This window comes from Castor canadensis, chromosome 9 (assembly GCF_047511655.1).
Source record: "Castor canadensis chromosome 9, mCasCan1.hap1v2, whole genome shotgun sequence".
NCBI lineage: Eukaryota > Metazoa > Chordata > Mammalia > Rodentia > Castoridae > Castor > Castor canadensis.
Window position 1 is genome coordinate 135,819,766 of NC_133394.1, and position 71,244 is coordinate 135,891,009.

At 48.0% G+C, this 71,244-nt stretch overlaps 1 protein-coding gene across 3 annotated transcripts; it reads left to right on the forward strand.

Annotated features, from left to right (window-relative positions):
• Positions 1-9,699: 9,699 nt before the first annotated feature.
• Positions 9,700-41,509, forward strand: Lgi2 (leucine rich repeat LGI family member 2). 3 transcript variants are annotated; one of them, XM_074042517.1, is made up of 9 exons: positions 9,715-9,914; positions 11,747-11,818; positions 13,738-13,809; positions 15,759-15,830; positions 20,559-20,630; positions 22,440-22,609; positions 28,577-28,741; positions 35,688-36,215; positions 36,826-41,509. In XM_074042517.1, the coding sequence occupies exons 1-9, from the start codon at positions 9,715-9,717 to the stop codon at positions 36,849-36,851; spliced, it is 1,377 nt and encodes a 458-aa protein (XP_073898618.1). In that variant the 3' UTR covers positions 36,852-41,509. The 3 variants fall into 3 exon arrangements, with proteins under 3 accessions (XP_020041132.1, XP_073898618.1, XP_073898617.1); XM_074042516.1 differs by having other exon boundaries at positions 35,688-36,507; positions 36,826-41,508; XM_020185543.2 differs by having other exon boundaries at positions 9,700-9,914; positions 35,688-41,508.
• Positions 41,510-71,244: the final 29,735 nt, after the last annotated feature.

Genomic DNA, 71,244 nt, shown 5'->3' on the forward strand with positions numbered 1-71,244 from the left:
GCTGATCACCACACAGCGTCAACTTCAGCTTATGGCCATCAGAAGCCTTTTCTAGTGGCCTGTCCGTATCCCAGAAAGAGCCTAAGAGTCCTTTGTTGTTCCCCCTTCACCCCACCCGGGAAATCCTGCTGTAATTACATTTCCAAAATATAGTAAAATTGATCAGAGAGGATGCTCTTCTCGTGGTAAACTTTCTGATTTCCCAAATGAGTCTAAAATCAAGACATTATTGATGAATCCTATTATTCTTCTCAGAGGGTAAAACATAAAAGTAAGTAGTGCTGTCTTGGACAGTACACCTTGGACAACAGCGAGGGCTGTGGAGGGCAGCTGGGGGCAGCTTCTCCAGCTGGCCTTTTCTGGTCTCAGTCTTCAGGAATGATCTCTAAGTCCAAGGGTGACTACGTCTTTCCTTTTGTCCTTTCATACTCTCTCTTGGCTCCTGGGGATTCTAGCCTCGAGCCAGGTCTCACTGCACCAAAGGGAAATTTATAGAGAGCTTTCACTCTGCTGCTTCCCCTCCCACTCTTGGCTGGGGCCTCCTGGAACATTTAGTCAGGGTCATCTCGTAGTTCACATGTGTCCGAGTCATCATGACCCACTCTCTGAGGGTCTTTGAAGAAGGGTCACATTTAATATTGCCTTGGACAAATTCTTTTCTTTTCTTCTTTTGAAGGCAGGGTCTCATTACGCCCAGGCTGGCATGCTATATAGCTCAGATTGACTTCAAGCTCAGTTTCCTCCTGCCTCAGCAACTTCAGTGCTGGGATTACAGCAAATTCTTGGACAAATTCTAACATCAAATAGATGACCTCAAAGTGCACACATGAAACCCCAGCACTTGGGAGACTGAAACAGGAGGATCAAGAGTTCGAGGCCAGCCAGGTGTTGGTGGCTCACACCTGTCATCCTAGCTGCTCTGGCGGCTGGGATCAGAAGGATCGGGGTTCGAAGCCAGCCAGGGCAAATAGCTCGAGAGACCTTATCTTGAAAAACCCATCATAAAAAAAAGGGCTGGCATAGAGTCTCAAGGTGTAGGCCCTGAGCTAAAAAAAAAAAAGAATTCAGGCCAGCCTGAGCTACATAGCGAGACCCTGTCTCAAACACACCCCTCCCCCTAAGAAATAAAAGATCCCTGCACATATCTTAGGCTGGACATGGTGCTGCATACCTGTAATGCCAGCACTGGGGAGGGTGAGGCAGAGGAATCACAAGTTCAAACCCAGCCTGGGTTTGAACATAAAGTTCGAGATCAGCCTGAGCTACATAGTAAGACCCTGGTTCAAAACCAAACCAAACCCAAAGAGATGCTTTGAAAACACTTGGGGTAAAATGGAGGACAAATGGCAAGTTTCTGGCTTCTACAGCCTTGTGGAGAGCCTGGATACCTCTCCCACTCTCCCTGACACCACTTGCAGCACTGTTGAAGTAGACCTTTGTCTGTCTGCTACAGTCTTTGACACTGTGACATTAGCGGCTTTAGTCCTGAACAGGTCACTTGGCCTGTCCAAGCCTCTGAAAACTTCTGCGTCTCGGGATTACTATGATCTGCAGTTGAGATAAGGGGTGGGGGTGGCTTGTAAGTTACAAAGCTGCTTTGTGAATGTAGGATGCAGTCATCGTGCCCTTACAGCCTCCTCCTCTTCTCCTTCCAGGGAAGGTAACTATCTCAGTGATGCTCAATGCTTCGGAAGGAAACTCCAAAACTTCATACGTAATGGAGGGCAAACCTCTGTCTGACCTGAGCTGAGCTGACCTACTAAGGACAAACAGTTGTGATTTACAACTGTCCTCTCCTTGAAGTGACTGCACCTATGTGACAGGTTTCCGGCCAATGAACTCAACTCATTGCCCTTCCTTAAATGATGGACTGTTCACCCTCCTGCCAAATTATTGGTCTTCAGGAGCCACATAAATTCTAAACTCAAGGTCATTGTAAAGATTGAGATCAAGGAGTCCTGAGGTGTTTTAAGCGGTGGAAATGCCCAGTGTGTGAGGACAGTGGTGATTTGGGTGTGCGGTAGAGTCTCCACCTTCTCTTCCTCTGGCTGGACTCCTGAGACACTGCTGGGGAGGGGATGCGTGAATCCAAGAGTGCAGGGTGTCTGCCTGGATTTGCTGACTTGCATGGCAGGCTGAAGACAGCTGGCATTGTCTTGTACCTCAGTGGATTCCAGAGCCTGGCCCCTAGGAGCTACTCAGCAAGTATCTGTGGAACAATTAAGCAAAGCTGTCCAGTCCTCAGAGGGATGTGCAGGTTCCATTTTGTTTTGTTTTGTTTTGGCGGCAGTGGGGTTTGAACTTAGGGTCTCAAGCTTGGTGGGAAGGCGCTCAGCCACTTGAGCCACTCTGCCAGCCCCACAGATTCCATGTCTTGGGGACTGAAGAAGGGAAGTGTTGAAGAAGAATGAAGACGCTTGTGAGGTCCTGGCAGCTCTTGTGACACAGAGGAGTCTGGTTTCCTTGGGCACATTTTAAGCTTCTTGAGAATTACCTATATCTCTATCTTTTTATCCATTACATTTGTATCAATAGTAATTTATGGGTCTCACTTAACAGATAAAGAGTAACTGGATAACCACCTAGTTAACTAACTTGTATTACTTAAAAAGAATTTTCACATTCTTGAGTTGAGTTCAGCCTTCTAGCAACCCAAGGTTATGGGCATTGTCCTCTCCCATTTGCAGAACAGGAAGTCAAGGTTTTAGAGATAAATGGAGGGACTGCGATATAAACCAGGGACCCTGACCACATCCCATGTGCTCTGCTACACCAGGTCCTGCTCCTAGAGAATTTTGAAGAGCTAAAGGGGGGCGTGGGGGAGGGCTCTGAGGATGAGCTCCACTTCCCTTTCTTCCTAGCAGCTCTTGCTACAAGACACAGGTAGAGTGAAGAGGTGACACACGTAGCCAGGCCTGCAGAAGCGGTGGAAAACTTGGTCCAATTTTCTGATTCTGAGAATGTCTTTCTGCCATGTCCCCATGGTGTTTGGCCTAAGTCTGAGAGCTATGTGAAAACACAAGCTGGGAACAGGGGCTCAGCTAAAAGGCATCCTTGGAATTGATGCATTTCATATACTCCTTTCAGAACACAGTTTGATGTGGATCAGGTGGGTTGAGCAGAATAATAAGATCACAGAATACTTCAGATGCTGTGGAACAGAAAATTATAAGCCCCAAATATAGTTGATTTAGCTTTGATTAAAATTAAGAGGGGACCAAAGGCAATAGCAGGAATCCTGAGAGTGATAACATCCAGTGTGAGGGACGCATGGGTCTGAGCACCTCTCAGTTGTGAATGTTCCAGGTTCTTGGCAAATTGAACAAAGACTTGAACAAAATGCACAGAACTAGCAAGCAAATCTCAGATTTATTCAAAATGGAATACACTCCCATGTGTGGGAGCATGAGTGAAGCAGCTCAGGCCCCTATTCTCTGTCAGGGTTGTAATAGGCCAAAGCTAGGGCTGAGAAGGGGGTGCTGAAAGGGGTGTCCCTTTTAAGATTGATAACTTTGATTGACAGGAGGATGTTATATGACTTATTTTTGTCCACATATGTCACTACCCTTAATGCATTCTGTTACAATTACATGCAGGAGATGCAGGACATATGTAGAAGCTTTAAGTTGGTGGGTCACCTGAGGACAGGTTCCAAACCTTCAGTGCATGTGCTCACTCCGGGACTTTCCCCTCTGCACAAATACCCTCTTTTGTCATGCTGTAGCAACTATTGAGTTAACCACCAAAACGGGGTTCCTAGGACATCCCCAACCAGATCTCTCCTGCAGGGAGCATGTCCTAGTGGGGCCTTCATGACAGTCTATCTGATCAGTCTCCATTCCCTCTTGATCAAGCTGAACTTTCCTATCCTCCCTGCTGAAGAGGACACAGAGGGTCATAAAGTCTTGGATTCACCATGGTTTCTGCAGAAGGGGAGAGCTGAGAGGGTATGTGCAGACCACTATTATAAATTTAAGTTAGATCTCTACTTATTTTGCAATTCCTTTTCCAAAAGTAGAATTTCTCCTAAGTCTGCTCAACAATAACAGAGACTTTCCATGAATTTATTATGTTGCCTTGTAAAACTGGGGCTGTGAACATTTTGTCTGTGGAGCACTGTGTTTGATTTGAGTGGGCTTTGCTCACAGACCCACTGTGTTTGATCTCACAGATGTTCTTCTATTCCACTCAACCAAACTAAAAGATCTGGCATGTTCTCCTGGAATTAGGAACATAGCTAATGGCATCCTGTCTTATAAATATAAATAAAGTGACTCATAAAACAGATAAAATAAAGTGACTCTAACTGATTAACAACGTTAACAAAGCACAATCTTTCAGAATAAGTAGAAGAAAACAGATAAGGGTAACAATATATAGTAAACTCAGACTAGAGAAAATTAAAGATAGATACGAAATATGGAAAGCAATGTAAAACAGAGACAATCAACCAAGACATAACTTGATTCCTTGAGAAAATTGTTAGACTAGACAAACTCTGACATATTGTTCAAGAGAAGAAAGGACAAAAAGCGAGGGGGAGCAGGATTTCAAATATGAGTTTAAGAAAGGGGGAGGGAAAGGACACCACAAAATTGGGGCAAGAGGAAAAGACAAGTACAGAGGTAAAACTGGTGGCCCTGACCTTGAGCTTGGCCCATTTCTACACATCCCCTCTGCCTGTGGTGGTGGTTAAGTGGATTACTTAGGATTCATTCAATTGCAATAGACCAAAACCCAGATTTAGACTAGTTAAGCCAAGAGGGCATTTATTGTCTCACATAAGTGAAGAGTTGAACAGGTGCCTTGATCTGAGATCCAAACAATGCCATTGGGATCCTAATTTCAGATGGGGGCCTCTCCCAGCAACATGGCCAGTGGGAAAAAGAGACTGCTCCCCAATATTTCAAGGACAAGCCCTGTCAAGGGGTTTTGTAAGCCCCAATTGCTCCAGTTGGGTAGTACATTCATCTCTAAATAAGTCATTGAGGCTAGGAGGATGGAATGTTCTGGAAAGTGGCAGTCTACATAAGGTGGAAGAAGAAGGTGGTCATCAAGCGAGTCACGTGGGTTGCACACTGAGGAAGTGTTGTCGCTCTCCAATGCGAAATTGTGCCCTGTCAGGGCAAGAGGCAGCTGAATTGAAACAACAAAAATCCCATAGGATTCCATTACACTGGGGGCAGGGAGGAGGTGACAAAGGTGACCAGGATCCTGAGGGATTTTGGACTGACTTAGGAAACTGAATAAGCTATTCCCCAGCAGCCCTTCAGGCCTGCAATTGAATTCAAGAGGTGAATTAGGAGCAGCCTGTGGAATCCACTGAGTCTCTGAACAAAGGCAGTGACAGAGCAAGAAACGACATCTAAGTTTGATCAGCAGCCAACCACAGGAGTGGGGTGATGTGGTCAAAGAGCGATTGGCGAACTCTTTGGGAAATAAAAAAGGAGAACTCCAGGGAATCCAATTTGTAGCCATTCAAACCAAGTGCCTTTGAGGTTTGGAAGATTAACTCTCCCTCTGTGGTTACAGTAAGAATCAGAGCCAGAGCGGTAGATGCTGGGGAGGCTCTCCAAACTTCTGGTTCTGGGGAGAAGACCAGGTGGGGCTGGGGGCAGAGTTTAGTTTGATAGTTGAGGAGGGGGGATTGATATCATGATGAGGATTTGAAGATGACTTGTGCCTGAAAAGTAGATCTCCAAACTGCAGTATTCTTAGATTCAGTCTTCTGTAAGATTTGTATTGTTCCTTACTGATTACATCTGAGAGGTGTGTTCTCTCTAATGTTTGGATTTCTGAAATGTCACTCATTCATTTGACCAACCAACATTACTTTGGGGATTTATGGAGAAAGAATCAAGGTGTTACCCATCTCCTCCTTACCATCCAAAGTGGTCCTCCGGTAGCCAGCCCAACACGTGCATGTGGATGCCTCATCAAATATGACATCCCCAACCTAACTGCTGTTGCTCCTCTCCCACTAAAGCCTCTAGTCTTCTGGACCTTCTCATCTTAAGAAATGGCGCTGCCATCCACCCGCTGGCTCTAGCCAAACCCTGTGAGGCAGCCTAGACATTTCATTTGGCTCTCTCCAAATCCAACCAAAGAGTGAGTGCTGCCAACGCTGCCTTTAGGATGGATCCTGAAGCTCTGCCACTCTTCTGCATCTTCTCTACCACCCATCAAGTCCAGCTGGTGTCTATCGTCCCTTTCCGGCACTGGCTCAACCCTTCCTGTACTTGGCAGTCAGAAACAACTGGAAGCATGAGTGCTGTGAAGTCACTTCTCTGACTCACGTCCTTCATCCCTAGGGCATGAATCGGCTCCTCCCTTCTTCCAGACCTCATCTCCACCCTCCCTTCCCCTCTTCTCTGTGCATGGCCAAGCTGTCTTCATTCAGGTCCTCACAAGCACCCAGCTCTTCCTGGCCCCTGGCCTTTGCACGTACTTGCTTTCTGCATGCATGGCCCCTTTCATGGCCTCTGCCTCCCCCTTAGCCTCCACTTACCTGGCTCCTTCTCCCAGAGCTCTCAGTGAAATTCTCTGATTTCAAGCCTCTCTGTCCCCCACTTGTCCCTCCTCTTCTCTTCGTTCACCGGTGCTATCATCATTTGTGACTGCATAGTCATTTGCACATTTTTAAAATTTCACATCCATCTCTGATGAAGGTGGGGACCATGTCCATCTAGTCATTGCTTTATTGTGTGCTCAGCATCTTGTAGGCTCCCAATTGATGCTGACCGATGAACTGACAGGTGTTTGAATGGAGATGGCATGAATGTACACTCCTCTGAGCACGGGTCTTACTACGAGGTGGAGCCAGTGTGAGACCTTAGAGAAGTCCAGAGAGCCTGCCCTGTTCCATCTACGGCAGGATTGCGTGTTCATATCACCAGGCTCAGCTGAGCAAGTGTACATCTCAATGAGGACTTTCACACTTTCAAAAACTCTTCCTCGTTCCTGGAAACAGACTGTCTCTCCCTGTCTATCAGTTTTTTTTTTTTTTTAAACTGCTGAAGATCTTGGAACCAAACCAAAGTAATCTGCATTTCCATTTTTATATCTTAATTTATAAACTGCGCCTTATAATTTACAAGCACTCACTTAGTGTCTGTACCAGAGCTGAAACAAACACCAACTCTGCCAGCTCTGGTACTAGAGCCTTCCCTCTGTGCTCTGCTTCAGGATGGGCTGGAGCTGGCCCTCACGTGGGGATAAGGACGAATAATGACGATGACCCCATGTGATAGGGATAACCAAGAAGGCTTGCTTTCAAGAGGTAGAGCCAGGCTTCCATCTATGTCTCTAGATTTCCCTGTGTGGGGCTAGGCCAGGCACTAGTGACATTTGGGGCTTGGTCATTCTTTCTTGTGCACTCTGGGGTGTTCAGCACCATCCCCGCTTCTACTTATTAGATGCCAGTAGCTCCCACCCTGCTGTGACAATCACAAACATCTCTAAGATGGCCCTGATGGAGGGCTGATGTGCTGGACTTGTGTCCCCGGCCTTGGTGAAGACAGAGGCTCAGGAGTCAGGAGTTCTGTTCTACAGAAAGGAGAGAGGAGGGAGGCTTCCAGAGTCAAGGCTTGCTCATGATTACACAGCTGTGAGTAGCAGGGTGGGGTGCAAACCCAGACTGTCTGGTTCTGGGGCCAGAGTTTACCTATCTCTCCCAGCCCCTTGCCCATTCCCAAGGCAGGAAAGAAACACATTTTGTTGTCTTAGGTTGACAGGAAGGACTGAATTTGAGACGTCTCCCTGTGGAACTTGGTGATGAGTAGTCTCCCCTCCCCGCTTTGGGCAGATTCACCCGTGATGTGGGGTTCTGCTGTCCTCTGCATGCCCAGCCACCAGTTCGACAGGACAGTCCTCCTGACCAGGTTCTGTGTGGCCTTGGGCAAGTGAAAAACATCTCTGAGCTTATTCTTCCCATCCAGTCCTCAGGGCAGATGTAAAAATAAATGATGATAAGTGCAGAGCAGTTCACACGTGGATAAATGATGGATGAAGGTGACCTGCAGTGAATGTCCGACTCCCTCCGGGACATTACCTACAAGCAGCTTTCTTTTCTTTTCTTTTTTTTTTGGTGGTCCTGGTGTTTGAACTTGCTAGGCAGGTGTTCTACCACTGGAGCTACTTGGCCGGCCCTTTTTACGTTGGTAATTTTTGAGATAGGCAGGCCTGAACCACCATCCCCCTATTTGTGACATAAGGGAGCTCACTTCTGATTCCTGAGTGTGTTCTGGTCATCTGTGACCTCCATGAAACCCTGTGGAGTTACTCTCTTAAGGCTATCTGCCCAGCTAGACTTCAGGTTCCCTGGGGACAGGGCCTGTTCTTTTGTTGTCCATCACAGTGACCAGTGAAGCATTTTCCTCATGAATGGTATACAAATGATTACTGAAGAAGCAATAGGATGGATGAGTCCTACTGTCAGAGCAGCTGCATCGTGTGTGTCTTTTCTGGGCATATCTCAACATCAGAAATGGTTTTCTAGCTGGGCATAGGGGTCATGTTTGTCATCTCAGTGCCACTAAAATTTTTTTTAAAAGGTTTTCTTAGGTGAGCTGCTGTTTGTTCTTCTTATTCAGGCTCATCACAAAAAAAGGGGCTCTGGAGGGGGCTCTTGAATACCCACTCCAAGCTCCAGTCCTCCCAGAGCCAGGCTACTTTTCCAACACAGGCCATTTACAACTACACCCCAAGCCATTTGCTGATGCCATCCCGGGTTGGGTTTCTGCATCAGAAATCTGGGGGCATGGATAAGATCTGCCTGGGAAGCTTTTGTTGGGAGGTGGGATGTGCACACAGTGCCTACAGCACCCTGCTCTCAGTCTCCACTCACAATCTGAATCTCCCGTGGTTAGTGGGGCGGGTGGGGTGCTGGGAAGGAAAACTTTCACAGGCTTTTCAGCAGGGGCAGGGAGAGCCCAGCGTGGCAGGGGCGGCCTGCGGTGGCAGCTTCACTTTTCTACATTCCTTCGATGGAATGGAGAGTGGCTGGTTTCAGCCCACCCAGGTGATGGGGAGACGGTGCCAGACCCCAGTCACCCGCTGCACAAGCCCCGCAAAGCCAGCCCCGCTGAGTCTCATGGCACCAGTCTCCAGGTTCCTTCTTTACAGAATTAGTAAAGGCTGCTCAAAAGTCTGGCTCTTCAGAGCACGCATGGAGAGTCCCCTCCCCAGTGATCAACCAGGCTGTCCCTGCCCCTTCTTTTAGGGGAGTCACGTTTGGGCCTCGCCGAAAGGAACCCTGCAAATGCTTTGCAGGCCCGTGGAAGGGCTGCGGACTTCTAATCCTGGCGGCTCTGCCCGGCCCCTGAGGGGGTCTGGGTTCCGGCCGGCCGGTCCCCAAGGTCACCCAACTTTTCGCCCTCCCCCTCCCCGGCGGGGCGGGCCCTCGCATGCATTATTCATTGGCCAGGGCCGGCTGCGGGCGCGAATGCTGATGTCAGGCCGGCGCGAGTGCGGCGGGCGCAGCGGCGGCGGCCGCCCAGCAACCCGGGCGCGGGTGGGGGGGCGCCGAGTGGGGGTGGCGGCCAGCATGCTGCTCGGCTGCGGCTCGGCCTCCCACACCCGCGGCGCCCGCGTCCTCGCCAGCAGCGGCGGCGGCGGCGGCGGCCGAGCAGCGAGCGGCGCCCGCGTCTGCAGCGGCTCGGAGTCCGAGCGCGGGGCGCGGCGTGGCGGCGGGGGTCCGGGCCGGGGGGAGCCGGCATGGCGCTGCGGGGCGGCGGCGGGGCGCTGGGGTTGGGGCTGGGGCTGCTGCTGCTGAGCGCCGCGTGCCTGATCCCGCGGAGCGCGCAGGTGAGGCGGCTGGCGCGCTGCCCCGCCACTTGCAGCTGTACCAAGGAGTCCATCATCTGCGTGGGTTCCTCGTGGGTGCCCAGGATCGTGCCGGGCGACATCAGCTCCCTGTGAGTGGGACCCCTCCGGCCCCCGCCCCACCCCGCCCTGCGCTAGCCGCCGCCAGGGAGTTGCCTCTGGCGCTGGGGCAGCGCCACCTGACCCTGCTCTCTGCTCCCTTTCTTTGCGTTGGGGTGAGGGGGCGCGTTACGGGACGAGGGTGGAGTCTCGGCCTCCCCCCGGAGGATGGAGGGACCCCTAGCCCCAGACAGGTCCCCGTGACAGTGTTTCTCAGTGTGGCCCGCGGGTCACCTGCATCAGTCCCACCTGGGGGAGCTGGTGCCGGTGCAGACTCCGGGCCCACAGGGAGGCAGGGTCTCTGCACTGGAGCCCCACAGTCCGCATTGGGCGCCGGGGATCGTTAAAGTTTGAGAGGCTCGGTGTGTGTGGCGGGGTGCGGGTGGGTGAACACGGCATGTGTAGGAGTGGCTGAGCGTGACTGACTTCAGTGCAAACTGGGCAAGGGTGAGGCTTCATTCCCGGCCTCAGCTGTGGAGCGAGGTTGGCACGGTGGCCTCCTCCCGACCTCTCCACACTGCAGGCAGGGAAGAGCCCAGCCTGGGTGAAGGCATGCAGCCTCTGGAGGTGGATGGCTGCCCCACGTGGCCTGGAGGAGGGGGACGCAGAGACTTGACAAAGCCGTGGCCAGCTCAGTGCCAACTTCCAAGCAGGAAGTTAGCCTGACTTCTTCCCCTCAGTCCCAGGGGGCTCCATGTCCCCTTTCCCCATCTCATGTCACTTTGCTGCTTTTTTAGCCCTGGAGGAACTGACCAGAAGAGCTCCTCATTATTTGTCCACCTGCTAAGAGTCGCTTTCAACTTGGCCTCACACAGCTGCTCACGCCATGCAGGAGGTTCTCATAAGGGGCTGTTTGAGCCCTATCTTTATACTAGGTCATGTTTCCTGCTAGGAGGAACCCATTCCAGGCCTACATGCTGGGGTGCCCACTTGGTTGTACAGGAGGGAGTCCTGAGGGTGACGTTGCTTGTGCTTTCTTGTATGTGATATTCTCCTGCCTCCTATCCAAGGCAAGACAGGGTCCTTAGGACAGAGTGGAGAGAATGCGGGTGGGGTCCTGTTTGCATTTGTATAAGGACAGGAGAACAGTGAGCCTGTTTGATTCTTCCTATTGCCAAGGCAGGTGACATGGAGTATTCCAGAAATTAGAATTCCCCTTCTTGAACCTTAGATCAGCAGCTGCTTCTTGATCTTCATGTTAATGGAAATAAAGTACTGAGGTCCTGCTGTGGCCAGAAAGGGCAGGGTACCTGGGGGCAGAAACAGAGCTGGGCCTCTTGACCATTTTATCTGGCAGATGGCACTGCCTCCCACTGCACAGTCAAGTTCAGGTGTCTCTCTGAGTTTTTCCCCAAGGCTTTCACGGTGCATTTAATCAGAAGTGCTGAGTGTCTTTCAGAGAGGTGCTCCCAAGGGGAATGCCTAATTCTACCCAAGAGTTTCATCGGCCAACACTGACTTTGTGTGGGCACAAACAGAATCTTGGGCAGAGGTGAAGCAATTACCCATCTTCAGCAGGGGCCTCCTGTTGTTAAGCAAAGGAGGCCAGGGGATTGATTTAAACTGACTGAGCTAATGTCTGTGAAAGGAGCCCGGCAGACAGTACAGGTTTCTGTTAGCCAGGCTAGTTTTCATATTGATCAAGCACACTGCAGAATGGCTCGCCTCTTCTCATCCCTCCTCCTGGGAAGATGCTGGGCAGCTGTGAGAAGCCTCACGCCAGAGAAGAGTTTTAAGTTAGGTGGATGATGGAGCCACTGCCCATCCTGCCTGGTGCTTCCTAAAAGAAACCTGGGCCTTGATTTGTCTCTCTTTTCGCCCATAGGAGCCTAGTAAACGGGACATTTTCAGAAATCAAGGATCGAATGTTTTCCCATCTGCCCTCCCTGCAGCTGCTGTGAGTATGGGAAGCTCTCTCTGCAAAACGGGGGGTTCCCAGAGGGTGTTCTCTGCATTTTTGGTGTTAGTCATTCCTGCAATATCTTGCTCCCCAAGTCAATTGTTGGCTTGCCCTGAGGTGTCCTGGACGAGGCTCCTCGCTCCAGTTCCTTTCCTGACTTTGGTACATGCTTTCTTCCAGGACTTTGCTGTTGATCCCAGCTCCAATTGGGGGGGGCGATTGCACTGAACTTCACCGCAATAAATTGTTTCCTGAACATCTCACCTTAGAAGAAACTTACATCTAAAAATTTTAATGTTATTTTGGAGATAGGAGTGTTTCTGGTTTACTGAATACCTAAACAGGCAGCACATTGTCAGTCATTTGCATAATTTTATCAGCATATCATCCCTTTGAGGAGGGTATTTTTATTTTCTCACTTGACAGATGGGGATACTGAGGCTCAGGGAAGTCAAGTAACTTCCCTGTTAAGTAATCACAGAGCCAGGATTCTAGCTCATGGCCCACAGCCTACACTGACAACTAGTTCTCATTCCAGCTCCTCTTGGTGAGCCACCAGGTCACTATGGTGACCTGTAACCCAGGTCGATTAATGTTTGCTAACTAAAAGAACTGTCCAAAAAGCACTTTTCAAAAAGCAAATGAGTGACAGGCAGTCGAGTGCAAAGCGCATTCTCTTTGTTATATTGATTTCTTAAATTTGAGATGAGATTGTAATTACAACAGACAATGAGCTACAGAAAAATATAAAGAAAACAGATCATGCCTGACTCGTCCTCAGTGCACTTACTGGTGACAGTTTTGTTATTGACATGTCACCCACCTGCTTACATTATACTTGCTATATTCAGTTAAAATCTGAATTCTGCAAAAATTGAAGTGATATTAGAATGTAATTTCAATGCGATTGTAGGAATAGAATACAATTTTAGGTCTTGATTTTTGTTTTTGAGATAAGGTCTTCCTATGTAGCCCAGGTTGGCCTTGACCTTGAGATCATCCTGCCTCTCCCTTCCAGGTGCTAAGATTGATTACAGGCATGCACCACCACAATTGTGGGTGTCTTTTGTCAAGTAGACTTACGTGGTTTCTAGATAGACTATAGACTTTAACTGAATGGACTTAAGTGGTGATTCAGAAAACTATTGTGATAGTCTTCTGAAGCTTTCATAATCTTTTGGGCTTTTTTTTTTTTTTTTTTGGTGAGACTGGGATTTGAACTCAGGGATTCTCGAGTGCTCTCCTACTTGAGCCACACCTCCAGGCCATTTTGCTCTGGTTATTTTGGATATTGGGGGTCTCGATAACTATTTGCCAGGGCTGGCCTTGAACTTTGATCCTCCTGATCTCACCCTCCCAAGTAGCTAGCATTTACAGGCATGAACCATCAGAGCCCGATTTACAAACACTTTTTGAAAGTTATTATTTGTCACGGGGCTGTATCATGTGATAGAAAGGATTTTTTTTATTTGTCCCAGCTGTGTGACTTTGGTCAAGTCACTTAACTTCTGTGGACTTGAATTTCTATAAAAATGGAGTCGGATTAGATCCTTCTAGTTCGCTAATTCTGTGACTGCTTGTGCATCATTCTGCAATTGCTGGCTATTTAGTTGTGCCTAGTGTCAAAATGTTTCCAAATCACAGCTATCAGTTCCTATTTACTGAGACTCCCCAACCCCCGCAGGGAAGAAAGAGGTGGATTATTGGAGATTAGCAGAATATTTGGCCAAAAGGACCCCCTGCCCCACGGCCTCCATCAGTAGTCCATGAGAGTCTGGTTAGGGACCTAGCGGTTGTCCTTAGGCTGAGAAGAGGCCAGGTCTGCCCACAGACCTGTACGGAGCAAAAGAAACAGAAGCAGCTTTACCCCGTGACTCCGGCTTTACATCTCTGCATTAAATCTGTCTTATTTGCAGATTGCTGAATTCTAACTCATTCACCGTGATCCGGGATGATGCATTCGCTGGCCTTTTTCATCTTGAATACCTGTAAGTACTGCAGTTGGTCTGTCTGCTAAGCATCTGTTATCCCAGGGTACTTGCAGGACTGTGTCCTGTGCTGGAACAGCTTCTCTGGAGGGGCTGGGGTGGAGAAAACCCCATTCTCTTGTCCGCCCTGGTCTTTGACGGTTTACTTGCTTTTATGAACACTGGGGCAGTAGGAGGCTGGAGACAAGTGGGAAACAAAGCACAGATGCTCATTCATTCTCGACTGACATTTAATTCATCATGTAGTAAGCATGACTGGAAATTGCACTGGATATTTTTACCTCCCTAACTAGGCACGGATTTGCTGATCAGCCAGAAATAGTTCTGAGGGTCACTTATTTTTAAACAAAGTTTCCCTATTTGGGGATAAAAGTGCTTGTTTTTCATTCTCTTTTGCATTGTCTCCCGATGAGAGGTCTCATGCAGAAATCTGTGATGAGGGTTTAGATTTTCTTTTCTCCTTAAAAAGGTGGGAGGGGGTGGGGATGGAGCTCAGCGATATAGTGCTTGCCTAGCATGTGCAAGACCCTGAGTTCCATCCCCAGCAACACACACACACACACGCACACACACACAGTTATTTTCCCCTCTTCAGATGTGCAGTTTTTCCCCTAGCAAATGAGCTTTTTCCTGGTTCTGAATTTCAGACTGTTCTGACTTTCATGTCTTTTTCTTCACTTAAGTTCGTGCATTCTTGCTCTGGTAAGTTTGTAATAAGGTTAATCCTGCTATCAGATGGGATTTCTTCACTTAGCATTCAGAGGACTTTTCTCTGCCTTCTTATCTGAGGTTGACAGGTAGATGATTGAATTGTAGACACATCCTGGAAGAAAGTGCTTGCTGACTTGGAGTCTTAGGGAATGATGTCTCTGCAGGAATTCTTTCTCTGGGGTAGACATAAATCTGCATGATCTCATAATCCAGTACTTTGACATGTGCTTGATATGGAAAGAGTGTCACAGCTGCAGGCTAAAGCCACCAGCATCTGCCAAAGCCCGTGAATAGCCACAGAGGTAGTAAAGTTGGGAGTTTTCTCTTGCAGGCTGGTTGTTCATCTTATTGTCCAGAATTAAGGGAGGAAGTTAGTTTATCAGTTTATGCTAAAGTCTAGTACTAGGAAGTGCTCAGTGCAAGAAGGGGTTCATTAATAGTGTTGCAAAAATGCCACCAAAGATTCTACCTTGGACAGTCTCATCAAAGACCTCTCACATATGACTTAGATTCCTGTGCCGCAGGGGACGGTCACGGTGCAGTCACAGGCGATGTTGCCCACAAAGAGTTTACAGCATGGCCAGTGTGTTGTCACAAGATCTTTGTGCAAACCCTACACCATTGTAGCCCAGAGGGAGAAGGTCAGACCCCACTCAACTTTGTCAGCCTTCTGGTGACTTCCTAGTGGCATAGAGGCCTTGGGAGTCTCCCTGCCTTGTGATCGTTTGCTCAGAGATCGGGCTATGGGGGCCAGCACAAGCCCAAGGTTACCAGGAGCCAAGCTTCATGGAAGTATCCCTCAGCAAAACCCATAATACGGAGATGTGAAACAATGGGCTCCCTCTCGGGACTGTGGTATTAACTAAAGTATGAAGCCAGGCCCTGGGAAATGTAAGAGGATCCGAGCAGGGAAATGTCTGGAAGCATTCCAGTCTTGCAGACGGGAGAATGTCCGTTCTTCTTCCCCTCATCCCCAAGATGTTTTTTACCAATGTCACCAACTCTGAATTTGCAGACAACCAGGCTGCTTCTGGGGGGAGGGGAGTGACACGTTCATGTGCACGAGTTTTTGTACACATGCCAAAAGCTGTGGAATTTGGTGTAGCTAACAGTCTTCGGAGACTCCAGAACTCACGAATGCATTCAGATTTTACTCCCCAAGCATACCAGTGTCGTTTTTAGAGATAGTAAAGCAGGGGAAATTCAGTTGAATTGAATTATGCTGCTTTTCTCCTCAGGTTCATCGAAGGCAACAAGATAGAAACCATTTCAAGAAATGCCTTTCGTGGCCTCCGTGACCTGACTCACCTGTAAGTCATAAACACTGTCGTGAGTCCTTCAGTGTGTGGAGTAGAGTCGCCTCCTGGAGCCTCTCTCTCCTCTAATATTTCCCTCCGCACTGTGACATTCTTGGAAGGAAACCCAGTGGCCCAAGAGGCTTCTGTACATTAATGGCAGTGTTGCAGTCGTCACCCTGGGTGTTGTGAGCACTCCATCAGCCTGCCTTTCTGTGGGGACCTGTGAAGGAGCCCAGGGGGCCTTGCGCTGCTGGAGGGAGTGGGAAGGAAATGTGGTACCAGATGCAGGGCCCGGTGACTAGGGACCCTTTTTCTCTATCTTTTATGATCATCTGTGAGTCCCTATTTTACAGATTTGGCAACTGAGACCTAAATGAGCCAGTGAAGAATGTCACCTGGAGGATCAAAATTAGAACAAAGTAGAATAGAGACATCTTTGTGGTTCTTCTCATTTGAATGCAAATCGCTTTTTCTCTTATGTTGGATTAATCTTCAGCTTCAGCTAAGCTCTCTGGTTCCTTAATAGCTTTCTGGAGACAAAAAGAATTAAACAAATTGATTTGAATTGGCATGTTGGAAAGAAGCAAACACACATATTTAGCAAATTTATAAAACTGGAAAAAAAAATTGTGCCTGTGTTTATAAAAATGCAAAACTAGTCATTGCTTGGGGGAGTAAGTTTATTAGCCAGGAACCATGTTCCATTCGCACAATAGTTCATTTGTGACTCACTGAGGTAGCCTGGCTCATCTCCTAGTCATCCTGTCTGCAGAAAGAGACCTGGGACATTGAAGGAATTTGGACGTGGGTGCTGGGCAGGGATGGTGGCACCTGACTACACAGTGTGGACACAGTTACCTAGCAAGATACCCATTTGCATCAAGCTCTGAACCTGGCAAAAGTGTCTGCCAGTGGGTATAGTGAGCCAGGGTTGTGGATGGCACCCAGTAGAGGCTCTGCCTGAGTGGAAGCCTGGAACCTGGAGATGAGGAGTGACAGGGGAGGTCCAGACATCCACACCAGCACAGTCCATGAAGGAGAGTGTCCGAGTCCTGCTGACTTTCTTGCTCAGGTTTCTTTTCTTCCTGCAACCTCTTTCACAGTCAACCTCAATGCCAATCCTTATGTTCCAAGAGAGGCTGCAATTATGGGTTTAGAGTCCCATGGACTTGGGTTCAAGCTTTACGCCATCATTGAATAATGTTACTTAGCTTTTCTGAGCCCCAGTTTTCTCATCCCTAAGATGGGGATGGATTATACTGACTTCATAGAGTTGCTATACAGAGCAGGTTAATCACGGTGGCCTGAAAATCATCTGGCCATTTCCCACTGCACCTGCTCAAGGTGTGATCAGTGGCAGCACCATCCCCACTAGTAACAGCAGCATTTCCTTCCCATGGTCGTTAAGGAGCTTCCATTTTCTCTGTAGTCTGCTGGCCTAAGTAAGAGTAAATTCTTTGGCAGTTGGGTGGCCAGACGGGGGTCTATGAAATGAACCTCCAGCTGTGGTGTCTGCAGAGGAACAGATGAGGCCAGATAAGTCTGGTCCCCAGAAGTCAGAATGAGGGGCTTTGTTTTTGAGCAGAGGCTCTGGGCACATTTTGAGCCCAAAGCAAAGCACACTGTGCCCCTGAGTAAGTTCAGACGAGAACTTTCACCGGTCCCATGGGCGGCACTGCCTCTGTCAGTAGGAGGGTGTAAACATGTATTGGGCATGTGTATTGTATACCATTGTGCACGTGTGCCTATGGGTACATGGACAATATACGTGTGTGTGCATAAGTGTGTTTGTGTGTGCATGCTTGTGCATTTGTTATTTCATGTGTCATCACGAGCACATGTGTGTGAGATGCACCCCTCTTAGTGACACGTGGAGAGCGTAAATACAGAGGGAACCAGGGAATCCTCTATTTGGGATCAGAGGACATCACATGGCTTATGTCAGGAGTGTCATCACTCTGCTTTTAAGCCTGTGCAGCCCTCCCCGCAGCAGTTCAGCCTCATTGCTCTGAATGTCCCCAGAACCCCAGGTCCATAGTAACCTCCAACTCTGCACACCCAACTTATCTCATTGCTGGGCTTTTCCTCACATCCCCTTCCTGGCTTGGGATGCTGCTTCTCCCGCCCTTGGTCCGCTAGAATCTACCATTTCCTTCAGAGTCCAGAGCAGGGTCCATGTCCCCATAAATCATTCCCGATGTCCCCTGTGCCCCCTTCCATCAGCACTTGACCGGCTATACCCGCCACATGGCTTGATCTTGTTTCAGGGGTGTTAGTTTTATATCCCAGTGGTGTGGAGTGCTCCATCAGGGCAGGGTCCTAGAGGCCTCCCAGTGTCCACCTTGGGCTGAGACAGCAGGATCTGCTCTGGTTCCCTGGTAGCCAATGAGCTCCTTCCTAAGCTGAGTTTTCCATGTGTGCTCTATTTCCAGGAAAGTCAGCAACTTTCAAAGTTGGCTCCTCTAGGCTGACGATGAGTTTAATAATCAAAGCATTTATTACAGCATTTAAAGAATGAACCCATCCCCCTCTCCCTCTTTGATTAAACTTCTAATAAAGAGAAAACCTCAGCACTCAAGTTCAGTACTATCCCAACCTGGAATTTGCTTGTTTAAATCTCGTGTCTGACTTGTATCTTTGTGAACCTTTCCAACACCTACAGACTCATATTCATCGTAAAGAAATGTAGATCGGTGGCAGAGCATTGAAGGAACCCTGCCAACCTGTAACTGAAATCTAGGGCATTTGTTTTCTAGCGGTCGTATAAAGCCCAAGGGACAGGGAGCTGTTAAGTAGTTTTAGAAATGAAGTTAAGTGCCATGAATTTATGGCCAGAATGAGGTAGAAGATGTTAAGCACCTAGTGCAAGGGGCAGATAACCCATCTAATTGATGCTGCTTTCCAAAACCTAAATTGTAAGCTTGAGATGACTGCTAACCACTCTGCTTTTAGGCTCCAGCCATCCCAAGTATTCTTACCATTTCAGTAATCATTCAGTTAGCTCAAATTTTTAGCTAAATAATTAACCTTTAATTAGCTAAACCTTTTTGTACTTGCAAAGTATTAAAAAAAAGCCACCATCAATCAGGAAAAAAAAAATGGAAACTAATAGCCCTTTCTAAAATTTCCAAAATGTACTCCTGGAGTATGTTTAGTCTGATTAGATATTTGGCCTCTTTCCCCAACACATTAAAAAAGGAATGAATAAATCATTTAGGAAAAAATGTAGAATAGTACATGAAAGCGTATTTTAATCCATTGTCATTTTCATTCTGAAACTATCAGTCTCCCCACGTTCAGGAGGTATTGTGAAGTGGGAATATTTGGATTAAAAGTGAGCTCAGGTTTTATCATACCCAGCTGACTGACTATGAGGAAGAATACCCATTTCTCTAATGGTCTTTCTGGGATTGTGCATGAAGAAACTAGGAATGACTAAATTCATATTTATTTTAAAGAGGTTGGTGCTGAATCACTTCTGTGTTTATCACTTACACATTTTTTCCATTTGTGCTCATCCGAATAGAAAGAGCAAGTAGACATCAGTTTATTGGCTGACTCATATTGGTGCGTGGTACCTGGGGGAATCACAGACTTGAGGTACATTTTTTCAATACCCAGCATCTTCCTACTACATCCCTGTTCCATGGACATCCATCCTCAGCAGGAGATGACATGGCACTGCAGAATCCTGAATCATCAGGAAGATGCTGGTCGGCTTCCTGGAGGTGGAGAGTGGGTTAGCATCTTGTAAAGACTGTCAGCAGGAAGAGCAAACACTCAGAACTGTTTCCCATCCACCCTTGTTGATGAAAAAATGAGATTGATCCTAACTGTCATTCCCTAAACATGCTGGCTCATTGAGATCTTATTGTATTGTCTTAGGGGTTGGGACCGAGTGTCTTTCTCTAGATAGTATTCATGGAGTCAGAGTCACAAGTGAGAGAAATCACTTAGCTGGACCATCAGGGAACACCCTGGGACAAGACTGTACATCTGCTGCCATGACTTTCACTTTGGTGCTGAATTCATTTGTTCCACAAAGATTTACTGAGAACTTGCTGTGTACCAGCACTGACTGGGGATACAGCCATGGACAGACAGTAATCTCTGTTCTCATACTATTTATGAATAGGGAGGACACACAGCTTATACACAAACAGATAATTAAAATTCAGGAAAGAGGTTGGGATGCAGAGGTCAGGAAGGTGGTGATGGGTGAGCACAGATGGACCTAATGTTGGTGATGGAGTGAGCCATGGGCTATCGTGGGCTCCAGGGAGGGGAGCAGGTGCAAGGCATTGAGACCCTTCTGAAGGATAGTGAGGAGGTGGGTGTGGCTGGATCTGTGCAGTGGGCTATGCAGCCTCTCAGTCACGCACAAGTGGCAGAATCTAGAGTGTGAAGGGTCTTGCCCACCATCAAAGGGACTTTGGCTTTGATTCCAGGAAGCCTAGAAAGCCATCTGCAGTTTAATAAGTGGACACACAAAGAACTTAATAGCCATTTTAAAAACAAAAGAAGCTACGTGATAATCCAGTATTTGTGTTTTCTTTGTCTAACTAAACTTATGTCTGGCAGTATGGGTAATCAAAGCCAGGAACTGAACTCTGCTGTAATAAGGAGATTCAGAGCTCTGATTAAACTGGTTAAACTCAGCCATTAGCAGAGTTCAAGGGGACTTCACAGTGACCAGGCATGAAGATAATAATACATTAAAGTGTGACTCTTTCTTTCTAGTTCTTTGGCCAATAATCACATTAAAGCCCTGCCAAGGGACGTCTTCAGTGACCTGGACTCTCTGATTGAGCTGTAAGTAATGACATGAAGTTTGCATGTCCTTGTCATGGGGCCCCAGTTAATCATATATTTCAATCCCCTTTGATTCTTTGCTATATTTCTTTTATGTCATAGCTAAAAATCAATAGCAGAACAGTGCACATGGGGAAGCAGCACACAGGCTGTGTTGTGGTGGACTGTGCCGTTTGATGACATTTAGTGCCAGGAGGCCAACGATAAATTAGGCTGTCTGTATTGGAGGTTGCCATACTCTGAAATGGTGCACTTATGTCTGTTATCATCTACTGGCATGTCTAGCTGGATATAGATTGACAAGCCCTTAAAAATTTCAACTGTGTTTGGGAATACTGCCTTCTTATGAAGTTCTGTTTTTGTTTTTGAGAACCTGTGTTGGCTGGTGTTCATCAACTATTGTCCCTTCCCATTTCCACCATGGCATGGGGACAATTTCAAGAGGGTTGGGAGAAATGTCATCTTTGAGAGCTTTCTCTGTGTTATGCAGTTTCTTGACATGTCTGCAATGGGAAAACAACCCATCTCAAAAGACTTAATGGAGAAAACAGTTAGAGTGTTTTGGCAGACTTAGAGACTTAGAATTAGGTGGAAAAACATCCAGGAGAGAAGCAGTTCCAGTCTGCAGCCACATGCCGTTTAAATTCCCAATTGATTTTGTGTTTTTAACCCTGGGATTCTGTGTCACTTGGGAGGCTGAGAAAACTGACAGTGGGACTTGAGTAGAACTTCTCTCTCTCCCTTCCTCTTCCTCCTCATCCATCTTTGCTTCTGTTGTCCTCACTCAGGCTCAGGTGGCCAGTCCATGAGAGGAGACAGTAGGAGACATGAAAAAACCTCCACCATGACTGAGACAGATTTAGAGAGAAAAGTTCCAAAGCTAAACGCTTTCCATACCTTGTGATGGTCAACTCCTGGCTGGTTCGCCAATTTATGCTGGGGGTGGAGGCAGATGAGGAGGCTCCCACAGCTTCCCAGTTTTCATGCAAAACTACAGGTCCTTGAAATCCATAGATGTAAAACATTTCAAAGTGTCTCACAACAAGGAGTCTCACAAGGTAGAAGGTTTACCAAGGATTTATTTTAGTGTAACAGGATAAAGTACAGAGAAATTTAAGGAGAAGGGAGAAAAGACTTCCTGCTAGTAGTGCAAGGGTGGAAACGGGCTCAAAAATGGCTATCCTTTCCTGGGATATTTAAGCTGTAATGTGGGGAAACATAACATCATCAAGTGAAAGTCTAGCAGCGCTAATCACTAGATAAAGGTTCTGAGTACCCAAGATGGGTGCTGTTTATTATTGTGAAGTATGGAGGTGTTACCTAGACCCATTCAAAACAATAGGTGAACTTTAGGACTTCCTTCTGCCAGACAAGCCTTTTCCTCTATCCATTGAAGGATCCTTGCAGCTTGTTAATATCTCAAAGCAGAAAGCAGAAGCAGGTAACCATTTTGTCTCTCTGTTCCTGTAACTTAGCATTTAAAAGGAGACGGGAGGGTGCTAGCTGCTCTGGCTTTTCAGTTTTTCCAGTGTCTGAGTCCGGTCCTTTAAATATTTATTAAAATAATATAATTTCCCCATCTCCTCATCTGTCCTCCTGCTTCAGCACCATGGAACATTAAATAAAGACAATGACAAGTACAAGAAATAGGATGTACAAAAACCAAACATGTATGTTTTAAATTACACTTTTTAGGGGATTTCAAATATATCAGGATGTTAATAGTTACAGTGTTTCAGATCACTGCCAAAACATGTCATATGTGTCTGTTTCTCTGTGTACGGTTTTGTGTTTTGTTTTGATTTTTAGAGATTTAAGGGGTAACAAATTTGAATGTGACTGCAAAGCCAAGTGGTTGTACCTATGGCTGAAGATGACGAATTCCACTGTTTCTGATGTGCTGTGTATTGGTCCACCAGAATACCAGGAAAAGAAACTCAATGATGTGACCAGCTTTGACTACGGATGCACAACTACAGGTAGCAGAACTTACCTCCTCAAGGCTGGCCATTTGTTCGTTTATTTTCTAGTACTGGGGATGGAACTTAGTCCTTTTGCTTTTTTTTTTTTTAGTTTGTTTTCAGATAGGGTCTCCTGCTAACTTCCCCTGCTCAGCTGGCCTCACACTCAGATCCTCCTACCTCAGCCTCCCAAGTAGCTGGAACCACAGGTGTGCATCACCATACTTGGCCCAAACATGGATATTTAGCAAAATTGCTTTGTTTTCTTATACTGTCAACAAGGGGTGGGGGAAAGTGAATGTTGAGGTTTTCTACCAAAAGTACTTAAAGAACATTTAACATTCTAACAGAAACGATGTGATTAGGAAAATATCTCCATAATTTAGAAGGATTTTTGTTCACTGCACTGACTTTTAATTCTGATTGCTTACAAAATTCAAATTCCCTGAGGTTTTTTGTTTTCCTCACTAAGGATCAAAATACAGACTTTCGTGAATTGGGCCATGAGACCATTTTCAAATCTGCCAGTTTCCTGGAAAGCCAGAGCAGAGAGGTTAAAACAGTTCTCTCATCTCTCTTCTCTTGATTCGATAAGATGATGTTTATTGGAAATTTAATACCAGAGTTTTAAATCTACAGATTATTTTCATAGCTCCATGGAAGAAGAGCTAGCTAGATAAGTTATAACCAATGGCAAAGTAGAAAATGAATGTCGGCAGCTAGTTGTCAAAGAAAAAAACTCATGTGGAGGGGAGATGGGAAGGAGGTTGGACTTTGTTTTCCTAGCAACTGTCTCAGGGTTTCAAGTCATATATAGAATAAAATTGAAATACCAGCACCTGGCAGTCCCAGCAGGTGGGGAGCAGGTGAGTATCTCCATATGAAAGGTTCAGGCCAGTTTCTACAGCTTCTAAAACCAGATTTTTAAAGGAGAGAGGATCAAGCTATAGTGTGAAGTTTGCCTTTTAGATGTTCATGAAAATAAACAGCTAGGCCGAGAGCTGATATCTATAAAGCCTCAAGGCATGTCAGGAGAAGTGAGAGGAACAAGAACTCGGGATATAATTATAGAAACTGAAATATTCCAAAATTCCAAGAGCAAAGTATTACATTTAGGCCAGAACCGGCTACCACCCTCAATACAAACAAAACCCACAAAATGAAAATTATCTCCAGATGTCCTTGTCTGTAGATAAGGGACCCTACAAATACTAGGTTTTTTTTTTTTGTAGGAAACCTGAGGTGTCCTTGTGTTTTATCATTGAATAGGTGTTTATTCAGCTGTGTAATTGGCAACTGCCCTCCAGCCAGCTGAGGCCACTGTGGGGTTATTTATTGTACCTAAGGGCTGGTGCAATGAATCAGAGGTCACAGTCAATGACATTTGCACCAAAAGGTAGCATTTGAGACTATTGGGTATTAGGTGCTAAACCAGAGCTCTCTGCCTTTTCTCCAGTTTTTCTGGAGCATTCTCTAAACCGTAAGGTGAGGTTGGCATCTTCCACTGTTCTTTTCATACCAGAACATGCCACAGTGTTTGAAAATCCTGCTAGTGTGTGAAAGGACAGACCTTGGCTACAGAGGGCCTTGGGCACAAGGAATCATTTATACAAGAAAACTTACTTTCTGATCCAATGGTTCTTTGGATGGCTATAAAAATGATTCAGGCATTATTGGGAATTGTTCATCAGAAAGGTGAGGGCTTGGAATCGAGGTAGCCAGGTTCTGAAACCCAGGGCAGCATGGCCCTCCTGACAGGTGTTAGGGCTTCTGTTGTGTGCAGTTTGTCTTTGTCAGCACACTTTCTTCTCAGGTTTGGAAGCTCAGGCTTTCTGGAAAGAGGGAAATGCCTCTGCTATCTCTGTTGCTTCAAAGCTCTTGGGAAAGCTCACAGTTTCTTCCATCAGAAACTGCAACAGAGTGTAACCCACTCCCAAATACAGTCTCTGTGGGGTAAGAACAAAATCAATGCATTGTGAGTGTTGGGTTCCTGTCCTCTGCTCAGGCCATGTCTTGTCCTCTGGAGCCTTGTTAGAGACTGGGCTGGAGATTAGAGAGGGCGGATGGAAGATGGAAAGCCCGACTGCAGAGTTCAGGGAACCTTGCTTATTTCTTTGCTCAAGGTTTGGGAAAAGCACATTTTCCTGGTGCAGTTTCTCTCTTGGCTCAGATTTTCAGGAAAGAGCACATTTTGCCAGGCAGATCTCTCCCTGTTTTGCCCAGAGAGAGGAAGGTGTCCTCACTATCCCGTACCTGGGCAAAGGGGAGTAATTAGTACCACCCAGCCCCCACTGGGCTGCTCTGCTGTTCAGATTATCCACGGTTCTTCTGTACCCTCCCCTTCCAGTCTATTTTTAACCACTCCAAAATCCCTGTTACCTTCTTAGGCTTCCCTGTGTTAGGGGGTTACTTCACTAAAGTCCTTGGAGGGAGTGAATTTTGTATCCTAATTGTCCTGTTAGCTTCCCTATTTTGGAGCTGATGAAAACGTGAAGAGAAATAATGCAGCAATGTGCGCTTTCTCTCCCCATAGGCTCAGCATCATGTATAATTTATTTTCTGCCAGTGCTATAAATAGCCATGTAAAAATCTGTGGATTCCAGTGAAAAGAGGCCTCGGTTGTAAGAGACCCACTGACATCACGAACACGACATCCTCTGTGAATGGAAGTGGCGTCTCTTCTGGCAGACAGCACCATTAATATTTTAACACCAGTAAATTGACATCACAGCAGTATGTGTGTTCTTTGAGGTCTGTCCACATGCTTTGGCCATTTGGGAAAGGCGAATTCAGCCCTATCCTGAAAGCATAAAGGCACGCACATCAGTCTGTGTGTTTGGGATATTTTCTTCTCTTTTCTCTTTTTCCCTTCTTCCTTCTTCCTCTCTTTTTATGGTGGGGCTGGGGAGCAGTGACTCCATTAAGAATTAGATTTGTCATTCAAGTGATTTAACAGTCTGTGTGATGCCAGGTAGTCAGTGTATAGAAAATGGTATGAACCACTGTTTGGAAAAAAAAATGAAAAGGGCCATGGAAGGCTGACTCTTCTTCATCTTGCGACTCCTCAGTAAAAACAGAAACATTTGGTCTGTATTTTAAACAGCTTCCACTTAAAGCAAATGCTCTTAGGGTCTGAGAATTAAGAACTCGGTTGAGGGACTAAAGAGAACCAAGAGCAATGGGAGGGAGGGTGGATAGAAACTGTTGTAGACAGGAATGACCCAAGATGGAGATTGAGTTCACAGCCATCTCTGCTGTAGTTAAAAGTGTAGCTGCATTTTGAGTCCTTGTAGACAGAAGGGCAGCACTCTGTGTCCTTCTCCCTCATTCTCTGCCCGTGAACACAGCAGTGGAGCCCCAGTCAATCAGCACCTTCTGGCTTCTGCGTTGGCGCTGCCAGTGCCAATGGGAGGAATGAGCCACCTTTCCCTTGTCTTGGTTCCTACCCGAGCAACACTGTTACATCTGGGGTGGGTCCAGGCTGGGGCTGGAGCCTCTGAGTCTCCATCAGGCCCCACAGTGTGGTCATTGCTCCATGTGTCAAACCGTGGCACAATTTGCAAGGCTGGGCGCTGGGCTGTCAACTCTATGGCCAGCCTCAGAACCTAGGCTCCTCTTCCTGCCTCAGGTCACAGCTGGCAATGGCAGGGTGAGGACTGAAGCTGCTTTGCCTCACCTCAAAGTTCAGCTCTTCTCAGGATGCCTTGCTCTTTGCTGGGGTGTGGGAGATACCCTGTCCTCTAGAGCCACTGTCTTTCCACCATCCCTTGGTCATCTGCCACCTGACTGGCTGCAGAGGCAGCTCCCTGCTGGCTCCCCTCCTCCCTCCCTGCCTCGGAGGCATCCTTCAGCACCTTGCCAGCCCCACAGTCTTCAGAGTGGATCTGGGGCAAGAGCAGACCATGCCCACTCAGCAGGACGAAAGTTTCTGAAGCACCTGCTGTGCCCTGCCGTGGGCGAGGAGCAGCTCTTTGAGGATTCACGATGGGGACGCTTTAGGAGAGGCTGTTTGCCCAAGGTCACTCAGCCAGAGGTGGTAGTCCAGCTCCAGGGTCTTATCTTAGATGCCATTAAATGCATACTCCACCAAAGCTGGGCTGGGACAGAAGAGGGGACTTTCTTTCCTTGGACCAAAGTCAATGTTTATTAATGTACAAAGCCCTGAGATAGGCGTTTTCATTCACACGCCTATCATTTCATTTCATTTCATTCTGCCCCTGCCACCAAGCTGCGGAGATCAATGTCCATCCCCCACTTTGTGACAGTGAACTGAGACCTGGAAAGGTGAGCAGCACCCCCTATCTGTCCTTTCTGCCCCTCCCCCCACTTCCTGCCTCAACTCTGCCTCTGCTGCTTCATCCCCATCCCTTATTCACTACCGAGGCCCCCCTGGTACCTGTCTCACAGGACATCTTTGATGAGACTTCTCAACCAGCAGTTATTTTTTCAGTGGTTGCCATAGGCTTGAGCTATGGGAGTCTGGGAGATGCTGTGGACCCAGGTTCAAGATGTCCTTCATCTGGGAAGTGTACCCCACTGGCTGTGTGGCCATGGCCAGGTGTCACCCTCTCTGGGCTCTATAAAATGACTCAAGGCTCTAAGATAGCTCTAAATTGGACTCCGGAGTCATAGTGAATAAGATGTAAACAGCAGGGCCTCGGGATGAGCCCACGGCTTTCATGGACTGGATGGGCCAGGGAGGGCCTTGAGGAATACCTGGTATTTGAGTGGGGATGGGTAAGGATGAGATGAGAAAAGCTGGGCAAAGCCAGATTTCCTGGTGCAGTGATTGTCCTTAGCCAGACACGTGGGGACTTTCATTACCACAGAGCAGCGCACCTCAAAGCATCTCTGGCCAAAACCCAACCTTATTCCTTAAGCTTTATGAGCGTGTTTTTAAGTACAGATTCTTCCTTCTCTAGATTCGCCTGCTACCCCACACACCCTCGATCCTTGCTCACCCTGTGCCTTGGCACGTCTGTCCTTCCCAGATTTATCTCAGTGAGTCAGTTGTAGCTCAGGGGAGCCATGGGCTGAGTTGCATAGACTCAGCACACCCGTGAGGACATGCGGGCCGAGATGCCTGGCAGCCCTGAGGTGTCCTCACCCGCCTGCCAATCTGCGCCATGCTATCCAGATCCAGGCACAGCTCTTGGCACGCACCATTGCCAGTGGCCAGGGAGCACACTCAGGTTCATAAGCCTCTGACCCTAGTGGTGGCAGGCAGGAAACTTGGTTTTGAAACCCCTGGTGTGCCCTGTGCCAAGTGCAGTTGCAGTATTTGCTTCGATTCTTCCAGGCTGCTGTTTCCCAAGGGCGCACAATCACAGGTGATCAGAGTCCCTGTGTCAGGTGAGTTTGAGAAGCACCGTGTCACACAAAAGTAAGCAGGTTTCTTTCCTACAGGGACTGTTCCAAGAGGGCTAGAAGTATTTCCCAAACTCATTGGACCCTGGCACCCCTTTGTCATTGAGTAATTTGCATGACAGCTTCTAGAATGTTTCTGTCACCTCCTTTCTACTCTGGCTTTTTGACACCAAATGTATCTGAAGCATTGAGGTCCTGCCTGATGCGGTAGTACATGGTTGTAATTCCGGCTAGTTGAGAGGTAAAGATTGGGAAGATCATAGTTCTAGGCCAGCCTGGGAAAAAAGTTATTGAGACCCCCCATCTCATCAAAAAGGCGGACGTGGTATTTCTGACTGTAATCCCGACTACTTCAGAAGTGTAGGTAGGAGGATCTCTCTGTGAGGCCATCCCCAAAAGTATGAGGTCCTATCTGAAAAATAACTAAAACACAAAGGACTGGTGGAGTGGCTCAAGCGGTAGAGCATCTGCCTGGCAAGATTTCAAACCCAGCACTGCAAAAAACAAACAAACAAACAAAAGCCTCTCTCCCCAGTCCTCTGGAGCCCATGCAAGATAACAGCAGCTGCTGGAATTCCCACAAGCGATTTTATGATCTTTTTTTCACACCATTCCCAGATTTTGTCGTCCATCAGACTCTGCCCTACCAGTCCGTGTCAGTGGACACGTTCAACTCCAAGAATGACGTGTTCGTGGCCATCGCCCAGCCCAGCATGGAGAACTGCATGGTGCTGGAGTGGGACCACATTGAGATGAACTTCCGCAGCTACGACAACATCACAGGTGCACCCGCAGGGCCAGGAGAGGAGGCTGTCCTCTGTCACATGGGAGGGGGGAGGCGTGGTGCTCAGCTGGGCCGGAGGTGGGGACCACAGTCACCCGGGCCCCAAGATCACTCCAGTGTTCCTCCCATGATCAGAGCAGAAACATCTGGGAGCCAGGGTCCTTTTCAGTGTTGGGGGTCTCTTTGAGAAGGGAGAGGAGAGGCATGTTGAGGAGGGCTGAAAAGTCCTGTGCGAAATGGGGTGATAGCCTTGGGTGGTTTTTTTTTGGCATATACTGGGGGGATTTGAGGGGCCTTGTGCTTGCTGGGCAGATGCTGTACCACCTGAGATGTGCCCCAGTCCCTAGCTTTGGTTTAGCTGGTTGTTAACTAGGATGGTAACACACACACACACACACACACACACACACACACACACACACACACAGTTGCAACTTGTGTTCCCTTGCCAGGTTTTGGTGATCACTGATTCATTTAAAAATTCAGGTTATAGTACATATGTACATAAAAAGGTCATAGTGAAACTCTCTGTGCAGATATCTTAGACATACAGAAATGTAGTGTTTTTTTTCAAAAATGGAGGACAGAAACGTAAATGAGGTCCTGTCTTGGGGGTGGCACCAGCAGGAGGGGGGACAGTATAAGGAAAGGGTGTAGAAGGATGAATATGGTGGAAATAATATGTACTCATGTATGAAAACAGAAAAGCAAGACCTGTTGAAACTGTCCCCAGAATTGGGGAAGGGAGGATAAAGGAGAATGGTGGAAGGGGTGAATTTAAGACACATGGTAAGCACTTTTGTAAATGTCACAGTGTACCCCCAGTACAACAATAATATACTAATAAAAAGTACATATAAAGTAAGAAGAAACAGGTCCCCAAATCCAGGCCTTGGATTTGATTCAGCTAATTCTTCTTCCAATACTATCTCGGTCCCAGGGTCTTAGTGATACTAAAAATAGAATCTACTTGCTTTTTAAATAAGTGGGGGAAATTAAAATGCAGTAACCCTTCAAAGACTTCTCAGTTGTCCAAGCGTGGCTGACAGCAGTGCTAGCCAGCGGGAGGGTTCCCTCCTTGGCACCTGTTTGACCCAAGGCTGTGGTTCACCGTGGTGGTCAGAATGGGCTATGTCCATGGCCTGTGGTGGCCTGGGAGGTTCCGAGGACGCTGCAGGCACAAGTGACTTCACAGCAAGTGCAGGGACATTGGGAGGCACAGGAATGGCTTTTCACCACTGGGGGAAGAGTGGCCAATGAGCCTAATGTTACTGCCGGTGCTGATGCTCTCAGAAGATGCCATCTTGGAGGAGCAGCTGCTGCCACCATAGCCATCTGGCCTTCCAGTGTGGAGCTCTGTCCTGGGAGCAGCCGCCAGAAGTGCAGGCTCAGTCAGAGTGTTGCAGGTGGCACTGCCCAAGGCCGATTGTGTTAAAGGAAAGAGCAGCTAGATGTCCTAGTGGCTTTTGGCTTCCTCTTTTCCTAGACTTGGGAGATGGTGGCTTCTGTCCCCCCTCCTCCATCTGCAGGGCAGGGCTTTGTTCTAGTAGGAGGATCTCCAATGCCTCTGGGATAAAAGTCCTCTGGAGAGACAGGTGGCCTGTCAACCTGTGAAGAGCACAGGCTTTGACACTTTGTGTTCTCTGTGACATGCTGGGAGGTCCTACGCCTCTGAGGCCTGAGCGCAGAGCAAGTACAACCTTGCAAGTGACAAGGTCAAGGCTCATGCACTTACTGTGCATTCAGGGACAGAGCTGGGATCTGTTACTGTGACACCCCACCTCCTCTCTGTCCCAGAGTGACATTGGTAGAAAGGAATAGCACCTTCTCTGATCTGCTCTTGTGGCATACTGAAGCTGGTGACATCCCCAACTCACTCACTCCTTCCTTCCTTCCTTCCTCCCTTCCTCTCTCCCTCCCTTTCTTCTTTCTTTCTCAACATGTCTCAGGCATTCACCCTGAGCCAGGCACCTTCTAGGTGCTAGAAACATAGCCACAAACAAGCCAAGTCCAAACCTCTGTCCCTTGAGTTTCCATTACATTGGGAGACTAGGGAGAGGGAGAATGAGACTAATAATTTTAATGTATAAAATCTGTATCAGACAGCAACGTGCTAAGGTGAGAGAAAGCAGCTAAGGAAAGAACACTATGTGGGAGGGCTGAAGTTTTAGGGAGAGCATCCTTTAGGGAGCAGAGATCTCATTAAGAAGGTGCTGGTTGGATAAGATCTGGTTGGTCTTGGTGGAAAGTTGGAGGAGGTGCATTCAGCAGAGGAATGGCAAGTGCAAAGGCCCAGAGGCAGAGCACATCTTTCCAGTCTGAGGGGCATCCGGGGGCTGGTTTGCACGAGCACAGTGAACCGGGGGGACAGGTGCAGTTGACTAGTAGAGAAGTCTGATGGGCTGGTCACAGGAGGGCTCTGGTACTGGGAAGGATCTGGGCTTTTAGCATAGGTGCTCTGCAAGGCCTGGTATAACTTCCTGGGAAGATGCCGGGGCTGGGTTGGTCCAGCTGCCAGGTTGAGCCTTTGCAGGGCGTGGGGGCAGAGCTCAAAGGTGACCCCAGAACAAGTAATTAAGAATCCAGACCCTAGGAATGCAGTGACCACCTGGACCTGGTGGAGGCTTCAGGGGCGACGGGTGCTGAGTGGTCAGCACCCTTGGAGCGGGTGTGACCAAGGTCTGAGCCCGGACTGGACCCACTGTTCTCCAGAGACTCCGTAGCCCTTTCCCACCAAGGCTGGATCTTCTGAGAGCTGGGAGACTCAACGTGAAGCCTGCTTGGGTTCTCTTTCCACAGCCAAGCCAGAGAAACGGGGTATAGCAGTATGGTCGTTAGAAGTTTGAGCACCACAGCAGGCTGGCTTTTGATCATCCTGACTCCACCTCTTCCTGGCTAAGGACTTTGACCAAGTTATTTAATTCCCATGGGTCCCTTTCATCTGGAAATGGGAATTTTATGACTTTCCATGGTATCTGTAAAGAGGGAATAGCACAGGGCTGGGCTTGGGGATCTCGTGGGATGTAGAGGGCGAGGTGTTAAAGGCACAGTGCCTACAACAAGCTCTAGCATTCATCATCCACCAGGGTAGGAGAGGGCCAGTTCTCCTTCCCCGCACACCCGGGCCTTCTGACTTCAGTTAAGACCTCCAGGACTTGCCCCTTGCCTTGGACAAGAGTGAGGTGGCACGGCACACGTGCTGCTCCCCTCCCTGGGCCGAGCAGTGCTCCTTGTCTTGTTGGCCAACTCTGACCCCAGAGTTGGCAAGGGCTGAGCAGGACTTTCCAACTTGTACCTGCAAGGTGGGAGCTCTAAGGAATCAGAGGCACCTACTTCCCTTTTCTGGCCCTGGTGACCACCATGCATGATGCTCCGTGTCCATGGGCAGAGAGAACCCTGGGGTAGGTTCACACCAATGCTTGCTCCTTTCTCTCCTTAGCATCTTCTAGTCACTTCTCACCTCTCCTGCTTTGAGTTTATTTGGTTTGCTGTGTGATTTCTGCACGCTAAGAGTGTTCTAATCTGTAATTCATCTTCCTCCATTAAAACACACACACAGACACACACACAGAGTCACACACAGACACACCACACAGACATACAGACACACACACACGGACATACATACACAGACACACACAGATACGGAAACACAGACATGCACAGACATACAGAGACATGCACAGACACAGTTACACACAGAGACACTGACGTAGATACATATAGACACACTCACACAGACATACAAACACACAGATGCAGACAAACAGGTATACATGCACAGAGACACACACACAGACACATTCAGACACACCCAAAGACACAGTCAGACACAGACACAGACACACTCATACACACACACAGACGCAGATACACACAGTCACACAGAGGCAGATACACAGATATGTGCAGAGACACAGAGGGACACAGATACAGATACACACAAACACCCAGGCTACATAGAGACACACACAGATACAGATCTTTGCTGTTTCTGTGGGCTAAAAGTGGTTACTTGGGCAGAGGTGTTGGTGGCATCTCCAAGAAAGGAATCCTTTTTGTCTCACGTGGCCCTTTGGCAGAGACAGACAAACCTCCAGGGCCGTTTGGGAGAAGAAGGCTTGCACTCTGAACTGCGTCAGCTGGCTGGAAACCCAGGCAGCTTGTGAAGGGCAGTTTAGCAGTTTCAGCCCAAAGCCATAGAAGTAGGCACATCTGCCCCAGCAATTAAGAAACGCTGCCAGACGACTTTGAACGTGGTCTTTAACAATGTGCTAAAGGAAGCACAGCATTTAGCAATAATGAAAATCTAGAAATAACTGCTGTGTCCAGCAGTAGGGATTAGTTAAATAAAATGTGAATTCATACCATGGAGTACTTACTATGTAGTACTTTACAAAAAGCAAGTTGCAGAAAATTCAGGAACCTGGGAAAAATGTTTACAACACAGGAATCAAGGGAGAAAAAAGTAGGTCATAAAAAAGCATGTGTTTGATACAAGCCCCAATTTTTAAAAAGAAGCATATTTGACTTTATAGATTTATAGATTAAATATTCCATGGTATATATTTATAGATCACATCTATAAATACACTATAGATTTGTCTATAGCTATAATATATCTATATCTATGTATAGATTAAGTATAGCATGATATTAAGTTTTATTTAATACTTGCAATGCAAGTGGTTTTTATTTTCTTCCTTTGCTTTTTAGTACTTTGGTGGTAGGGTACAGACTAGAGCCATGCTAGCTCGATTTAAATCCCAAGTTCCACCATGTACTAGCTGTGTGACTTTGTATAAGTTGCTTAACCTCCCTGTGCCTCAGTTCCATCCTTTGGGATAATGATAAGAAGTGTGCCTGATGGTGGTTATGAGGTTAGATATATGGAAAAGTGCTTAGGATAGTGACTGGTTTTCTACCACTATTATAAGTTTTACCTGTTTCTGTTTTCAAACTTTTCATTGATGGACACTCTTTTATATCAAGAAAAAAATCAATGGTTTGTTTGAAACAAAGGCAAGGGTCCAGGTTCTTGAAAGGAGTCCAGAACAGTGGAAGAGAAACATAAGAACCATTCTGAAAGCCACTGTTGGCCCTGGAGTTAATCCCTCAGGACAGAAATGGGGTCGTTATCCTTGTCATTTACAGACCAAACTCACTTTGGTTCAAATTACTTACAAATAAGTGAAAGGAGAAATGGAACGAGGGTCAGTGGTCTTGAGACATGGGTTGTCCTCTCCTTGCTGGGAGGCCTTTTGGAATGAGGAAGGGGTCCTGTGTGGGGGCGGACGTGGGAGAAGCAATGGGTGTTTGCAGAGGCTGGGGAGAGGAGGGAGTTGGTGACCTAGAGGAGAGTCAACATGTCCCCTGACCCTGGGGAGTCCTGTGCTGTGCCCCCTGAGCAAGATGGCTCAGACAGGTGTGCAATTCTGTAAATGGTTCTGCAGTGCCTGCCCTGGGCAGCACGAGGGCCGTCCTTGGATTATCAAGAAGTCGCTTAAGTTATCCCATAATGACTGGTCTCTCCCATGTGTACTGAGAACACTTACCATGAAATACCTTGCTTTCTCTGAGGGCAGCACAGTGGGAACTCCAGAGGCCCTGGCCACTTCAAATACCCATTTCCATGGAGGCATAGTTTTTAAAGAGTTAAAAATTTTAATTGTGGTAAAATAGTCATAGTATAAAAGTGACCATTTTTTTCTTTATTTATTTTGGTGGTACATGGGATTGAACTCGGGGCCTCCTACAGCAAGTGGTCTGCCCCTTGTGCCTCGTCCCCATTCCCATTGGGACAGCTTTGTAGTGCACTGTTCCATAGTGTTAAGGACACCGAGGTTCTCCATGCAATCTCCAGGCCTCTTTTCATTGTGTACCCACTTGATAGCAACTCCTCGTTCTCCCCTGCCTAGCCTTGGACTACCTTTCACAACCAACCTGTGGCCTCTGATGACCCCAAGGGCCTGTGTAAGTGGAATCTGACTGTGTTTGTCCTTTGGTGCTTGGCTTATTTCACTTAGCAGAATGTCCTCAGAGTCCATCTATGTTGTAGCATGTGTCAGATTTTCCTTCCTTTTCAAGGCCAAATAGTATTCCATCGAGCGTATGGCACACACTGGTTTATACTTTGTGTGAGAATGTCTTGTCCATTGTGGCACTGCCATAACAGACTACAACATACAGGGGACTCATAAGCAACAGAAATTGATTTCCTATAGTTTTGGAGTCTGGGAAGTTCAAAATCAAGACACCAACAGATTTGGTATCTGGCTTAAGGCCCACTTCATAGCAGGCAGTCTTTTTGCTGTGTCCTCAAAAGGTGGGAGGGCACAGGAAGCTCTTTGGGGCTCTTTTATAAGGGGACTAATCTCTTTCATGTTGACTTTGACCTCGTGGCCTCCCCAAGCCCCACGTCCTGGCACCATCATCTTGACCAGGTTCCAACATTTGAATTTCGGGGCTCATACAAACATTTGGCATGTAGCATTTGGGGCTCTGATATCTCCTTGAGTCCCTGCTGTCCCTTCTTTGGGGATGTATCAAGACACAGTGAAATTGTGGGTCATATGGCATTCTGTGTTTAACTTGTCAAGGAGCTGCTATACTGGTTTTTTTTTTTTTTGCAGTGCTCAGAGCCTACACCTTGAGCCACTCCACCAGCCCTATTTTTGTGAAAGGTTTTTTCGAGATAGGGTCTTTTAAACTATTTGCCCAGGCTGGCTTCGAACTCTGATCCTCCTGATCTCTGCCTCCTGAGTAGCTAGGATAACAGGCATGAGTCACTGGTGCCCAGCCACTGTTTTCTATAGCATTTTATACTTCCACCAGCTGACACTGTCACCGTGGGGTACATTTTACACTTCCACCAGCTGACACTGTCACCATGGGGTACATTTTTTGCTGCAGCCACACTAACCCCCCATTTTTCTTGGAGCGCAGGCCAGTCGATCGTGGGCTGTAAGGCCATCCTCATTGACGACCAGGTCTTCGTGGTGGTAGCCCAGCTCTTCGGCGGCTCCCACATTTACAAATATGATGAGAGCTGGACTAAGTTTGTCAAGTTCCAAGACATAGAAGTATCTCGAATCTCCAAGCCCAATGACATCGAGCTGTTTCAGATCGACGATGAGACATTCTTCATCATCGCCGACAGCTCTAAGGCCGGTCTGTCCACGGTTTACAAATGGAACAGCAAAGGCTTCTACTCCTACCAGTCTCTGCACGAGTGGTTCAGGGACACAGACGCCGAGTTCGTGGACATTGACGGGAAGTCACATCTCATCCTGTCCAGCCGCTCTCAGGTCCCCCTCATCCTCCAGTGGAATAAAAGCTCTAAGAAGTTTGTCCCCCATGGTGACATCCCCAACATGGAGGACGTGCTAGCTGTCAAGAGCTTCCGAATGCAAAACAACCTGTACCTGTCACTCACCCGCTTCATCGGGGACTCCCGGGTCATGCGGTGGAACGGTAAGCAGTTCTCGGAGGTCCAGGCGCTTCCGTCCCGGGGGGCCATGACCTTGCAGCCCTTCTCCTTTAAAGATAACCACTACCTGGCCCTGGGGAGCGACTACACGTTCTCACAGATATACCAGTGGGATAAAGACAAGCGGCAGTTCAAAAAGTTCAAGGAGATCTACGTGCAGGCACCTCGGTCCTTCACGGCCGTCTCCACTGACAGGAGAGATTTCTTTTTTGCATCCAGTTTCAAAGGGAAAACAAAGATTTTTGAACATATCATCGTTGACTTAAGTTTATGAAGGTATGGTTGGTGAATTGAAAAGACATGTAGCATTAGCTCTCACGAGAGATGACCCAAAAGAAAACAAATAAAATAATACAATAAAATAAGCCAGGCTCAGAGCTCTGAAATTAAAACAACTTAAATGCACTGGGGAAATAGTTAGAAGTTTTCAAAATTTTAGGACTCACATTTTAATCAGGGATTGCATTTATTGGCTAACTGCATGCCATCCTACCGTTTAAAAAGATGTCTGAGAGCCTGTAATTTCTGAGACAAGAGTACAGCATTTATTCTGACCATCCACAAAGTAATGTGCTTTTTCTTTCTTTTTAATAGGAAGGAGAAAGTTGGATGACTTATAGCAGTTCTTATAATGAAATTTAAAAAAACAAAAAAATAAAAAAACCCAAGCCACCCAACCTGTGGACCCTTCTCATTCCGTCTTAGCAGTCTTTCTGGTAAGAATGTGAAAGCCAAAGTCAGCTGAAAAGATTTGCTGATGATTAGTTTAAAATCTTTGAACACTCAGCAGTGCTATTTTGAGCCATCCTAGTTTCTTGAAAGCAATGCCCAGTCTTCCAGAATCTTCCTGCCAGCAGAACCATGGCTCTTTCACGGGCTCCCATGGCTGGGACTTGTCATTGGTTCGATAACAGCTTAATGTTCGACATTGCTTCCTTTGTCACAAAAAGAAGTATTCTGGCAACACGTGTCTATCCCAGCATGGGCTGTGGGCCCAGCAGTGAGACAGTTTTTCTTGTTTCTTGTGGTTCAAAGTGAACCTCGTGGTGGCCAGAGCAATAATGCTTGTGTGCTGTGTTCTGTGACTCACCTGCCTCTCTGAAATCATCCTTTGAGTTTGAGCCAGCAGACAGGCCAGAAACTGAATGGTGTTTTTATCTGTCCTTTGGAGGGCTGGAACAGATGTTTCCATCTGATGCACGTGGGATAGGATTTTTGAAGTGAGATTTCCCAGAGTCAGAGGGGACTTTACTTAGATCTCAACATGCTTTGAAACCCAGAGGGGGCTCTTTGATTGATGCGTGTCTTTGCCCTCTGGACAACTTACTATTTCAAGTCATTGAATAGCAACCTGCCGACCTGCCCTGCCCACCTGCCTCCCTCCCTCCTCCTAGAGCAGTCCTGCCTTGTTGAGTTGATGGTGTTACCACGGCTAGCACTGCCCCACTGAAGGTGCCATGCACACAGAATTACAGCCTGGGATGCTCATGACGGGGACATACCTTCTCCTCCCAGTACTTTTGCAAAGGATCCCCAGGCTCACATACTCACACAGGGCCAGGGGTTGGTGGTGGGGCATCCAGGACAGATGGGGCTCTCAGGTTTGTTAGCAGAGACCAGCTAAAGCCAGGCGAGCTTCATTCTGTAGACTAGGTCTATGCTTGGGGCCAGGTGGCCTATTTCAGAATGGGCCTTTGGTGCGGATGACAGAATGCTCATGGGACCTGGTTTGTGGCTGGTTCTTTAGTGGCTGTTCTGCTTGGGCAGTGGGTTCTTTTTGGAGAATAAAGAGACTGCTTTAGAAGTGGATTTTCAGAGTAATGCACCAAATTTCTACCACAGAAGCACAATCCCATTGTGCTGCAGTGTTGGGTTTCACGGTTATTAGCCACGTCACAAGTAGGTATCATGACACAAATGTGAACGCACTTGTCTCCTGGCTCCAAGCAATGCAGACTGAGTGACCAACAGCACCTAGAGCAACATACTGACATTCCATCAGCTCTGTTACACACATTCTGGACCCGCAGGCTGAGGTGCCAGCCTTGGGACCAGGACCTCTCATGAATTCACTCACCCACACCCGGTTCTGTGGTTGTTTGGGACTTTTCTATCGAATACCAAGCAGACAGAGAAAGTGGTTTGTCTTTATTTATGAAGCACAAATCATTCTTTGCATTCTTTTCCTGTGTTGATTTATTCGAATTGACCATGGATACACAGAGAGTCCCAGGTTGCAGGCTGAAAGTGAGACACTCTGCTATTCCTGCAGCTGTCCAGCACAGCAAGTCACACTTCCTGGTGCCCAGAACCCCTCAGACAGCTCCTGAGTGGAGAACGTGCACTGGGCAAACAGGACAGGGGACAGTGAGACAGTACCAGCACTGTATCAGATTGAAATCACTTCCCCGTCCCTGCTGCTTGTAGAAGAGGGAACAGGGGCGTCAGCCATGCATCAGCATCTCTGTGGTAACTTACAAGGTGATGTCAGGCACTGACCACCTGCACTCGCCATGGTGGGGGCCATTGTTTAGAATCTGGAGAACCAGAAATTTCTGGGGGCTTGAGATGGGGGGGTCTGTCGCATCTAAATGGGGCACTGGGGGTACACAAATGATCTCAGGTAGGCATGGGTGCTGCGATGTGAGAGGGCGGATAATCCACTCAGCTGTAACCAAGTGTCCCTTTCTGTTACTTTTTACAAAAGTTTACACAAGTAGCCTACAGGGCTCAGTGCTATGGGAGGAGATATTTGTTCTGGCCAACTTACCAGAGGAGCGGAGATGGTTTTGGCACGGGGCAGCGGGAGCTCTGCTCCATTAATCTTACTGCCTCATCCCAAGATCTCGGAAATTTTAAGCAGTTGCTGCAGGAAGCTTTCTTCCAATAGTATTATGAAACAAAAAAAATGACCAAGCAGCAATGACAGAAGCCCCGAGCTGAGAATCCCACGGGATTGTCCCCAGTGGAGACCTGCTGGGGATGCAGCATGGCTGCCCTTGCCTCTTCCTTCTTTGCCATCACCCATGGGTGGTCATCTGCTTAGCTCGTCTGTGGGGAGGCTCTGGACTGATCACTCCACATGGTCATGCAGTTTTAAGGCCTCTGTCATCAAGTGAGGTCTTGTCCCAGACCCCAAAGGGTGGGGAGGAGGTCTTTATGAAGACTGAAGATAACAGTTTAAAGATGCAGAGCGCTGTTGGTTGGTAGATACAGTCACCTTGCAGTTCTACAAGGCTTTATGTTGCTTTCACGTAGATCTGACTCCTGTCATTTGTCAGACTTAATGCTTCACCTTCCTGGAGGGCAGACATTGTTCTAATTTCAGAGAGAAGAAAGTAGATACAGGATTTAGGTGGATTGCCTACCTGTGTATCCAGTAGTGAGTGGTCAAGCTAGGACTTCACTTCTGAACGCGAAGCACGTGTTGTATTTTCTTTCTATAACATTCTGCTATGCCCTCCCAAAGAAGACTTTCATTGTCATCACAGCTGTGGGCATAACCACACCTCGAGATAAAATAAAAAATGCAGCAGAGTGTGCGTGATGGAAAGTCATGCCAAACAGATACCATTCAAGCAGCCGGTCCATTTAACAATTAACAAACATGGTGGGCCTTCTGATGCCTCAGAAGTCTCCCAGGAATTTCCAATAGTTTTTCTTATTCTAAAGAGGATTTCTAGCTGGCACGGTTGTCTCCCCTCCCACATAGCTCTGGAAGGGATGCTGAGCTTCAGACACCTCTGGTTCTTGTCACCATGCTCACCAGATCAACAATATGAGTTCTGTGAGAGACAAATGAAAAACCCAAAAGCATGGGTGATAATAAATTGCTCCTGGCCTGTAGGAAGCACACTGAAAATGACAGTGTGGCACAATTCTTCCCATCCAGTGAGAAGCTGGGTATTTTTAGGAGAGAGATCAGTGTGGGATACTAGAGCTTTGACTGTTGGGAGCACTCAGGATGAAAATCTCTCTGGCCTGGCTGGCTGGGATGTAAAAGAGAGATGAAAGTCTGCAGGTGGGGTGGGGGGATCTGTTTTGTATCTAAAGAAATCTCCAGCAGGCTTTATGACTTTACTTGTGAGCGATAGATTCTTTGTTCACAGCTGTGGAAGAAAACTCTTTGCTTAGACAGCAGCCAGCGATTCTGTTCGACAGTGCACGGGAGTGGAAGGCAGGTGCAATGAGAAAGGCGGTCCAGGGTTGGGACGCCATGGAAACACGGAGGAAACTGATTCATGGTGAGAAGCCAGTGTGATGCGCATTCCAGCAAGGATTGCATCCTAAGGCTACGTCCTGAGAGCAGAATGGAGGTGTTCTTATCCTTCCCGGGCCACTGCTGTCTCAGAATTCACCTTCTTCTAGTAGGAAATTATGCATTCCATGCCCATCTCTGTAACTATTAGGAATGTACCAGAACCGTGATGAAGCAGGCCAGTGTGCCATTTGGTCTGTTTTTATGTATTTCAAACGCATAACTTAGGGGAAGATAATAGTTTATATGTATATGAAAGTACTTGACAGTAAGCAGGCAATGATGGATGCATCTTAAAAGCTGTATGTAGTTTAGCTCTTTTTGGTAAAATAGAATTAACACACGATATGCCTCTTAATTCGATATGTTCTGTAAGCCTATGAATAAACAGTAGTTCGTGCCTAATATAGCCGATCGGTGGTCTGGTCCAATATGGATATGTCTTCTGAGTCCAGGCTGAAACACAGCCGTGACGGGCTGTGGGTGGGGGCGGGCAGAATATCTTTGTGGCTCCCTTGCTCCTTGAATGGGAGGTGGGCATGGCAGGAGCCTATTGCTTCTTCAACTGGAAACTAAAAGTTCATGTAAAAGTCACTTAAAACTCACTGCAGGACTTTACAGTACACTTCAGCTGTGCTGGGAACTCAGAATCCTGATGCATGGACCAAGAACTCTACAGGGTGACAGGAGGTGAGGTGACAGGATCTCTTTGGTGAGGCTGAACGCTGAACTCCTGGAGAGCAGGGCTTTGACACGTCCTCTGAAGATCTGGATCCTACCTGGCACACAGTAGGCACACTCTGAATGTTTGCAGCATGTATCTTAATCTAAGACCCTTTGGGTTAGTTGGATGAAGAAAGGATGAAAACCCTAGAGCACATATGGCTATGTACCTACTGTGTGCAAGATACTTTGATGTGCTGTGGGCTTTTTTTTTTTTTTAGATACAAGAACAGAGTCTGACTCTTATGAACTTATAATGCAATCCAGAGGGGCTAATTGCATGAATCTTTAGTCAGCAACACAAGTCTAGGTAAGCTTCTGTGTCCTAACGCAACGTGTGGCTAATTGAGCAATAAACGAATAGAAAATGCTGCCATATGGCACGACGCAGTACTAGTTTGCTATTGCCATGTAATAAAGTGTCACAAATGCAGTGACTTCAAACAGTGCCTGTTCACCAGGGCCCCGGTTCCCAACTTTGCTGGCTCTCCTGCTCCAGGGCTCACCAGGCTGCCATCAAGGCAGCAGACACGTGTGGAACCACAGGAGGAAGATCTGCTTCTCAGCTTATTCAGGTTGTTGGTTGAATTTATTTCCTTGTGACCATGGAACTACGGTCCCTGGTTTTTTTGCTGGCTATTGGCTTGGGACCTTTTTCAGCTCCTAGAGGCTGCCCCAAGGTCCCTGCTAGAAGATCTTTCCCATAGGTACTGAACCACTTAACTGTTGGCTTTTTTAGGCCATCACAGGCCCTAGAAGTGATATCCTAACACCTTTGTCCTATTATATTGGTTTGGAGCAGATTCTGCCATCACTGAAGGAGAAGGGACTACACAGGGACATGATTTGTGGGGGTTTGGAGGTCACCTTAAGATGTATCTTCCACTGGCACCAACCCAACAGATTGGATGCCCAGGGGATCAGAATAGGTCTTAAATCAACAATCATGGACCTGGGGGGAATAGGAGATGCAAATACAGACCATAATTTCCAAGAAGAAAAGGTCATGATGGGCCAGGGGAAGACCCCTACTGACCAGTAGAGAGAGAAGAAGAGCCTGGTCCCTTTCGTTCTTGTTTTACCATTAATTCATTGTTCAATGTGTGTAGAGAAGGGCAGAAAAGAACTAGAAATTTCTAAGGCTGCCAGTCAAACTCAGTAAGGCAGAGACCAGTGCTAACACCTCAGTGCACATCCTCTTGGACTTCAAGTGCTCCGCACAGGTCACCTGGCCTCATCTTGGCAAGGACATGTCCTTTCTCTGTTTCACAGAGAGCTAATTGAGGCCTAACTGTCTGAGAAGAATTGGAGGCACAAGTTATGTGGCACTTTTATTGATCACCCGTCCTTGCAATTGGCTTCTTACTTGCCTCCCAGATAGGACAGCCCTTTACTAACCAGGGTCTAATTGGCACAAATGACTTTTTCCAACAAATTAGTAGCAGGGGTAGTGCTAAAGGCCTAGGACAGACCGCACCTTCTGGCCTCTGCTCCAGGCAGCCTCTCGTTCCACCTGAACTTCTGTTCCTGCCTGCAGCCAGACAGCAGAGAGGCTGATGGGAGGAGGAGGTGCTACCCCAGGCGCCCTAGCAACGGCTGCCCCAAGAGCAACCCCACTCCCTCCCAGGTGTCTGCTCCAGGAAACTTCCAGAAGACAGGAGCGGAAGGACAGCTAAGTAGCCTTCATATTTCAAGACATGGTAGGTTGGGCAGGGAGAAATAAGTCTAGCTCCCGGTGCCCTGTCCCATGTCGTCCATTGTCATCCCCAAGTGACACAGCTCTGAGCTGCATCTCCAGCTCCAGGGTGAGTGGCAGTCCAGTCAGTCCTGCCAGCTCCCTGCTTGCTCTGAAGGACAGCGTAGGTCCAAAGACAAGGGAAAGTGGGAGAAGGGCTTTAGGCAAAGTGACACTCCTGATGCTTGCAGTGGCCCTGGCTCACCAGCCTGGGATTCATGCCAATCTCCAGTGTTTGTTTCTCTTCATCCAGCTAAGAATTCTGGACACATGGCAACTCCAAAATATTTTTAATTTCAAGTTTACACTCCTTTCCTGTCCCTTTGGATTACAAAATCTTGGCTTAGAAATCATGTGAATTTCAAATTAACTTTTTTTGTTTTGTTTTGAGATAAGGTCTTGTTATGTATCCCAGGCTGGCCTTGAACTCACAATCCTCCTGCCTCAGCTCCCTGAGTACTGGCATTACAGCCATGAACCAATCCAAGAGTGGCTTTGTGGCACAGGGTTTCTCAGGAGGTTACAGTCAAGACATGGGCTCTGCGGTCATCTGAAGGCTTGGGTGAGGATTGCCAGGACTACATCCAAGATGGCTCCCTTGCTCAAGATGGCTCCTTTGCATGGTGCTGGCTGTTGACCTGAGTTCCTTCCATGTGAGCCCCTCAGCAGATTGCTGGAGCATCTACACAACATGGCAGCTGGTCTCCCTCAGAGTGAGGGGGAAAAGAGAAAGAAAGAGAGAGAGAGAAGAGAGAGAGGAGAGAGGACACACAAATGCCTTTTAAGACCTGTTCCAGGAAGTCACACCAACACTCCACTCCTCAGAAGCAAGTTGCTGAGCACATGGAGGAAGGAACCTGGGGACAAGTTAGAACCCTCCCAGGCAACATGGTACCAATGATGCTGGCAAATCTTACAGGTGACTGAATTGACAATGACAGGAATGAAACAGATGCACCTTTGCCCATCTGGAGCTTCTTGTCAGGAAACTGATGTGGACACAGGGGAAGGGGCCAGGCAGGAATGGAGTGGCAATGTGTAAGAGTTTGGGGCAGAAGGGAGCATAAGACCTGAGAAGCAGCTGTGGGAGGTTGGGAACAGGCTGTCCTCTTTTTTTGGGGACATGGGAAAAGATCCGAATTACCCATTTTACTATCTGATCTTGGGGCTGTTTCATTAAGTGCTATACTTGGTACATTTGAATCCCACAGGCTATATTATTTACTTCAGTCACACTCACCTTCCCCGAGAGTCCTCACCACATGTAAAAATGGCAAGAAAATACATTTATTAAGCTCCTTACCTGCTTTTATATCTTTCTTTTTTTATATCTTTCACACACTCAGTACTCTCGTGGCACTGTTCACATCATGAGTGCTCAGGATTAGCTAAAAAGACTCAGGTGAAAAAGTTAATTTGAGCTGGGTGTGGTGGTTCATGGCTGTAATGCCAGCACTCAGGGAGCTGAGGCAGGAGGATTGTGAATTCAAGGCCAGCCTGGGATACATAACAAGACCCTATCTCCAAAGAATTTTAAAAGTTAATATGAAATTTCACATGATTTCTGAGCCAAGAAGCCGTCATCCAAAGGGACAGGAAAGGAGTGTAAACTTGAAATTAAAAATATTTTGGAGTTGCCATGTGTCCAGAATTCTTAGCTGGGTGAAGAGAAACAAACACTGGAGACTGGCATGAATCCCAGGCTGGTGAGCCAGGGCCACTGCTCCAGCAATCAGCTGAGGGGCTCACATGGAAGGACCTCAGGTCAACAGCCAGCACCATGCAAAGGAGCCATCTTGAGCAAGGGAGCCATCTTGGATGTGCACCTGGCAATCCTCACCCAAGCCTTCAGATGACCGCAGAGCCCATGTCTTGACTGTAACCATCTGAGAAACCCTGTGCCACAAAGCCACTCCTGGAGTCCCATGCTATACTAGATGTGTTTGTTGCTTTAAACTGCTGAGTTTACAATAGTGGACAATGAATGCACCTCCGTTTACCCTGGCTTATAGGATGAAGTTTCTGCCAGATGCATTAATTTGAGAAGGCTTAGGAAACACACACACGCACATGTGCCACACCTAGATGGGCCACACCACCACCACGCACGTGCCCTGCACACACATTTAAGGGGCAGATGCCACTTCCAGAGAGAATTTCAGCCCAGGTTGGCTTGTGCCTCTAAGTAAGCAGCTGTATTGGAAACAGAGGCGGAAGCGTTCAATTTAGCTAAAAAGTCAGGATGTATTTAAAAAGCATTTCCACAGTCTGGACTGGAAATGGACAAATTGGACACAGAAGAGGAATGGGATCCCTGCCAAGGTTTCTTAGGGACAGTAGGGTCTTCCGGTCTGTAGCTCTTCCTGAAGAAAATGTGGTGCTCTGAAGACATCTCTGTCAAAGCCAGGGTTGAAGTAACCCTGTCACAAGCCTCTGTTCTCTGAGTACTGTGCCCCTTGAGAAGTAGAGAAAATGCCAGAACAGTACTTTTATGACTGAGAAGGGTTACAGAGTGACTGTCCCAACATGTACCCCAACACAGGTCTGGCCAGGGGGTTGCAGAATGAGGAGCAGAGGAAAGGCTTGCTCCCTGCAGGGGACCAGAGGGTGGGGTGAGCCAGCTTCTTGGTCCTATCTCACCCATCGTAGCCGGACAGCTCCCTGGAGAGAGAGAGGCCCAGGTGACCACCCCCGCCATGGGACCACCTCCCAAAACATCAACTCCTTCAACGCCTCAGGACAGCATCCTTGAGTGGCTCTCGGAAGCCCAGGCTCCCTGTCTCCCAGGGACCAGGGGGATGTATTTTTAACCACTCAGAAGGCTCTTCTTGGTAGGAGTCAGGCCAGGAAAGGGAGACTGGACAGCAGCGAGAGAGCCTGTGTCCGCAGCGCAGGTGGCCTGGAGGGGCCGACACAGTTGGGTGAGCGCTGTGCTCCCACACGATCCCTGCCTGAGTTTTCCTTTGCTATTTTCTCCTTTTCACGTCACACATCCCAGAGGATAGTGCGATATAATGTTGTTCTGGAGTCCAGAGAGAAGAAGCAGGTCAACTTCACATTTCTTTCAATGACACAGAAAGTCAGGAGAATTTTCTGCTATTTCGTCTTTTCAGCCAAATGAAGTATCTGCTCCATTTACTAAAAATGACACTCCCCGGCCCCTCACCTGCATTTACATCCACACACACTGCTGAGGTGGCTCTTCCTCCCCCTGTTTACTGTCACGCCTTTGCATTTTCTGTCACAATAAATAACCCAGAAGCACTCTCCAGTGAGTAGGTTTTAGCCCTGGTCCTTTCTCAGCATGGAATCCCAACAGTGACTTATAGTCACTATGGCCCAGAGGAAGAAAAGTGGACAGTCAGAAAGGGAAAACAAATGACTTCAAACAAATGCTCACTGAGCCATGCAGAAATTAAAGACTTGAAAATAGTGTCCAATTTTCTATAATCATTCAAGTGGTGGGTGGGGCTGGAGGGCCGGGCAGGACGATTGTGTCCAGGCACTGTCTTCCCACACACCTGGCTCCATGGTGCTCTTCAATTCAGAGTCACTGGAGGATGCTGATCGAGGAAATGGTTGGCATTGGTTGAGTGCCAGGCTCCAGGCAGCGTGTGACACACCTTCACTCACTGTTCTCATGGCTCCTCTACAAAACGGAAGCTCTCACATGCCCATTTTACAGATGAGAAAATGGAGCCACAAAGATGTTGAGGACTTCCCTGGGTCACACAGCTCAAGAGTGACAAAGCTTGGAAAATGTGGCCCACAGTAGTTAGGTAACTTGCTCAAGATTGTAACTGATGCACAAACACAACTGGTTCACCCCCAGAAAGGATGTCCCAAATATTGCAATATTGCATGGGTCAGTCCAAGCCTACACCAAAAAGGGATGTTTTTCTGAAATCCAAATTTCATGCAGCATCTCTCTCTCTCTCTCTCTCTTTCTCTCTCTCTCTTTCCCTGGTCCACTCTTGCATCACTGTACTGCACAGTCATCAAGATGCTCAAAGGACAGCCAGAGAGAGCGATTCTGAACTCAGGTTACTTTTTACATTTGATTATAAAGTTTTGCATCTAACCCATGGGCAAGGCCAATATTATCAACTGTAAAGTTAGTTGAGACTCAAATAACTTACGTCACTTGTCCAAGGTGACACAGAAAATATTAATCATATCCAACCCTCTCGTGACCTTGGCCAGAGCTGGGTGCGATTGGTGCTGTCCCAAGGCCAGCCTTTCCTACCGTCCCTCATGCTCTCTTGTGTGCACTTATTCACCAGTACTCAATGTGGACCTTTCTCCAGTGCCACCCCCCAGCCACTCTCTTTGGTGCTAGGATACAGGGGACCAAGCTTGGTCCCCTCGTGGTTCAAGAGGACTTAAAATTCTTTGGTGCCCCTGGCTCCAACAGCTGGGTGTTCTACAGAGGAATCCCCTGGGTCTTGGCCAAGGCTTGTACACCTGGCACCTTCCTGCCTGTGCTGTCTACAGTAAGAAAGTGACACACATGACAATGGCTTGGAATTTGCAGCATTAACTATGTCAATTCTAAGTAATCAAGATGCAGAAACCTGTGACCTTGTCACTTATTGAATCACACCAGGAGACCTGGGAGTCCAAGCCTGCTCAAGCCTGAGTGGGACCACCTATGCTACTCCCCAACTCCCCCACCCTCGTCTCACCTGGTATGTTTATTCTCTACCTAGTAGAACTCAAAGCAAAATGTGTGTGTCTTAATGAAAGTGACACAAAGGTTTAATTTATGTCAGACTCCACAATGAACCTCCCTGCATTTTGGCATTTTGTTGAGGAAATTCCTTCCATCCTTCTGTCCCTCCCTCCCTTCCTCTTTCCTTCTGCAAATATTTGTTGAGGATCTGCTACGTGTTTAGAGCTGTGCTAAGCATGGACATTCGGTGTCTAACTGAAGACGTGGGTCCCTCTTCCTGTGGGGCTGTATATAAAAGGAGACTCAGGAATTAAATGGCTCCCAGAGGTTTTGATTATATCTTAAATCTTTTGGAAGATCAACTTTTTATAGGCTGAGTCTTCTCAGCAGAAAACAAGTGAATGAACAAATAAACAAATAAATACATAGATAAAAGCATTTAAAATATGCCCGGAATCTGACTACCTCCACCTGGCCCAGGTCACTATTGTCTCTTTTCTGAATTATTGCCTTGGCCACCTCCTGGGTCCCCAGCTGCCTCCTGCCTCCCCCAGTCTATTTTCCATTCTGTGGCTGGAGGGACCCCGTTACAGTAAAAGTCAGGTCAGGGGGTTCGGGGAGTAGTCCGGGCCCCCATCATTCACAGCAGCCTTGGTGCTCGCTCTCTCCGGGTCTTGGCTTCCCTGTTCCTCTGGTGCCCACAGTCACACGCACAGCCTCCCTGCCTCATCTCCCGCCTGCTTCCTTGCACACTCGGCTGCAGCCGCTCCAGCCTTGTCCTCGCTCTTGTTCACTCTAACTTAGCCTGGAAGGAGAGCAGGGAGCCAGCCTGGATCCCTGATGACCTGAGAAAGGAGAGCTGCCCCCAGCCTGGATAGCTCCTAGGCATGGTCCACAGGGGGAGAAAGACCCTCTGCCTTGGTGAAGGCGCTGTATTTTGGAGTCTCTTTGTAGACATGTGGTCTGGACCAAGCTTAATACAAGGTGCAGGCAAACTAAGGCTTTGGAGCCAAATCTGGCTGTCTGTTTTTGTAAATAAAGTTTTATTGGAATGCAGCCTCTCTCATGCATTTGTGGAGAGGTCACCACACAGGTTCTCTGACCTTTGAAGTCTTTGATATTTACTCCCTAGCCTGGATCCTACCATCCTGGATAGTGAGTAAAATATGCCTAGCTCAATCCAGGAGTCTCAGTCTAAGATCCTCAGGCCGTGTATGTCAACATAGCCTTTCAGATTTCTACCCCCTTCAGCCTCTCTTCTGGGAGAACTTCCGGGTCCTTGTGTCTGTGGGGGTGGGGTAGGGAAGGGTCTTCACAAGCTTACAGACCCTTCTGGATATGGCTGTCCTTTGCCCTGCCCTGATCTGATCTCTGACCCAGGACCACTGAGGTCAGATCGATCCTTTCTGACCTCCTAAGTGACCCAGGGTAGGTACTTCTACCTGCAAATGGGCACAATCCTACCCTACAAGCCTAATTCAGAGGTTATCGTGAGCTCATCAGTGGAAAGAGCTTGAAACAAGGCCTGGCGTTTGTGTCAAATGCCATTGCTGTTGCTGGGATGGAACCATCTCTGGATCTGGCCCAGGTGCCCTGGTCAGAGAAACTTCCCTCAGGGGCCTTGTCCCAGCAGGCCCTTCGCCAGTTCTCTCATCCCCTCCAGGGCACCTCACCAGGGCACATACAACATACACTCCGAGTTACCACAGGGCCATTGTGCTCGCCCCTCACATATGCCATGCTCAAAGAGGCCACTTGGTGGGCTTCTCCTAGACACTCGGGACTTCAGTTTGGGACTCAGAAGGGGCATGGCACTAGCTCTGCAGAGTTCCTGGCCATTCCATGATCTGTGAGTATGCCTCCCATATCGAGGACCTTCCCCAGCCTTCCTGCTTCCCTCCCCCTCCTCCCACAGTCTCCTGGGCCCATGTCCTCTGCATCCCACCATGGCTTCCTTCTCTGCCTGATCAAGTCAGCCAGGCTCCAGGACACGAAGGATTTAGAAAACCCTCCTCTGTCAACTGTCTGCCTGTCAAGACTATTGTCACCCTAAAGAGGCCAAGGTAGGCTCCAGTTGATTCATGACCTCTTTCTTCTGGATGGAGCCTGCACTCCTTCCCTGGGGCAACTGGGAAGACTTACTGTCCCCTTGGTGACACACGCTGGCAGATCCACTAGGTGGGGATGTTGCAGAAGGCAACTGGGCACTGGCTGTCTACTTGGCCTAAACGTCCTCAAGGTCCTTCCTCTCTGAGGGCATGGGAGTGCAGTGTCAGAGTTCCCGGAGAGCTGAGGCTCTGCCTGGTCTAGTTTTGCAGAGCCTGGTTTAACTGGTGGGTCTTGGAAAAGTATTTGTGGAGGCTGGGGGCTTTTTGAGCAGGCACAGCCTTGACAACTGGCTGGATGTACCTGGCCCAGGATCATGTCACTCATTTACACCCATGCTTCACAGGGCTGTCCAATGGGACCAGCCACCAGGAGTGACAGTGGGATGAGGGGAATTCATATAACGTGTGCATGTTTCTACTTGTGAACATATTGTGTGAAAAACACCTGAAGGCATGTTTGCAGGAGTCTCTGTGCTGTGTGTGCCCTGGGGCTCCTCCAAGGGACAGGCAGACATCCTTCAGGGGACTCGAACAGGCTTGCAAGGAAAAGCATGCACTGTAAATTAAAATGATGTAGACACGGAAAACCCACTACAATTTTAAGTATGAGCCACAAATTAAAATTCAGTTACGCGGTGGCACAGGCTGAGTGTTTTCTTTGGCCACAGAAATACCTCCCATCCCAATGTTTGAGTCTGGGTGGGCCTGTGGCTCACTTGTAACCAACAAAATACTGCAGATGTGGAGCTGTGACTTCCAAAAATGGGCTTCATGTGGCATGACGAATGACCACCAAGTTGATAGCTTACCGTAATACTTGTCTTATACTTTCTGTGGGTCAGAAATTCAGTCATGGTTTGGCTGGAATCTCTGCTTAGGGTCTTCCACGGGGGGAGCCAAGGTACTGGTGGAGCTGTGTTCTTATCTGAGGGCTCACATGGGAAGGATTCATTCCTTCAGAGTTTTGTCTGAATTCATTTCCTTGTGCTGTGCAATTCCTGGCAACTGACGTCTTCAACACAAGTGTACTAGTGTTCTAGCAAAGTGCCACAGACTGGGAGGCATTAATGACAAACATTGATTTTTCTCATGGTTCTGGAGACTGGATATCTGAGATCAAGGTATCAGCAGGCTGAATTCCCTTGAGGCCGCCATCCTCAGCTTGCAAAGCTCCACTGCGTCCTCACACAGCCTTTCACCTGTGTGCAACTCTTGTCATCTCTCTCACCTCTTCTGAGGACAATGGTCACATTGGACTGGGAATCACCCTTGTGGTCACCTCTTTAAAGGCCTCTATCTCCAAATGTAGTCGTGTGCTGAGGTACTGGGAGACTTAGCCTTGACATCTGGGGTAAGACATGGCTCAGGCCATAATAACAAACAGTGGAGAGAGAACCTCTGCCTCTTGGGGTCTCTCCTCCAGCCAAATCCCTGTCTTCTTTTTGAGAGGCACGTGATGAGGTTGGGTCCATCTGGGACGCCTCCCTTTTCATTAACTCAGTCAACTGATGAGGGACCATAACTACACCTGAACTGTCCTTACATCTTTCCCACAGAACACAAGAGAATCACAAGTGGGAAGTCCCCTCTGGTTTGCCATTTTTGACTGGTTAGTTCCCACCAACCATGTGGATTACAGGGCAGGAGCCCCTGGGAGTGCCCACCACAAAAGTCATGACAGCTTCAGTCTGGTCACTGGGATGCACTCCTGGATCTCTGGCTACCATGTGAGCTGTCACCCCACCCTGAGGCCTCTGTACTTCTAGGAGCCCAGCCCCAGCCCTATAGGGAGATCACTGGAGAAACCCTGGAGGCAAGGGCTTCTGGGCAGGCTGGGACTTTCCAGCCTCCATCTGAATGCATTGCCAGTGTTTGTAGCCAGACCCACCCAGGAGGGCATTTCTGAATTCCTGGCCCACAGAAAGGAGGAGCGAGAATTCCATTTTGGGGCCATTCACTTGGTATCAGTGGGACCTGGAGCAGCAGGCATTACAAATTGGAGTGAGAGGTGTCAAAGCGAGCAGACTTCCTACTGCAGTCTCTGTGGGGTGAGTGTCCGAAGATATTTGCTTACTAGCAGGGTCCCACCCCCCAACCCCACGTCCTTTGATGGTTACCTGTTCCCTTCTCCTCCATGGCTCTCACATCCATCTGGAGAACTCTTCTTTTAGTTGCTTGCTCTTTGTCTCCTCCAGGTCACCGTCTCCAGAATGCAGACTTAACAATGGCGGCCAGTGTCTCTTTTCTCAGAGCCTGGCAGGTGTGGAAGTTCAATAAAAGAGCCTGACTCTTGCCTTCGTGGATGGCCGGTAATGGTGGGAGGAAGGCCAGAATGAGATAACAAGTGTCCAGAAAGCTGGGAATATTGGAAAACATAGAAACGGATCTGGAGTGGTCCTTAGATGACACAAGTTCAATGCCACCCTCCACCTTTGAGGAAACAGATGCTCAGAGACCAGGGGTTGAATGGTGCAGGAGGTTAATGGCAAAGCTGGTTCCTGGAGCTGGGTGCCTGACCTTCCTTCTGGGTTGTCACCTCTCAGTCACTGCAGGGTGATTTCTCATGAAAGTGGCTGCAGCTTCCCAGCCACCTTGGCTTTCCAGGAGAGTTTTATTGGGATGTGTACAAATGGGAAGACATTTGATTTGATTTGATTGCAGATTACTTCCCTTTATTTTTCCATTCAAATGTAGTTAAGAGTATATATTGAGTTTCTAAAAACGATGTGTGGAGGTAGGTTATATTACGGTATGAATGAATTTCCTTTTGGGAGAGGCAAGGGGGTTGTCTGAGCCTGGATCCCCAAAGGGAGGGCAGAGCCAAAGGCCTGGTTGTGTAGGGGACTCCAGCTGAGTAGTGGGACAGTGGGAGCCAGTGAGGGCCAGGCAGGAGGGAGGAGAGAGCTGGCTGGTGCTGGAGGGGCTGTGCTCAGTCCTGAGGACCTGCAAAGTGGCTGTGTGGCAGAGCATTTGAGCTGCAGGCTGAGGGAAAACATTCCCTCTCCATCTGCAACTGTCCAGCTGTCAAGGTGACCTCCGACGTTTATCCTGCCTCTGGGTTGGGCAGGCTCCCTGTGTGCCTTGCACAGTGACATCAGGACTGATGTCCTCCCACTACAGGAGGACAGGTGCATGAGGTGGACCCCAGATGTCATGTCCAATTGCATCTGCCCAAAGCTGGCCGAAGCTGGAGTGGCTGGAGTAAGAGGCAGGCACCAGGGGACTTTGAGGAGTGTTCGGGCTTTTGCCTTTTCCCTGTCACAGATCCAACACACGCAAGCGGTTGATCTGAGCCTGGCTCACGCGTCTCTCCATGGAGACCTCCTGGGGGGCAGCACCCGAGCAAGTCCCCTCTGCGTCCACCGGGCTCGGGCTGCAGCAAAGCCGGCTCCTTTGGCTAAGCACAACGCAAACATTAACAGGCTTTTGGGGAAACAGGCGATCCTCCTTCTCCTGCCTTTTCATCAGCCAGTTTGGCTGGACTTCAGGTTGCAGGGCCTGACTGGTTTTGGTTTCTGAGTTCTACCACGTGGTGGCCCGACTCTTCATCTCACAGTTTTCTCCAGCATAGCAAGAGGCTCAAATGCTTGGGGCAGACCGAAAATGCTAGAAACCCCACTCCCACACAAAATAATGATGACTCCCCGCTAAACTCGTGTAATGGAAACTCAACTGCAGCAGGCCGGTTGGAACAGGCTCTCCCTCTGCTCACACAGTGGAGAGTCCTGGATGGGCAGTGCTGGGCTGGTGAAGCTGCTCAAGGAACTATCTCTTTCCACCATTCTCATTTACAAGACCCATCAACTTCATGTTTCTAAAGAGGCTGCTTCACCTCCAGGCTTTGTGTCTGCATTCCAGGCAAGAGAAAGGTGGAAAGAGCAAAAGGCAAAATGCATGTCAGCCAAGTCCTCTTTTTCTCATGTTAATAATAGTTTTCCTAGATGGCCCATCCACTTGATTTCCATTTATACTTTTTGGCAAAAACTACATTACCTGGGAATCTAAGGAGAAGAGCATTTTGACACAATGGGAACATGCAAAATGCTCTCTTTTTTGGCAGGGAATTTTAAAGTGTGGAGAGTTAGAATGAATTTAGTGGAGCTACTGAATGTCCCCAAAGACCCTTGACAGCCACACAATGCATAGGACAGTCCCCATGAGAGTGAAGAATTGTCCCACCTAAGCCAAGCACTGGTGACTCACACCTGTAATCCTGGCTTCTTGAGAAGCTGAGATAAGGAGGATCTAGGTTTGAGGCCAGCCAGCCGAGGCAGGGATATCGTGAGACCCCATCTCTACCAATAGCCGGGCATGTTCCTGCTATCCCAAGCTACACAGGAGGTTGAGATCGGGAGGATTGGTGTTCAAGGCAAACCCAGGCAAAATGAACAAAGGCTGAGTGTGGTGGTGTGTGCCTGCATCCCAGCTGTGGCGGGAATAGTAAAACAGGAGGCTCTCGGTCCAGACCGACAGGGGCCAAAAGCAAGACCCCCATCTCCAAAATAAGCAGAGCAAAAAGGGCTGGAGGCTAGGTTTAAGTGGTACGGCACCTGCCTAGCAAATGCAAGGCCCTGAGTTCAAACCCCAATCTCACCAAAAAGATTTGTCCCGCCCAAGTCCTGATAGTGCTTCTGTCGGCACCCACTGCTCTGGTCCGTGAGGACGATGGTGCCTGGCTCACGAGCATTACTATTTCTGTTATTATTATTATTATTAGTCAGTCAACCCACCTCTCCTAGCCGTTCTATTGCCTTGAGGCTACGAGCACGTGTGCTTTAAATACACAGGGCAGTTTGCATGTGTGTATTAAGTGAACAGTGAGGATAGATGGGCTCACATCTGTTTCCGGGGTATTCACACCCACCTTGAGAATAAGAACGAATGTCACAGCCCCATTGTGCAGATGAGAAAACTGGGGCCCGAGGGCCGGGGCTGCTTGCTTTGGTCCACACTATGGACAGAGTTGCAATTTCCACCCTTGGTTAGACAGAGTTATACGTGAACACAGAATGGAGGCTGCAGGTGACATGGGGGAGCCAGCCCGTCTTCCATCTCCAGCACCTGCCTCTGCCTTCCTTGGCCTCTCACGGGAGGCACCATGCTCCCCGCCGCTGGACCTGAGGCTCACCACAGTTTCACCCCGTCCTAGAAATGGTGACAAGAGAAACATCAGGCGCAACTGCAGCCTCAACAATGACAACTGATGGGCCACAACGGCGGGAGGTGGGCTGTAATCAGTGCCAAGCTATACTTAGCCATTCACCGTCCGTTCTGCCCGCTCGCTCCCGGGCTCATCGCCCCCCTGCCCCGCGCAAAGGACCCTTTGTGACAGTCACACAAATTACAGCCCGGCGCTGGGTTCTTCTCTGTCCTCAAAGAAAAATCTGTTTTAAGCTTAATTACATTCTGTCATTACCCGCAATCTTGTAATGATCCAAAGTCCCTGGCAAAATGATAATAATAAGAGAGAGAGAGAGAGAGGGAGAGAGAGAGAGAGAGAGAGAGAGAGAGGGAGAGGATTCAAAAGCTGCAGTCGGAGGCAGGGAAGGGAATTGAGGACCAGAGTTTGGGAGTAATAGTTGCTCTGCTCCATTGTCAGTTTTCCGGGCTCAGGGCTCAGTGTCCACTGTGCCCACTCCAGAATTCACCTTGTAAAACGTAGGATAAAGTGATGCCCCAAATCTAACGACCCAGATTTAACAGGGCAGCGGGTCTCGGGTCCCTCGAGGATGGACCCGGCAGGCTAAGTACTCTGCGATCGTGCTTAGCATGGCGGCAAGAGGAGGGCGAGATTGACTGGAAGACACAGGTAAAGTCAAGTTCCATGTCCACTCTCACTGAGGCACCAGCAACTTTCAGGTGTGGCCGGCTGCTGGGAGCGCCCTCTTGTGGCCACATTGGGAATGGAAAGGATCTCTTCCTCTTGCCATTGAGATCCTGGGGGGCGGACTGGTGGTTAGGGAAGGGAAGCCCCAGGTGTTAGGCCAATCCTCCCCAGCTCTGAGGTCCCCCTGACACCACAGAGCTCTGTGAAACCACGTGAAGATCAAGGTGAACCCCTTCCTTTCCTGCTTGACTTGTGCAAAGTATCTCTGGAAGCAATGATGTTAATTTCAGAGAAAAGATGAAGTAACTCTCAATTACTTCCCACTCACTGGTCTGCGTGAGCCCGAAGCACCAGGGAAACCTTGATGGCCCCTTTGCTTCTGCAGCAGGATACTCGGGATGGATTCGGTTTGGTGGCACTGACACCAGCACCTGGGCCCCAGCACTCCCTTTGGAGCATGGAGCTGGTTGGGTTTGGAGACAGGTGAGTGCGTCCCCCACTCAGGTGGCTTCCCTGGCACTGCTTCGGCATCAGAAGGAGAACTTGGTGCCACCCCACGCGGCTCCTCGTTTTCTGACTGTGTGGTCAGTCTTGACTTGATTGGGGTGACAGCCACCCACTCAGGGAGTGTCTGGGAGGACACTTAGCGTCAGATCCATGAGGGCTCTGACCTAACCATAATGGGATCTGAGTAGACTACTGGGCTGTGGGACTGAGGAAGGTGGGGCCAGGTTGGAAGCACTGGGTCCCTGGATGTGTGACTTTGAAGGGTATTCCTTGGTCCTGCCCCCTTCTGTCTCTTCTCTGCTTTCTGGTCACCACCAGGTGAGCAGCCTCTGTCACATACTCCTGCCACCGCGGTATTCTGTCTCAGCTTGGGCTCAAAGCAATGAATCCAGATGACCATGGACTGAAACCATGGACCACACCAAACCTTTCCTTTTTAAACTGTATGTCTCAGGTATTTGTTGCAATGACAAGAAAATCTGATGGGTATATCTATTGTATTCTGGAAAGAAATGATGGCATAGCTCACCCATCATCCGTGTTCCCTGATTTCTAAGCCCCAAGGAGTCTATGCAGAGAACAAGGTTTAGGACAGCAGAGAGTTGGGAGGTATGCTCCAAAAGCCAGAAAATTCAACTCAAATCAGCTTAAACAGTATACGGTATTTATAGGTGAAGGTAAATGAGAAATCTAGTGTAGGCTTCAGTAAGTCTTGATCCAGCAGATCAGAACTATCCCCAGTGACCCCTCATCAGTCCTCTGTGTCCAGATTTCCTGCAGTCTATCCTGAAACTCACTTGCAGACATTTCCCATCTATTTGAAAGATTCCCTGTGTCTCTCTACCCGAGAGAGCATTCTTGGCTCCCATTAGCGTACACAATGAGCTGGATGAACGAGAAAGTTAATGCTCAGACTGACCCTCTACACTTGGGATTAAACATGAATACACACCCAGTTTACTCAGCTTGTGGTGGGACAATTATGAGGGGGTGTCACACTGCTCTCAGAATCCCGGCATTGAGCCCTATTGCCTGCCGTGGTCTCACTGATCCACCTTTGTTGGTCTCTCTTTCTCCCCCATGATGTTCCTGCCAAACCCAAATCATTGTCTTGGGGTGTCCATTTGGGGATAATCCAGACTGAGGACAAAACTTCCAGAAGAAGGGCATGACTGTCAAAGAACAGACCACAAATGTCCCCTGATGGAGAAATCCCGAGGATGGGTCACTCCAGAGAATCTGGGCTGGTCGTGGGGTGGAGGGAGACCCAAGAGAACAAGGGATCAGAATCTGTGCCCAGAGGGCCTTGCCCCAGCTGTGACCCTCCCAGAGGACCTGGCCATGCTGTGCTGGGTGGTGTGGGGACACCCAGATGAGCATGGGGGGACAGTTGCAACCCCCAGAGGAGACCGGCTCCCTCCATCCGAGGTTTCTCTATGGTCCCGGCTGCCTGGTCTTCCTGACTTCCCTCTCGGGCTCAGACCCCTCACCATTTGGATGAGTGGCCCTGATGGAAGCCTGCGAGCCACCTGCACAATTCAGCGTTCTCCAGTGTCCTCGTCAAACAAGGGAAGGAGGCGGGAGGAATCAATTTTAATCGTGTGTTTTATTTAACCCAGTGGGTCACAAATACTGTCACTTCAACATGCAGTCGACATAAAAATTAGCAATGCGAGAGTCACTTGTCACTTTTTAAATTTTTGCTTTGTTGAAACAGGGTCTTGTTACATATGCATCCCGGGCTGGCTTTCATTCACAGCCTCCTGCTTCAGCCTCTGAAGTGCTGGGATTCCAGGCGTGCACCACCACACCCGGCTGGATAGTTACATTTTCAAAGATCTCAGCCTTCAGACTAGCCACATGTCATGTACTCAGTAGCTTGTGGCTGTGGTCGCTGTGTGGGACCGCACAGGTTTAGAATGGAACTTGCTAGCACGCTTGGGTTGGGACCTGGAGTTTTGAACTTCTTCCATAGGCAAATTAATATTCATTTGGCTAATATTAATACTCGTAAGAGGCAGCCCGGGTAGGATTGTCACCGCCATGTTGGTCAGACTGCAGGGAGGTTAGGCTACATTACACCCAGGGGTGGCAGGACTGGGACCTGAGTTGGGCTCCCATCCTGTGTGCCATCTACCACACTGCACCTCTTTCCTCCAAGTCCACAGCACCTCTTGTCCTCTTCAATACCCAGTAGCTGCTAGGTAAGCTTGCTGATTAATAGATGACATTAGTCAATATTTTTTTGGCTGCAAATGACAGCAATACAATTCCAACTGGCTTAAACAGAACAAAGGAAATGAAGGAATGATTTCAGGAATGGCTGGATCAAGGGGTAAAGTGAATACTTCCCAATTCAGGGCTCTGCTTTTTTCTGTGCTTGGTGTCATTCTTCTCAGGCAGGAACTCCTACAAGATGCCACAGGGTCCCCATGTTGTCAGTTCACAGAGGAACAGCCATTGGACCCAAGCACTTCACAAAGGCTTTTTTTTTTTTTTTCTAAAAAGCCACCCAGGCGCCACTGGCCAGTGCTGGGACCATCCAGACCAGTCTCTGTGATCAGAGGGATGAGTGAGATCAGAGTCTGTCTGGAGCCAGGAGCGAAGGAAGTGGTAGGAACGGTAGGAAGGCAGGGCTGACTGGGGTGTAAGAGTGTCACAAAATTTGGCCACATCACCAGGGCTGGGGACAGGTGTGGACTTTTTTGTGCACACAAAAGAGAGTGAGCAAAGGTTGGGGCGTGGGAATGGCGTGACAGGATCCACGGGCTCATACGGAGGGTCTTGTCACTGTTCTCAGGCTGAGGGGACCCCACACAGGGCTCTGAGGACAGCAGCAGTAGAGGTGCCCAGGGACTTGGGGACACCTTGCACTTGCTTGGCCCTGGGAGTCAGGGAGGCTGGGGACAGTGGGGACCAGTCTTGAGATCTGAGCACTGCTGTGTGCAGGTTGCTGGGGACAGGGAGGTGACTGGATGGCTCCCCTTCAGAGGCCCCGGTCCTCCAGAGGAGAAGACAGTCCCGTGGGTGTCCAGGTCTCCTGGTGCTGGCGAGGTGGCAGGGCCTGAGGATGCAGGGGGACCCTAGTGTCTCAGAGCCTGCTGTGTCCTCTGAACCCCATGATGGCTGCAGGAAGCCACAGGTCCCAAAGCAGCTGACAGAGTGGAGGCCCATAGGGCAGCACCCCTGGCTTCTGAGTGTTGGGGCACACATGTGAGTGGGACATGGAGCTGATGACTCCCAGTCTCTCAGTCCTCAGAAGGCTGGTGGAGGGAAGGAGGGGCACCTGGTCCCCTTCCACCTGAGTGAACCCTGGTACCACCCTGGCCCAGCTGGGGGGACCGTGGTGGACAGTGGCCCAGGGCTCCTTGTCAGGATTAGGTCCAGGCATTTGTCCATTTGCAAACCACTGTCCATGCTGCTAAAAATCCTCCTCTGCAGAGGTGCAGCTGACCGTGAGTCTCCCTGAAACAGCCAGTGACACACAAAGGTCCCCTCAGGCTTCCAGGGTGCAGACCTCCAGGGACAGGGCAGGGCCTTCTGGCCTCCAGACAGCAATGGAAAAAACTCAGCTCAGATAGCGCTCTCTCTCTCTCTCTCTCTCTCTTCACACACACACACAGTGGCCACAAGGTGAGCCATTCTGCTCCATCATGCGCTCCCAAAGCAAGGAGTCTGAAACCCCCAGCACTGTGAGCTCCAGTAAACCTTCCCTCCACAGCTGACTGTCTCAGGTGGTTTGTGACAATACCAGAAGGCTGGCCAACAGAGAATATTGGCGATATCTGGGAATTTTCCAGAGGTAATTCAGCTACTGATTTCAAACTGGGTTCCACTGTGGTCAGAGAGCGTGCTGGATACAACTTGAGTCTCGTTAGAGTTTTTATGTAGTTTTCTGGGTATAGATGTGTTACCATTTTGAGTGAAATGTGGAAAACTTTCTCCTGTGTGGTTCCTTTGTCCTCTGCTGCCTGTTAAAAGTATAATCGCCTTGGGAATCACTGCCTCTACTGAAAAAAAACCACTGAGGGTCACGTGAAATGGGATTTTGCTTCAGTCAACAAACATGATTTAAGAAATTCATGGGAAGTAGTCTATTGCTTTTACATGTAGACTATGAATTGTCTGTTTTCTTTACTCCAACCTTTACATTCCAATATAATTTCCTGTCTGAATTTCTGAACCTTCTTCTGGCATAATTTCTCCCTGTTTAGAGAACTTCATTCAACTTTTTTTTTTTGGCAGTACTGAGGTTTGAACCCAAGGCTTGGTGCTTGGTGCTCTACCACTTTAGCCCCCTGCAGCCCTTTTTGTTTTTAGTTATTTTTCAAATAAGGTCTCTTGCCGTTTGCCCATGGAGCATGACCCTCCTACCTGTACCTCCTGTGTAGCTGGGATTACAGGCGTGTACCACTATGCCCACCTTGTTTGTTGAGTTGTGGTCTTTCCAATTTTTTGCCTGTGCTGGCCTTGAACTAAGATCCTCTTGATAGTCACCTCCCTAGTAGCTAGGATTACAGGACTGAGCCACTGGGCCAGGCCCTTCTTCAATTCTTCTTTAAGAATAGGTTCTTTCACTCGAGAATGACCTAATTTCCTGTTTGTTCTTTAAAGGGTATTTCCTTCAGACATAATATTCACAGTACTGGAAGGAAGGACACTTTCTTCTGACCTTTGTGGTTCCAGAGGAGAAGTGTGCTGTCATTTGAATTGGTGTTCTCTTGGTACTGTGTCCTTTCTGCCTGGCTGCTTTGTCTTGGGTTTTCAGAAGTCTGATTATGATGTGTTTTGATTTGGGTTTCTTGAGTTTAGCCTATTTGGGGTTCGCTCATGTTCTTGAATCTGGATACACTGAATTTGGGGAGTTTCAGGCATTACTTCCTCCACAGCTTTCGTAACTCTACTCTCTCCACTGCTCTTGTCTTTAGGACTTGGGCACACATCCCGGCTCTTTGGTTTTTCTCCCCAGGGCTCTGCTCACTTTTTTTGGTCTGTTTTTTGTCTGCTGCTTGAATTGGGTTAACTCTGCTGAGCTCAGGTTCACGGATTCCCTCTTCTGACTTCTCCACTCTTCTACTGAGCCTGCAGCAAGCTTCTTATTTTGGATCAATTCTACAATTTCCATTTGGCTTTTCATTTATATCTTATTTCTTTGCCAAAATGTTCCACTTTAAAAAAATTTGTGTCAAGATAATTTGTAATTACTTGTTGAATCATCCTCATCAGGAGTGCTTTAAATTCTCACAAGACACCTCCAGCTCTCTTTGGATTAATGTTAGCATATTCAATGTTTTTTAGCCTTTTAAAAAATCGTATTTGTGGCTTTATACTTAATGTACATTTTGGTAGGGAGAATACAGTGGCAACTTGATATTTTATTCTATCCGACAATCTCACGTGAATTGGAGTGTATAAAACATTGGTATTTTGTGTGACTACTGACATGCTCTTGGTTCCTGCCTTCTTTTCGTCTGGGTGTACCTAAGATTCCATTTTATTTCTTTGGTCACTAGCTGTCACACTTCGTTAGCATGGACGTTCCTCCGGGTTATGGTTTAATCCGCGTTCAAGTGGCGTTACATCATCGTCTTCCATCTGCCCCCTGCCGGCCTGCGGGATGCTGTGTGATTTTTACTTTCACACACGTTATAAACCCCATCACAACCGATATGATTTTGTGCAAAAATCTTCTACGAGAAAGAAGAAGGGCTGGTGGGTGGCTCAAGTGGTAGAGCGCCTGCCTTGCAAGGTGAGGCCCTGAGTTCAAACCCCGGTGCTGTGCAAGAAGAAAGAGGAGGAGGAGGGGAAAATCGGCATCCATCTGTAGCTACCTGTTCTGGTGCTCTTCTCGCTTTTGTGCAGACTCAGTTCCATCGGGTGTCTTCGCTGTGCCTTGTGACTCCCTTTCATATTTCTTACGGTGCGGGGGTGCTGGCTGGAAAGTTCTTTATTTTGCCTTTGTTTTGTATTCTTTCCCCATCCCCCATGCTTTTATGGCTTTCTCTTTAACCTTCATTTTGATCGATTTGATTATGCTATGCCTTGTGTGGTTTCTTTTGTGTTTCTGTGTACCCTAAGTTTCTTGGATCTATGAGTTTAAATTTGTTATCAAATTTGGAAAAAAATTACCCATATTTATTCAAAAAAATTTTCTTCTGTGTCACCTTCTCCTGTGCTTTGGAAACTCCAACTAGGCTGGCATGCAATCAAAGACTTACTCCAAGCCTGAGGAAGATGCAATCCCTGACCCAGGGAACGGTCAACCAATAGAAATCATCCTACAACCGACACTCATGTTAGAATTAGAGAGAGACACTTGTCCCCTAGGGTACTGATATTCTGTTCAGTTTTAAGGTTCTTTTCCCTTTTCTGTGTTTTTCATTTTGGATAGCTTCTCTATCGAAACCTTCAAGCCTCACTGTCTTTGCAATATCTCATCAATCATTAATTCTGCATAGTGCATTTCTTACCTGGAATTATTACAGTTTTAATCTCTAGAAGTTAGAGCTGAGTCTTTTAAAATATCTTCCAACGTATGAAAATAGTTATCACAACTGTTTTTAATGCCTTGTTAGCTGTCAGATCTGGATGGTGTGACAGTTGATAGGATCAGTGGATCCCAGGGCCATACAACCTTTTCTTTTGTTGTAAAGTGGGCCTTTGGTCTGGAAAAATGTCACATAGGACCCAATGTTAGTAACCAAACACTTCAGGAGCCCTTTGATCATGGCTCTGTCTGAGGAAAACCTGTTTTGGAGATGTCGTCCTGGTCAGGGTGAAATTGTCCCTTCCGAAGAGGGAGGCTCCTGATATAATCAATTTGCTTCATGGTGGCTGCTGGTCTCCTCAAGGATGGCACACACAGGGCTAACGAGGGGTCTCTGTGGTTGGCTAATTACATATTCAGCAGCACTGGAGGCCGGATGGGCCTTAGTGACAGTTGTCCATGCCTCGGGCCCTGCCGTGTCTGCCGCCGTGGCTACCTCACTCATGAGCCTACTGCACAAAAACTGGGAGGACATGGGTGACTTTGGCTGCTGGCGGCTGGCTGAGCCATCGGACCACTTGTTTGACGTCTCTTCTGCAGTGGGTGCTGTCTGGTGAACTTTAAGGTACTCTTCAGAGATCTCACTCTTTATGTCTGCTCCCGTGGGCCCTTCCGCAGCTGATCTCCCCAGGCCTTCCTGTTCTCCGCCCTCCATTGTCGCTTTTTCCAGTTCCCTTGACACCCAGTTAAGAAAGGAGTCAGCATGCTTTTCTACAAAGGGCTTGAGAGTAAATATTTTCACTTTTGTAGACCATCTGGTCTTTGTCGCATCTATTCAACTTTGTCATCACAATGGAAATGCAACCACAAATAATCTGAAAATGAGTGGTATGGCTCTGTTCCAATAAAACTTTATTTACAAAAACAGGCATTAGGCTGGATTTGGCCCGTGGATCACAGTTTGCCAACTTGGACTTTAAACATTACCTTGAGGAAATATGTTCTTTTGTCCACAACTTTTTTTTTTGGTGGATCTTGGACTTGACCTCAGGGCTTCATGCTTGCAAAGCAGACACTCTACCACTTGAGCCTTACCTTTAGTTTATTTTTGCTGTAGTCATTTTGGAGATGGGGACTCATGAAGTATTTGCCTGGGCTGGCCCTGAACTCTGATTCTCCCTATCTCAGCCTCTCAACTAGTTAGGATTACGCTCAGCTTGACTACAACCTTTTACTGCTCCCAACAAAATGGTTGACCAGATGTATTAATTACTGCCTTCCAGGGCCACATGAAACACTGGAAGTTCACGTGAGGACCTGGTTTGAGAAGATGACTTGCTTCCCGCTGTTTGAGCTACATGTCCAAGAAATCCCATGGTACTACACATATCTGTAGCAGGGACCCTGCTTCGAACCTCTGTCCAATAGTGGGGATACAGCCCAAACCTTCAGCGCTCTGGACCAAGACCATGAAGTCTACAATGGAGAACTGCACTCTCTTGTGTTGAGGCCAGGACATTTTGAGATTGTGTAGTCACAACTGCTGTTTGAGGTGGGATCTGGCAAGCCTACCAAGCATTTCTATCTCACAATGAAAAGTCGTTGAGGTCTGACTGATTTTCTTGCTTGGACATGTAACTCAAACAGTGGGAAGCTTAAATTTCCTACAGTTCTGCCTCAGAGCCCTCTCAGGGGCTAGAAGTCCTCCAGTCACCTGGTAACTTGGCTTGTGATGGCTTTCTCAAGGGTGAAATGTGCCACCTCCAGAACTCAAGGAGGACTTCCCAAGTTTATGCTTCCTTCCCAGAGGTAGGAAGTCCAAATTCAATAATTTTTGTTAAACTTTGGATGGAAAGTCCTGGCCTGCCTCAGACCACCGAAAACCTCTAAATTTTACCAATGTCACAGGTGCCCAATTCTTTGCAAGTTTTCTTCCCCACCCCGAGAGAGTTCTGCTGTGGTATCACAGGGCATCTTTCTTCTTGGGTCCAGCTGGTATGGTATCATAGAGTGCCTGGGGCAAGGCGTGTGTGTGAGTGTGCGGGGGGGGGGGGGGGGGGGGGGAGCAACTCACTCAGTAACCTGGAGTTGCCCAGGCCTAGCTTGGCCCTTTCAGGGCAGAGTGTGGTGGTAAATCCTGAAGTTCAAGCTGGAGAAGTCAGAAGACACCCCAGCCCTTGGAGAGCAGGGCAACTTTAGAAGTCACTTTGAAAGTCTTTCCATATGCTAATGGGGGTCAACAAAGAGGGTGAGCTGGGACCCTGGGCAAGGGGCGCGTTCAGAGGATTCCTTGTTATGGGTCAGGTCAGGTTAACTGGCTTTTCTGTCATCTCGCTGGAACCACTCAAACTTTGTGTTCCAGGGCAGCAGAGGGAGAGAAGACTCAGCAGACATCCAATTAACTTCATAGAAGATACACAAAAACCTTGAGGCTTATATTTTTGCCTCTCAGTATTCTAACAATTGGGTTCCAATGATTTCAGCACCATTCTAGTGTCTAACACACACAGGTAAGCTCAGTGACATTAAAACTGTTGTGGACCCATTGCCACCATCCATCCCCATAACTCTTTTCAGCATGGAAAAGTGAAATTGCAGGTCCGTTAAACACCACCACCCTGTGTCCCTCTTCCCCCAGCCTCTGGCAACCACCACTCGACTTTCTGTCTCTATGATTTGATTGAGTTGAGTGCTTCTTGTACGTGGACCTATTTAGAATCTGTCTTTTTGTGGCTGATCTGTTTCCCTTAACCTGACATCCGCAAGGTTCATCCATGTTTTAGCATGTGTCAGAATTTTCTTCTGTTGCAAGGGGGTAGCCTTCCATTGTGTGTAGGCATCACATTTCTCTTCCATTCACTGCTTGATGGACACTTGGACTGCTTCCAGGTTACGATGGTTTTAATGTGCCCCCTCCAAAACTCAGATGTCACCAGTGGGATAGAATTAAGAGACAAGGACTAAACAGATGCCTGGGCCATAAGGGCCCTCCTTTGGGAATGATCCTTGTGAAAGACACCTCATGCATGACTCAGGCACTTGCCTTTTGTCCTGCTGCCACATAAGGACACAGAGTGGACACAGTGGAGAATATAGCAGGGAGCCCTCACCAGACATCAAATGTCACTGCCTTGATCTTGGACTTCCCACTCTTTAGAATCATGAGAAAATACATTTCTGCTCTTAATAAGCTACTAAAACTCAGGTATTCTGTTACAGTACCAAGAGTAGACTAAGACCGAAATTGGAAACAGAAGTAGGACTGTCAATGTAACAAGTACCTGAGGTGCGGAGGCAGCTTTGGACCTGGGTAATGGTAAACACTGAACAGTTTCGAAGTGAATGCTGGGAAAAGCCTGTGTTGGCATGAACAGAGCATTAAGGGCGATTCCAAAGAGGAGGAGAGCTGTGGGGAAAGCCTTGGTCTTCCCAGTGACTACATAAGCGCTGTGAGCAGGACACGGGTAGGAATACAGGCAGGAAGCCTGTTCCACTGAGCTCAGAAGGAGATGAGGAGCAAGGTGTTGGAAACAGGAGGAAAGGCCATGCTTGTTACACGACAGCAAAGAACTTGGCTGAAGTACGTCTGTGTCCTAGGACTTTGTGGATGGCAGAACGTAGCAGTGATGAAGTGACATGTTTCACAGAAGTAGCAGCAAGGCACTCAGGATCCTGTCTGTCTGCTCTGTGCGGTAGCACAATCTGAGAAGAGAAATCATTTAAATTCAAAAGGAGCAGCATGGAAAGACTTGGCTATGAAAAGAATAAAGTGTTCTTGGCAGAGAAAGCAGGGTGTGACCACATGATCTTCTCATCAGGAGATCCTTATGGACAGGAAGAAGTCAATGGTGAATGACATGAAGGCATTTTGGAAGTCTTTGTGGCTGCCATGTCCATCTGGGCCCAGGTGCTTGGGCCTTAGGGGCAGACTGGCTTCTGTGGAGGGACCTAGGGCTCCTGTGGGAATTGAAGCTCCCTTCCCAGGGCCACCTTGCTCTCTGCTCCTCTCCTCCCAGCATGGCGCTCCTCTGTCATACCAGCCATGGCTTGAGTGGGCTCACATGTGCCTTGGGGTTGATGCTCAGAAAGGCTTAAGCAGGGGGTGGGTCTTGGTGGTGTCCCCATGGTGTTAATTCTGCAAGCATGCACAGCACATGAACTGTGGCGCCATGGCTCTCCCACAGAGATGTTAAGGGATGTCTCAGACAGCGTTGAGGTCCAGGCAGAGACTTGCTGTAGGGACAGAGCTGTCATAGAAAGCCATTGCTAGGCAGTGTTTAGTGGAGCTGTAGGTGCAGGGCCACCCCAAGGCTGTAAAACCGTAGAGGCACACACAGTATGTAACACCAGCCTGGTGAGCCATCTCCCTGTGACTTCAAGGCATGACAAAGGAAGCGTGACTGTACCCAGCAAAGCCAGGGAGGCAGAGTGGGGTCTTGGTGTACATCACTTGAGCTCACGGCATTTGGGATTTGGGGAGCTTCCTGTATGTTTATAGTCATGTTATTTGTCAGATTTGGGAGGATTTTGGCAAGTATGTCTTCAAATCCTCTCTACCCCTTTCTTTTTCTTTCTCTTCTCCTCTGGGTCCTCCATCGTGTGTTCCACAGGCCTTTCAGCTCTATTTTCTTTGGTCTGTTTTCTCCTCAGGTTCACTGATTTCCTCTTCTCCCTGCTTAAGTCTGCCTCTAATCCCTTGGGCAAGCTTTATTTCAGCTGTAGTTTTCAGCTCCAGGACTTCTTTTTTATTTCTTTTTTTTAGATTTTCTCTCTTCACTGATATTTCAATTTTGTTCATTATTTTCCTGACTTTCTCTGCCTCTTCCATTTAGTTCTTTGGGGATCTTTAAGACAATTTCTTTTTTTAACATAAGTCTTGGTCAAACAGAACACCAACAGGTCTTTTTAGGGATATTTTCTGATTTTTTTTTTTCTCTGAATGGGCCATGCGTTCCTGTTTCTTTGTGTGACTTGTGATTTGCTGTTGATGAAAACAAGGCAAATGGAATAAATCTATTAAGTGTGGTAACTCTGTAAGTCAGGTTCTCTCCCAGCCCAGCATTTGCTGTTTGCCAGGATCAGCCCCAGGTTTAAATCTGAGGTCTTCCCAGGGCTGTGTCCACACCTTGCCCTGTGGGCGTGGTCACTTTCTAATTTTCCCTGTGTTTGCATTTGCTTCTGAAAGTCTGATTCCAAAAAAGGAGAACAAACACAAATAAGGGACAGAGGGTGCTGCCTCTTTTAGTCCCTTGGAGGTCACTTCAGCTGGAGGGGGATAGCCTTGTCACAATGCACTGTTCCTGGAGGAAGCCAGAGTGGGCAATAGGCCTTGCCCCAAAATTCCAGGACCTGTGTGTGATCACTGTTTGCCACTCCACTGGATCCCCAGAGAGTTGCTGGAGAAGGGGCCTTTGTTCCATTCCCAGACACCACCCACTTGCCAGTCCCCTCCAGACCAAACAGGCAGGGGGTGACAAGGGGAAGCAGGAGAGTTCCATCACTGGAGAATGAGCCCTTTCTTGGAGGACCAGTGGATCTCAGAGAGCAGCCCAATATCATCACCATGCTTGGTGATGTCCTGATGGCCTCCTAATGGTGACTGTCAAATCCAGCCTTCATATAAAAGTGTTCGCAAAAAGACTAATACTCCGCGATTGCACTTACATAGGGCATCCACAGGAGTCAAATTCATAGAGACAGAAGTGAGAACGGTGGCATGGGAGCTGGGAGGAAGGCTTCATTATTTCATGGGTACAGCGCTTCAGTTTTGCCAGATAGAAAAAGCTCTGGAGATGGGTGGAGGTGATGGTTGCACCACACAGCTGAACACCCTAAACATAGCCAAGGTGGTAAATTTCACTATGCATTATGGACCACCATAAGAAAAAGGTTTTAGCTGGACTCTGGTGGTTCACGCCTGTAATCCTAGATACTCAGGAGGCAGAGATCAGGAGGATCACAGTTCAAAGTCAGCCTGGGGAAATAGTTTGTGAGACCCTATCTCAAAGAAACCCAACACAAAACAAGGCTGGTGGAGTCGCTGACGTGGTAGAGAGCGTGCCTAGCAAGCGTGAGGTCCAAACGGTTACGAGCAGAATACACACAGGTACACAGAAAGCTGCATGTGGAGGAGTGCACATGTGCACACACCGTATGCAGCTGTGCACACGTGTGCACCATGACCCCTGGGACAGTGGTGAATGTAGGAAAATTGTTTGGGTCTCTGTGTGTGGTGTGATGAGAACGGGTCTGAGGAGAAGGGGGTCTAACTGAGCTGATTCCATGGCAGTGAAGACCAATGGCCCGTCAAGCAGAGGAAGGAACCAGGCCTCATTCTCACGGAATCATCTTGCCCTGGGACCAGAAGGTAGCACATTGACCTAGAACGCTCTCCCTCTACAGAGTCTCCAACAGTGCCTCTCCAGCAGGGTGCTTGTGAACACTTGGATTATTAAAATGCAAATTAATAATCACAATTCCTGGCCCTTAAATTGAACCTTTTCCTGCAAGGCCCCCGAGGGCTCTGTATTCTATTGCACACCGAATGCTGAGTTCTCCAATAACACTGGGAGGTATAAACGGCCACAAAACGTCTGAAAAGAAAACATTTGAAGCACAGTCACTATTACAGGTGCATTGAGGACAGAAATGTATTTGGTCAGATAAATGGTTATCAGCTAGAATTTCTCTTCTTTTCTCCTCTTTAAAAGCCACCATAAAAACCCAGAGTAAGTTACCATGAAAGGCTATAATAATGCTAATTTTGTTCCCATTTCTTGGCTTTTTCCACTAGACTTGAGGCTTTTTAATATGACTTTAAATTTTTTCCTGATTAATAAATACCCATTCTTTTGGAGCCTGCTCTTTTGAAGTGGTATTATTATGTCTGTCATGACTGACATGACAGTGTCTTTGGAGTTTAAAATCAGCTCCTAATGTATGAAAGCACATTCCCAAGGGCCACGCTGCCATCCTCAAGTTGAAAAGCTCCCAAAAATGAACAGGGATGAATCATTTTGATGCAAACATCCGGGTCAGCTTGCTCTGAAGCCTCCTGGAGAGCGGGCAGAGCTGGCAGGTGGAGGGTGCACTTAAATGAGGTGGACATATGATTTGTCACATGCCACCTGCAGTGGGGGTGGGGGGCTCAATAAATACCAGTGATACCCACACATAGGCAATCGCTCCCCACGGGGAGTAGTTTCCTGTGTACCCCAGCCTGTGGTCCCTTCCATCCCCTGAGCACAGGTCCCCACAATACCTTGGGGAAAGGCCCTCCTATGGGTCAGGTGTATCTCCCTGAACGCATGTGTTGGAACCTTAATTCCTCTGTGCTGCAGCATTGAGGCCAGATGGATTCATGCCTTTTTCAAGAGAACGGGTTAGCTATGGTGACAGTCCCCACCCCTTTCCCCTTTCCCCTTTCCCCCACACTTGCTTGTTTTCCACTTTCCTCCCCCAGAAGAAACAACACGAGACCCTCACCAGATGTGGCAGCTCAATCTTAGACTTCCTGGTTTCCAGAACTGTGAGTCAAAATAAACCTCTTTCCTTTATAAATTACCCAGTCTCAGGTGTTGTGTGTTAGCAATGGAAGCCAGACCAAGACAATCCCCATCCATCTTATTCTTCTGTCTGTTGCCCATTTCCCTCGGAAGGACTTGGATCCTCACTGTTCTTGATGGGAGACAGGCTGACCCACCACAGGCATTGACAGGGCTGTAGTGTCTCTGTCCTGTCCTCAATGCTGCTAGGGATGAGAAGGCTTTTAGGGCCCTCTTCCAGGGCTGTGTGTCTGTGGGATGTGAGTGAGCCCCTTGAGCCTAGTAATCACATCTTCTTCACCCCTTAGCCCCAGAACCAAGCTCAGAATCTGCTCATTAGAGGCTCTTTTTCCTCTGATGTTAACTGAACAAGTGAACAGGGAGTATAGGAGCTCAGTGTATTTTGATTACCTTGTAGGAGGGATTCCCTCTCCCCACAGATGAGGATTTGGAAAGAAATCTCTTGGAAGCTTCTTTCTGCACAAGACAGGCCCCTTAGGTGCTATTGGCAGGGCTGTCATGTCTGCCCCAGCTACCAGCAGAGCAGCCCCTCTCCTGTCTGATCTGGGAGGTTTCTGAGTGCATGTGTCAGAGAAGGAAGGAGATGTCACCTTTGCATGGCGAGGCAAAGGAGAGTTTAATGAAGAGGCTGTTTTCCAGGGGTGGGCGGGTTGAGGAAAACCCTGAAGGTATGAGGGAGCTCTGGAGACTAACAATAGGTGCCATCCAGGAGAGAGAGAGAAAGAGAGAGGGAGAGACTGAGACTCCAAACAAGAACACAATACAGAACCAAGAACACAACACAGCCAAGGGCCTGGCAGGCAGGGAGCTGGGAGGGCAGACACTGTAAGCTCTCTTCTTCGTCCTCAGTCTCCTGCTGGCGCCCCCTACTGGCAAACCTAAGGGAAGCCAGCCAACAATTGAATCTGGTGATCTAATCCTCGGTTCTGCACAGCAGTGGGGGTCTAGAAGGAAAAGAATATATCCAGCCCAGCCTGACAAACTCATTAGCAAAAAATAGTTCCTACTATGGAAAAGACAAAGCAGCACAAACCCTTGAAAGCCATTATTCTAGTCCAACCCTTTCAGAAGTGAGGACACTGAGGTAGAAAATAGGAACTTGAGTGGATGGAAATTGCAAAGCTAGACCCT

What these genes read in the sequence shown, in the direction of transcription:
- Lgi2 (XM_020185543.2), top strand. Translation starts at nt 9,715, where the DNA reads ATGGCGCTGCGGGGCGGCGGCGGGGCGCTGGGGTTGGGGCTGGGGCTG. An exon ending in CCGGGCGACATCAGCTCCCT is followed by an intron (nt 9,915 to 11,746) that starts GTGAGTGGGACC and finishes TTTCGCCCATAG; the next exon opens with GAGCCTAGTAAACGGGACAT. An exon ending in CTCCGTGACCTGACTCACCT is followed by an intron (nt 15,831 to 20,558) that starts GTAAGTCATAAA and finishes CTTTCTTTCTAG; the next exon opens with TTCTTTGGCCAATAATCACA.